This window comes from Eumetopias jubatus, unplaced genomic scaffold, assembly GCF_037043125.1.
Source record: "Eumetopias jubatus isolate StellerSeaLion01/CBP00866 unplaced genomic scaffold, mEumJub1_p1.0 scaffold_10, whole genome shotgun sequence".
Lineage (NCBI taxonomy): Eukaryota > Metazoa > Chordata > Mammalia > Carnivora > Otariidae > Eumetopias > Eumetopias jubatus.
Window position 1 is genome coordinate 54609270 of NW_028274816.1, and position 59745 is coordinate 54669014.

Here is a 59745-nt window from a genome sequence, read left to right on the forward strand (position 1 = left end):
CAGACCTAATCCATAGCAACACCCAACCCATAACCATCCCCAAACCCATTCCCAAGCCCTACTGCAGCCCATCCGAAGCCCCGGTCTCCTCCATGACCCCAACCTCATCCCCATCCCCAACCCCAGACCCGGTTTATAGCCAGCCTCAAATCTGTCCTCTGCCCCTCCGACGCTAACCGTGTCTCCATCCTCAATGCCAATCCCCAACCCACCTCTAACCTCACCCTGAACCCCGGTGTCTCCCTCAACTGCATCCCCAGCCCCAGGGCCCCTCCCTCCCCATCTCGCTCCCGTTCCTTACTCCAGTTCCCTCTCCATCTATCCTCTCCGGGCCCCATCACGTGGCCACCCGCCACTCCAATCCGCAGCCATCCCCAAACCCATCCCTGGAGCTGACCGCCAACTAAGTCACCGCCTCCAACTCCGACAGCAGCCTACCCACCCATCCCTAGTCCCGATGCCATTACCACTCCCACCCCATCCCCATCCCAGTCCCCTTCCCCAGGCATGAGCCCCTCCAACATGCTGCCTCCCCCCTCCCAGGCCACCTGGGGAGCCCCAGCTGAGCCACTCAGGGTCAGAGCGGCCTGAGCAGACGGGCCTTCTCATGGGAGGTGCCTCTGGAGGAGCCAGGCATGGCAGCGGGGGCTTCGGAGATGAGGTGGGTGAGGGCCCTGGCACCCTGAGGGTGGGGGGGAGCCGCGGGGGGGTGGTGGGACAGCCCCTGTGGGGCCCGGGCCCGGGCTGACCTCTCCATCTCCTCCCAGTGCTGAGCCCGAGGACCTCCAAGAGACTCTACTGGACCTGACATCAGAGAATCAGCCTCAGATAACCAGCCCTGCGCACGCCTCCGCCTGCCCCCACCTTCCCTCTTCCCCCTCCGCCCCCCCCTTCCCTTCCTTCCTCTGCAGGCTGGGCAGGGACCTACAGCAGCTACTGCTTGAAAGGGAGGGAGGGAGGGTGGGTAGGAGGGGACCTTCCTCCAGGGAATGTGACTCTCCCAGGCCCCAGAATAGCTCCTGGACCCAAGCCCAGGCCCTGGCCCGGGACAGGACAAGGCTCCAAGGCTCTGAGGGTCGGTTGGCCAGGGCGATTTTTACCTCCTGCCTGCATCGCTGGTCCCCCGCCCCACCTGACATCCTACTGCATAGTCTGACACTGGATCCCCACCCCTGCCCCCCCACCCTCACCCTGTCATCTGTGGACACTGGAGTCTGGAATAAATGCTGTCTGTCACATCACACCATGCTGTGGCCAGAGCTTCCTCTGGGGGACGGGAGGAGAAGCGGGCGCAGGTGATGCTCCCCTCCCCCGCCCTTGCAAGACCTGGGAGAAGTCTGATGTCATGGAGAAAGAAATGAGAGCAGAGAGAAACTCTGCTTGCTGGCCAAGGGTGGAAAAGAGAGGTGCCCAGGGCCCAGAGGGTGTTAAGTGCCTGCTTTGGAGGGTAGGGTGCTGTTCCCTTAAGTAAAATCCTCAGTCTTTCTTGCAGAGCCCAAATGGGAATTGAAGCTGCAGAACGGAGCAAAAGCTTTCTCTGAGCTGCGGAGTGGATGGAATTAGGGATGGAGCCGCCCCCTCTGAGAAAGGCAGGGTGCCTGCCTCTGAGGATTCCCTAGGGGAGGAGGGGTGACTTGGAAGAACCCACAAAAGGGTTTCCGGGGCAGAAAAGAGTGAGGCCAGTTCGAGAGACTTACTGAGGAGGTCGAGGAAGAGAGCGATTTGAGAGAGAGATGGAAAGACGGGGAGATGGGGGGTTGGACTGCAGAAGCCCAGCGATGAGACCCCGAGGGTCAGATGGACAGAGATTTGGGGAGAGAGAGGCAGAGACAGGCAAATAAGGACAAAGAGAGAAACAGAACTGGGACTCAAAGATCACTACAGTCAGCAATTTGAAGAAAAAAGGTTAGAAGGAGCAGCTGAGAAGGAGGGGGGAGGGTGTTGGGGGGGGCTGTGGGACCTGGGCTCTCACACTTGGGCAGTGGAGGGGCTGCTGTAAGGCATGTGTGCGCCAGGAGCTCTCTGCACTCAGACCTTAGGTCTCCGGCAAGTGACTCGGCTTCTTTGTCCTCAGCCTGCTCATCCACAAAATGGACAAAGTGGGATCTGTCACCCTGGGAAGGTGGCGAGCTGCTATGGGAGCCTCCTGGTTAGGGGACTGAGCCCATGCCCAGGGTCCCCAGAGCAGAAGAGCTCACAGCCTGATTGAAGATGCTCAAATCCCACTGTTTGTTGAATTAGTTTAAAACAAATGAGAGAAACTGGAGAAAAAGAGGGAGCGGGTTAGCACACTTAGATCAATCAGGGCAAAAGTGATCAAGGTCCCCACTGCCTGAGTTTTGGGGTACACACGGCTCCAGAGCCCTGTCTCATCGTGGTGTGGTTCTGATGCCCACAGTGGAGGGTGAACCAGGGGGTTCCGCACCCCAAAGGTGCCAGGGCCACGGCAGGGGGGGGCGGGGGGGTGCAAATGCTCTTGGCCATGACGGTAGCTGGCTGAAAACATGCTTGGCAGCCATGGCTTTTTACTGCATGGCTTGGGCACAGGACTCAGGGAACAGATCTGGAGTCACCAGCAGGAAGAACGTCATCGACACGTGGACCTTGGGGCTTACTCGATCCTTCCATCCTTCCCATCTATGTTCAGATCATTCTTAACATGTCTACCAGGCCCCGTTAGTTGCTTCTGAAAAAACCGTTCTTTATTTCATCTCTCTGCCTCCTTATTCATGTGGCTTTCTTGTTTTCTATATGGCAGAAATGACTATCCTTTTTTTAAAAAAATACAGCAGACACAAGAGAGTTGTTGAGAGAATTTGATAAGATAACTGTGGAAAGTGTTTATACAAAGCCTGGCACAGAGTATGTTTTCAGAACATGTTTATTATTAGTAGTATCATCATCCAAGGAAAATGGAGGGTCAGAGAGAAAAGCAAAATAGGGTCCCTTGGTCCAGGGAAGGGACCAGGTGGAGAGAGAGACCCCTGTAAGAACAGACATTGGTGAGGGAGGACCTGGGGAGCTAGAGGGGGGTGAACAGATGGCTGGGAGGGGAGAGAGGGACCCCAGGAACGAAGGGGTTCTCTATGCTCAGCACCTGGTCCCTGAGTTAACGAGGGGAGGGTCCTGGCCTGCCTCCCAGGAGGGCATACATTTGCTTAAGGTCCCTCATCTGCATGGCATCCCAGGCAATTTGCATACAGATGGCAGTCTGTGCCCTTGGTCCAGGTCCAACCCCTCCCACCGTGGCCAAGGGTCTGGGGGAAAGGGAAAGGGGGAACCCACAGGATCTGGGGCTCCCAAGAAGTAAAAGCAAGTTTGGAGTAAACTACCATTGTTTATCCATCTTCTACGGCTCCCTGTTGCTCTCAAGAGCATGAGACGCCCTTCGCTTGGCATTTAGGACCCAAAATGTTGCCCCTCACTCATAACCCACGTCTCCCTCTCTCACACATGTCCCCGCCTTGTGCCTTCATGACTTTACTCTTCCTGGAATGCCCTCCCCTATTTCCCCCCTTGTCACAGAGCTAGCCTGTCCTTCAAAGCCTGGACATCTTGAAGGATTCTAGGAAGCTTTCACTCCCCTTTCCCTGTCCTGGGAATTTTATAGGAATCTGTGCCTCTTCTGGACTCCTATAGATTCCATCAGTAAGGATATGTTTGGTTGCAAATGACCAGAAAAGGGAAAAAAAAAAAAAAGGGAGTCAAGAATGTGTGTAAGTGAAAAGGAAAATTATTCACTCATATAACCAGGATGATCAAAGACTGGCTACCTTCAGGCATAGCTGGATCCAGGGGCTCAAACAGTCTCACCAGAAAGCTGTCCTCTTCCATTTCACAGCTGCTGTCCTCCAAGCACAGGCGGGGGCTTTTTCTCTCAACTGTCCCCCTAGCGCCAGATTTCTACCCTACCAGTTTAGCAACCCCCAACAAAAGAGTGTGTCCCGGGGCACCTGGCCGGCTCAGTTGGTACAGCATGCGCCTCTTGATCTCAAGGTTATAGGTTTGAGCCCCACGCTGGGTGTAGAGTTTACTTAAAAAATAAAATCTTAAAAAAAAAAAAAAAGTGTGTCCCTTTCCTATTCATTCAAGAGGAAGTCTGAAGTCTCAGGTCTAATGCCCATTGGACAGGAATGGGTCCCACCCCCATCCCTGAACCAATCCCTGTGGCCAGGGGATTGATCGAATGCTCTGATTGGCCAGGACCGGGTCAGGCTCACTCTGAAGCATAAGGACTGAGTGTAGGGGATTCCTTGTAGGAAAACTTGGTGGGGAGGGCGGGGTGGGGGGGCTACTGGAAGAAGAAAAAGAGGTCACAGGTTGCCAGGCAGGTAATTACTTGGCACCAACTCCAAAGCTTCATCAGGAAGACTTTGGCCTTGTGCCTGTACCTCCGGGTGGTTATGGCTCTTCAGTGAAGTGCCATGGGATTGCTCGACACTGAAGGCTGACTCCTCAGGCATGAGACCCACCCAGGCATTTGTCAACAAACACAGCAGTGCTCAGCCTAATGCATGTTCCCTCCCTCATGTGAAGGGCGTGTTAAACTCCCGCTTACCCTCCTAGGGCTTGCCTCCTGGGCTCCACAAAGAACAGCCAGGAAGGCTGAACTCACTCACTGACAGGCCCAGAAAAGAGCAGGTGCTACGGGGCCTTCCTAAAAGAAATCTCCCTGAGGACTGGGCACCTTGTTCAAGAGAGAAAGGGGTGTTGGGGGGAAGAGGGGAGGCAAGGATTTTGCAAAGCAAATTAGCAGCAGAGCAAAACCCAGAGATCCTCCACCATCTAGTCTGGCCCCAGACTGGGGAGAGAAGGACAAAGAGATCACATCTATTATGCACCTATTTGTCCAGCTGCGCTAATACCAGGCTGGTGCCAAGCCCGAGATACACATTATCTGGAGGATGCGTAGGGTAGAAAGGCTAAGAGTGCAGACTGCCTGGGTTCAAATCCCTGCTTGCTACTTTCTTGCTGGGTGGCCTGGGGCAAATGACCCTCAGTGTACTATTCAGTGAAATGGGGATCATGATAACGTCTCCTCCAGTGGATTCTTGTGAGGAATTAACTAAGATCCGTCAGTCCCGGATTTGCCATTTTGTAACTCTGTTGGGCCAAGTCATTTCATCTCTCTGTGCCCCAGTCCCCTTATCACATAGGGTCCTGTGTGGGTTATTTGAGATAATACAGTGCACCTAAATGTGTACCCAGCACACAGTAAGTACATTTATGAAGAGTAACATTACCAAGACTTGAAGGCAGGCTAGGAAGAACCCCTACCACTTGAGATCTTGCCCGTCGGGGAGGAAAGCTCAGGTGCGCGGTGAGTGGGAGGGGAGGGCAAGTCTGGGGGGAGGTGGTCCTCTCGCTAGGGCAAGAAGCTCTACAAGCATTTGCCCCCAGTTGGTCGGCACCCTCGCCCTAGAGGAACTGGAACGGAGGGATTTCAGGCGCTCAGTGGCATCCCCCCCCTCCCCAGCCTCCTGCTTCCCGCCCTCACCCCAACACACTGGGCGGCCCCTCCAGCTCCCCGGGTCAGCCCTAGGAATGTGAAGAGGTAGGTGGGGGTGGGGAGGAGCGGGCGCCGCCGGGGAGAGACAAAGGGGCCGAGTCAGAACTAGAGACACAAAGACGCGAGGCGACCGGGAAGATAGAAGTGGGACAAGGACAAGGGGCGGGACCGGCGGAGCCTGGAGGCCCGACCCTGGCCCAGCCCCGCAGGGCCGGCGGAGCGCGGGGGCCGGTCTGTGCCGCCCCCTGGCGGGAGGCCGCGGTAACGAGGAGGTGCGGACCAGATGCGGGAGAGGACAGGGGGATGCACGCGGCGAGGGACACAGAGAACCGAGGCAGGAACAGAGACACCGAGAGCGACACAGAGAGAGAAACGACAGACACCGAGGGACACACTTAGAGACAGAGTCAAAGGGATGGAAAGAGACACGGGGACCAAGTGACACAGGAACGGTAAGAGAAAGACAAAGAGAGCAGAAACACAAAGGGACACCGAGACGTGAGGACTGAAAGACCCCGGGTTAGAGACATAAAGGGACGAAGGAGAGAGAGACACAAAGCCAGAGACACTGAGAGACGCAGAGAAATCTGGGCAGGAATGGTGCAGCGACGCCCAGAGTCCGAGGCAGAGATTAGCCGAGACGCACCCAGACCGAGACAGATACTGGGCGGGGGGCAAGAACTGGGAAAAATCTGGTGGCTGGGAAGGGGGTGGTGGTCTCAGCCTGGGGGCGGGACTCCAGGAGGGGCGGGCCTATGAGAACCCACGTGCCTCACGCAGGTGTGACGACGAAGCCTCCGCTAATTCCGAAGAGGGCGGGGCTAGAACTTCGCGCGGGGCCGAGACCGGGCGGGACTGAGTTCCTGGGAAGAGACTGGATCCACTGCCTGGAGAGCGGGTGGGCGGGGCTGTACCGGGGGCGTGGCTTCAGGGGGCGGAGACCGCCATGAGCCCCGGAGCGGGGCGTGACAGAACCTTAAAGGAGCCACCCGGAGATCGGAGGAGGCGGGGCGCAGGAGGCCTCTTAGCGGGCGAAGGGGGCGGGGTTTGAACGCCAGGAGAGGCGGAGATACAATTCTAGGGGAGGGGCGAGATCGAATCCCCGGGAGCGGCAGGTGCAGAATCCTGGGAGGGGGCGGGTGCAGAGTGCTGGGCGGGGCGGGAGTAGAATCCTGGGGAGGACCAGCGAGGAATCTCAGAGAGGGCGGGACAGCTTGAGCCAGTGGGGCCGGAGCCCAAGGTCGGCCCCGCGGGGGGGCGCGGGGGGGGGGGAGGAGGGAAGGGGGTGGGTCCTGTGACGTCAGCGAGTCCGAGCTGCCCAAGAGAAGCCTGGGGCCGGGGGCACCGAGCGGGGAGAGCCCGGCCCCGAGAGCAGAGCCGCGAGAGTAGAGCGGGCGGGAACCGGCCGGGAGCCGGAGCCCCTCAGGCACCTGCTCGACCGCCCAGCGGATCGGCGCTCACGGAGTGGCCCGCAGGCCCCCGCCCGGGCCCAGTCCCTCCCGGGGCCCCCCCATGGCCCGGGCCGCAGCCCTCCCGCCGTCGAGATCGTCGCCGACGCTGCCGCTCCTGTCGCTGCTGCTGCTGCTGCTGCTCCGGGAAACCGGTGAGAAACCGCAGACGCCCACCCCCCGCGCGGACCCAACCCCTTACCCACCTTCCGAGTCGGAGCACCTTCCCTGCTCCGCCCCCGGTTCACCGAGCCTCCTCTCTCGAGCCCTTTTCCTGGCTGGCCCTCACCGACTCCGACCCTTTCCTCTCTTGCAGCCCTCTCCCCCCATCACCCTTCCTTATCCCAACTCCCCAGCCTACACCGGACTTCTCGGTCTCCCCCTCCCCCTTCCTCAGATTCTAACACCAAAAGGGTTAAATCCGAGTCTTCGCGACCCCCTCCCCACCTCGCACCGAGCTGTCAACCGGATCTGGGGTTCCGTCTCCGCTTACCCCCTCAGGCATGTGGGGAATTTACCCCCCCCTTCCCCAGCGGGAGGGTCGCGACGAAGAGACAAGACCATCCCCATTTTCCTTCTCCCAGGGCTGGGCGTCTGAGGCCTTGGGAGAATTGAGGGCGGGGAGCCAAATGTCCAAGTCCCCCAGAGGGGCCGGGAGCACGGACTTTGGGTCCCTCGGAGGGCCAACGATGAGTTCCGGCGACCTGGGTAAGGGCCTAACGACTCCAACCCTGGGCCTCAGGGAGATGAAGGCTCTGATTCTTGGGACCCAGAAAACAAGGGGCTGGGGCCTGGCTCCTGGGCTCCAGAAAAAATTAGGGGCTGGGGGCTCCGTCTCCTGAGTCCCAGGCCGAATGAAGGCTAGGGGCTATGTGTACTGGGTCCTGGTCAAATTGGGAGCAGACAGGGCTCAAACTTGGTTCCAGATTGTGAGCAGGGGGCTCTGTCTCCTGGGTCCCAGGTAAAATGGGGGGGAGGGAGCGGTGGAAGAGGCTCTATCCCGTGGGCCTCAGATTTAATTGTGAACATTGGAATGTCTTCTGAAATCCAGATATAAAATGTGGGCGGAGGACCCCGTTCTTGGCTTCTAGATGTAATCAAGGACTAGAGGCTCCGTCGGGAAGCTGGAGCTCCGTCGGGGGTGTCCCAGGCCGAAAGAGAGGCTGAGTCCCAAGGCCTGGGACCCTTCCTTTGCCTTGTGAGCCGTCGGCCGGGACGTCCCTGGGGAAGTTTTACCGGTTTCACTTTAGCTGAACCCGGGCGGGAGGGGCGGGCGCTCTCCCGGCTCCCGGTTCCGGACTCCCAGGTTTCGGGACCTTATCTTTCCCCTGGTCGCGCCCTTGTCCTCGGAGCCGCCGCGAGGGGGGGCCGGGAGGGGGACGCGCGGAGCCGCCGCCCTAATCCCCCGCCCCTCCCTCCGTTCTGCCCACCAGCCCCCTCCTATTCCCCCCAACCCCCTTGAGGGAGGGCGCAGCTCTCAGAGGAGGGAGGGGTTGGGAGGAAACAGGTGAAGGAGGTTCTGGCCCCGCCCCTTGCAGGTGACCGGGCTGTTTATTCTCAGCTAGAAACTCTGGATATTGGAGTTTACCAAGGGTTTGCCCAGAAAGTGTAGGCGGGGGCTGGGGAGGGTGGGGGGGGTGTCTTGGGGGAGCCCTGCTTACCCCCCTGACCTTATTTTTCCCAGCATGTCTCTGAGTTGTATCCCAGCCTTTACTCAGAGCTGGGTACTGCCTCCCTTGGTGTCAGAGATAGGGAGATGAGATCAGAACCTGCCGCTCCAGGGAAATGCTCAAAACCCACCTGACCTTGAGCCAGGCTTTGACGTGATGCACGATCTCGTGGAGGATTCTAGAGCTCCTTGGGAGACACATCCTATTCCTGTTCCCATTTTGCAGATGGGGACACAGAGGTTTCAAAAGGGCAAGCTTCTTTCCCAGGGTCCACAGCCAGTCCCCAGGAAAGCCGGACTGCAGACTTCAGAGCCTTTCTTGGCTGTGCTCCACTGGGTGCCTCTGAGCCTCCATTTCCTCCTTTGTAAAACTGAGAGAATAACCCTTTTGCTGCAGGGCCGTTGGGAGGAGTCAGAGCTCCCGCTGATCCCATGTGAAAGCTCTTAGCACCTGGGGAGGGGGCCTTCCCCTTTCCTGACCCCTCATCCTTGTGCCTACGCTCCTTGCTTTTCTCTCTGCCTCCCTCCCTCCCTCCCTCCCTGCCCACCCCCCATCACTCCCCTCTTCATTTCTCACCTGTCTCTGCCCCTCTGGCTCTCTCATCTCTCACAGAGCTCTTTCTCCCTTTCCTTTCCATCCATCTCTCTTTACCTGCCTCTAGCTCCTCAGCCTTCCCCCTCCTGGGCCTCCGCGGACTGAGGGTGCGCCACCTGGGCCTCCAGCTGGGTCCTCCCCAGCTTTCACTGCTTATCCTTGTCAGCCAGGCAGCCCCACAGTAGTGGAGGGGGATGGGAGGGATGGCGGGCCTGCTGTCTCTTCGCGTTAGGGAAGGGGGACTGGGCAGCGAAGTGGGGGTGGGTCTGCTCACAGGCGGGAGCAGGGAGGGGGAGGGGAAGGGAGGGAGGGATACACAGAGAGGACAGAGATACAGGGATGGGGACAGAAGCCCATGGAGAGTGCATCTGAAAGAAATTTAGGGATGGGGTCAGAGACAAACACTAGAATGGAACCGAGAGATGGGGAGAATGAATTACAGCCCACAGGGGTGGACAGAAAGCTACTGAGAAGGGACAGAGAAAGGCGGGGGAGGGAGCTGGACAGAGACAGCAGGATAAAGGCAAGAATTGCCTAAGGAGAGAGACTTAGAGGTTTGGTGATGGGCTGGGAGCCCAAAAGCCCCCAGCCATCAGTGATGGAGATGTCATGACCCAGGGAGGTCAGGGCACAGGCGAGCCTCAAGGCCAGCAGTGTGTGGGGGCTACCGGGAGTGGCGCACATAGGAGGGACAGGGAGTTAGGCACGCTGGCCAGCTCCTCTGCCCCGCCAGGGACACTGTTACATTTTTAATGTCCCAGCGATGCTGAGAAATGGTGGGGGGGTGGGGGGGGAGACCCAACGAGATGGCCCAGGCATAGGAACAGTATGTCAGAGATGTGGAGAGATGGGCAGAGATGGGGAGACCTAGGAGGCAGGGAGGTCCCAGGGCCAGAGACCCTGAGAGATGTACCCCAGAAACCCCGAAAGATTAGAGACCCCAGGAGTCAATGCACGGCGCTGGATTCCAGAGATGAGACCCAGACCCAGGGAGACTGGGCTCTCAGATGTCAGACAGAGAGGAAAGAGAATATGAGAACAGCTAAGGATGTGGGCGATCTGGGGATAGTGGAAATGTTCCGAGATGGGCTGCGGTGTGCTGAAGGCCCGAATCTGTGAATATACTGCCACCGAGTATGTAGTATATGAATATACTGACGCCACTGAACTGTGAGCTTCCAAGGGGTGGATTGGATGGTACGGGAATTATGTCTCAATAAAGCTGTTAGAGAGAACGTGAGAGACACAGAAAGCAGAGACCGAAAGGGATGGAGACAGAGACCAGAGACCCTAGGAGTTGGAGGCACAGAGGGACCGACTCAGGGCTCAGGAACCAGATGCAGAGAGAAACACAGGAGATCAAAGTGACAGGACCTGCAAGAGGGAGGCCAGAGAGTCTCGTGGCCGGAAACATCTTTGGGGCACGGGTAAACTGGGTGTGGGAGCGCTTCTTTCTGTCCCAGGGACTCAGCCGGGAAGAGCAGTCCCAGAGACTCACCCCCAGAAATACCAAACCCCACAGGCGAGGCCTTCAGGGTGGTCAAGCCCCCTCAGAAAGGCAGGGAAATCTCAGCCCGGGGAAGGGAGGGATAACCGCCATCTGAGAGATGATTGGGGGAGACAGGGAGGCAGGTGCAGAAATCCTGGGCACGGCCAGAGCGCCCCATATCCTAGCTGCTGCTGCTCACCATCCCCCCCAAACCGGCTCCCGGATGTCTGCTCTGGGGGTGGGCATTGTGATTAATGAAATTAATTAATTGGCAAGGTGGCTGAGGCAGCAGCTGGGGCCGGTGCTCAAAGCACGTTGGCCTTCCAGGGCCTGCTCAAGTCCCGCCACGCCCGACAGGGCAGGTCACAGTGTTTATGGGTCAGGAGGGGGTGAGCCAAGCCCTGAGGAGCCAGCCAGGCAGGAGCCCAGGAGTCCGAGCCCCCAGCCCCCTACTTCTCTGGGGTGCACACGCCTCTCTACTCTGCCACCAGAAAGCCCACAGGCCCGGGCCTGTAGGGAGAGGAAGTGCATCCGGGGACCTGGCTGACTCCTCGTTGAAGCTGTCACTAGTCTGGCTTGCTGATGAGGGAAGCTGAGTGAGTTCCCTGTTCCCAGGGCCATACTCTCCCCCATTGTGGTGCCAACCACGCCCCAGCCAAGGTCAGGGCACAGGCACGGCACCCGCCCAGCAGCACGCTGGACACTAGGATTCTAATTCCAGGCCAGCCATCCCCCTGGTTTCGATTCCCGTGCCTCCATCTGACCCACAGAACATCTGGGCATCGGCCCACCCCTGTGCCCCTAACTCCTGCAGCCTGTCGGCCTCATGTCCCGGCCAATCCACCTTTGAATTTGCCTCCGATCTGGCTCATCCTTCTTCCTCATAGCCCCCACCCCCCATGTCCCTGCCCCATCCCATTCTGAGGGCTGTTTCAGAAGCACACACCTAACCCTGCCCACCCCCCTCAGGTGTAACTCTCCGTGGTGCCCAAGCCCGTAACTTAGCCTCAGCCTGTGTGATCTGGTGCACTGCTGTTCCTCACCTTCATCTCATTCATTCATTCAACATATTAATGGAGCTCCTACAGTGTGCCAGGTACCATTCTAGGCTCCGGCGCCACATTAGTGAACAGACAAAGATCCCTGCCCCTGGGCCCTGATGTTCTCATGGGGAAGACACATCAGGTGCCTTGAGGAAAATGAAGCAGGGTCTGGGGTGGGGGTGGGGTGTTGTTATTATTAGGGTGGTCAGGGGGTGCCTAGCCGAGCAAGGACCTGAAGGAAGTGAGGGAGAGAGCCGTGGGGACATGTGGGGTAAAAGCATTTCAGCATGAGAGAACAAGTGCAAAGGCCCTGAGGTGGGGCTTGCCTGGCATGTCTGAGGAACAGTGTGGGGGCCGGTGTGGCCGGAGCAGGGAGAGCACAGGGGAGAGGGTGGGAGACTGGGTGAGAAAGGACGAGCGGGGATGATCGGGGGAGAGCATGCAGGGCGTTGTGGGTTGCTATAAAGGGCTTGCTATAAAGGCTTGAGTTTCTTTCCTGAGTGAGGAGAGCCACTGGATGCGACGGATCTTCAAGCCAGAGGATTTTAGAACCTCATTGATTCAGCGAATGTGGAACATCCACTGGGAGTCAGTCCCTGTTGTGAATACCGAGGGCGTAGCTTGTGAGCCTAACAGGGCAAAGAATCCCTGCCCTGGTGAATCTCCAGGGAGTCATGAAAGTCCAGGGTGGAAAATGGGGAGGAGGGCTCTGCAGAGGAAATGGGGTGCAGGGGGAGGGGCGCGGGGCTCTCTGGGGCCGAATATTGGGGGATGAAAGACCTGTCTTAGGAGCCTGCCCCACAAGAAGCAAGAGGGTTGTCTTGTTCTGTTTTTTTTCTTTAAGATTTATTTGAGAGAGAGAGAGTGCACAAGCAGGGGGAGCGGCAGGCAGAGGGAGAAGCCGACTCCCTTCTGAGCCGGGAGCCCAATGCAGAACTCAGTCCCAGGACCCTGAGATCATGACCTGAGCCAAAGGCAGACACAACCAACTGAGCCACCCAGACCCCCTAAGCATGGGCTTTTTTAATCCTCTGAAGCAGGCAGTGCTGAGACATGACCCTAGATCTGGGAGAGCTGCCTCCCTCAGAAGATAACAGGCATCCTGCAATCACAAGGGCTTCCTCAGAATGGTAAATCTGAGTCCCCGAAGGGACCCAGGGACCCAGAGTTGGGGGTGTGGCTCCGTGGGCCTGAGCTCAGGTTCCCTGGAAAAGGAATTAAGTCTCCTTCAGGAAGCCCTCCCAGCCTGCCTCGGATGGGTCAGGCCTTGGCTCTGGGTTCTTACCCGCACCCACCCTCCGCCCCCTTCGGTTTTCCTGGCATCCTTGATGATGCCTATTGGTGTGACATTTGTCTCCCCACCACATTGTCAGCTCTTGGAGAACAAGCCTCTGACTTGTCCTGTCGCTTCTGCAGCACCCGCACCCGGCACAGGGCCAGATACTAATTTGGTGGTGTATATTTCTTAAAGATTTATTTATTTGAGAGACAGCGCGCGCGTGCAGGGGCAGAGGGAAAGAATCTCAAGCAGACTCCTTGCTGAGCGCTGAGCCTAACACGGGGCTCAATCTCACAACCCTAAGATCATGACCTGAGCCCAAATCAAGAGTCAGATGCTTAACCGACTGAGCCACCCAGGCGCCCCCGTTCGGTGGTGTTTATTGAGCACTTACTACAGGCGAGACCCTGCTGTAGGCTCTGGGGGTACAGCAGGGAACAAGACAGGCATCCTGTCCTCGGGCCGACCCTCTAGCACCCAGGACCTCTGCTGAGTCACTGTTTCTTGCATGGACCCGTGTGGGATGGGAGCAGATTCCACTTCCTCCCTGCCCCCCACCACTAAATCCCTTTCAGTTCTAAGCCCCCCTCAAGAAGTCAACCTCCTGGGGGCGCCTGGGTGGCTCAGTCGTTAAGTGTCTGCCTTCGGCTCAGGTCATGATCCCAGGGTCCTGGGATCGAGCCCCATGTCGGGCTCCCTGCTCCACGGGGAGCCTGCTTCTCCCTCTCCCACTCCCCCTGCTTGTGTTCCCTCTCTCGCTGTGTCTCTCTGTCAAATAAATAAACAAAATCTTTAAAAAAAAAAAAAAAAAAAAGAAGAAGAAGAAGAAGAAGCAGTCAATCTCCTGCCCTCTAACCAGTCTCCATCTTAACCTCTAGGTTCTTCTCTTGAGCCCTTGTCAGGACTTTTTGCTGGCTGGCCAGGTTTCCGTCCAGCTCCACCTGCCCTTCAGGTTCCCTTGCTTTAAGCCTAGTCATTCTTCAGCTGAGGAACCCTCAGTGGCTCCCACTTGCCTCAAAGGGGAGAACCTAACTCCTTGGCCCCACCCTACTTGGCTCTCTCCAGAGCTCACGAGGCCGGATGGTTTCTCCTGACAGAGCGCCCGTCCCTCCTCACCCAGCTAGAAAGGGGCAGAGTCTTTGGGGACCCTTGTCCCACACTCAGTGCCTTTGGAGGCCAGGTGGGGCAAGGGTGCTGGCCCCTGAAGGAAGAAGCAGCCTTTCCTTCACTCCACCCAACTGGGGACCCCCAGGAGCCCCACATCCTGATTTTTGTCTGACCTTTAATCGCCAGACCCCACGGTGGGTTAGTAGATTGTTGAGTGCTAGTTCATGTTTGAAACAATGCTCTGTGGGCCAAAAGTAAATACAAGCAAAGCTGGATTTGGGCTGCGGCGGGCGGCTACCGGCCTATTTGACTCACCGGTGCCAGGCCCTGCCAAGCACTGATGGGAGCAAATCATTCCATGGAACTCTCACAGGGGGCCCTGGAGGGTACCTTGAACATCCCCATTTTACAGATGGAGGAAGTTAGGCTCAGAAATATGATCACCCACCTGGGGAGGGACTGAGCCAGCAGGAAGCCCGTGACAACCCACTCTGCAGCATGGCCGGTTCAAAGGGAAGATGGCCCCTTTCCCAAAATGTTAACTCTTGGGCTGTCTGGGGACATGTGTGGCGATACCATGAGGTGGTATATCTATTACGCAGTGGTCTTGACCAATGGCTTCTTTCCAAAAGTTTCTGGGACTGGCCCCTCTGGTGGGACAGCCTTCTGCCGGGGACCCTCTCATTAGGGTCTCTTGTTAATGCATCCTGGGTTTCCTGTATGGGGCCTGGTGGCCGCACCCGCTCCCCTCCCCCCACCTTGGCCAAAGACAGCTGGGCAGCCGTTGGCACCCCTTGCGACAGGGCATGTGCCCTTGACCCACCTCGAGGCTGAATGTCAAGAGCCACTTGTAATTATACTTACCTGGCCGGCCTTTATTTAACAAACCCTGATCTCCTATTTCCTGGGGCCCCTGTGCTAAGTGCTCCACAAATAGTCTTTCATCTTTATAACAACCCCTCGGAAGTGGGCCCTATGATTATCCTCATTTTATAGCTGAGGAAACCACAGTACAGAGAGGTTAAGTGACTTGCCCCAAGTCACATAGGCAGTGCATGGCGGAGCCAGGATTCGAACCCAGGCAGTCTGCCCTCAGTCCCCACGCTGTCCTGCCTTGCGCAACAGAGCAACATTCCTCTTCATCCTGGTTTCTGTTAAAAGTGAGAAAACAAGGGGCGCCTGGGTGGCTCAGTCGGTGAAGTGTCCAACTCCTGGTTTCAGCTCAGGTCGTGATCCCAGGGTCATGGGATCTCTGCGCTCAGCCGGGAGTCTGCTTGAGATTCTCCGCCTCTCTCTCTCCCTCTGCCCTTCCCCCTGCTCGTGCATGCTCTCTCTTTCTCTCCTAAACAAATAAAATGTTTTTTAAAAAAAAGTGAGAAAAAAATATACATTCACACAAAAATATGTCCGCACACGTTCATAGCAGCTTTATTCATAATCAACAAAAAGTGGGAAGAACCCCAGTGTCTGTCCACTGATGAGTGGATAAAGGGAACATGGTGCATCCAGACAATGGGATATTATTCAGCTGTAAAAAGAGAACAAAGCACCGGTGTCAGTACTGATAATGGGTACAGGGTTTCTTTGGGGAAGTATAAACGTGCTCTAAAATTAATTACAGGGACGGACACTATATGCAGCAACTCACGTGAATATACAAAAAGTCATTGAATTGGACACTTAGGACATCTCAATAAAGCTGTCAAAAAAAAAAAAAGGTGGGGGCGCCTGGGTGGCTCAGCTGGTTAAGCGTCTGCCTTTAGCACAAGTCATGATCTCAGGGTCCTGGGATCGAGCCCCGCGTCGGGCTCCCTGCTCAGTAGGGAGTCTGCTTCTCCCTCTCCCTCTGCTCTACCCCCCCCCCCTTGTGCTCGCTCTCTCCCAAGTAAATAAAATCTTAAAAAAGAAAAAAAAAAGATGGTTTAAGAGGGCTGTAGGTTTTCTAGAAAAGTGAGAGAAAGTACAATTCTGTGCAGAAAAAAGTGAAGGCTGCCCTCACACTGTAAATATTTAAAATTTTATTTTGTGATAGGCTTATTTATTTTTCTATTGATTTGTTTTTGAGGGGGATTCTTTTTTTTTTTTCTCTCCAAACATTTTATAACGGAAATTTTCAAACATACAGGTCGTATACGTTGGAAGAACAGCTCAGGAGCCTGCCTCCCCCTCTCCCGCCAGACTCCACATAGGATTACATTTTGCCACATTGTCTTCATGGCTTTCTCTGTAGCTTGTTTTGGTTTTGCTGACCCATGTGAGAGTATGTTGCAGACATGATGGTGCAGCCCTGTATCTTCTGAGACACAGGAATGCTGCATGCCTACAATTGAATCACCATGCTTAAGAATGTTAGTGAAAAATTCTAAGATGCCTGGGTGGCTCAGTCGCTTAAGTGGCTGCCTTCGGCTCAGGTCATGATCCCAGGGTCTTGGGATCGAGCCCCATGTTGGGCTCCCTGCTCAGCGAGGAGCCTGCTTCTCCCTCTGCCTGCCGTTCCCCCTGCTTGTGCTTGCTCTCTGGCTCACTCCGTGTCAAATAAATAAGTACAGTCTTTTTTTTTATTTAAGATTTTATTTATTTATTTGACAGAGGGAGACACAGCAAGAGAGGGAACACAAGCAGGGGGAGTGGGAGAGGGAGAAGCAGGCTTCCTGCCGAGCAGGGAGCCCGACGCGGGGCTTGATCCCAGGACCCCGACGTGGGGCTCGATCCCAGGACCCCGGGATTGTGACCCGAGCCAAAGGCAGACGCTTAACCGACCGAGCCACCCAGGCGCCCCTAAATAAATACAATCTTAAAAAAAAAAAATGAAAAGAATATTAGCGAAAATTCCACAGCAGCCCATAATCTAGTCCAGACTCCTATGTCCCTAGTTTTCCTCAAAATCTGTTTTCTGGAGGGCCCTTCTGGAATGGCGACCCCACGAAGCCTCCTGCGGGGCATTTGGGACCCGCGTTTCCCAGTGGGGCCCTTCAGTGATGGCCCCGCCTGGCCTGGAGGCGTCTGGATCCTCCCCCGACCCACCGCTCTCTCTCCCCTTTCTCTCCAGGGGCCCAGGATGTGCAAGTCCGAGTGCCACCCGAGGTGCGGGGCCACCTGGGGGCCACCGTGCAGCTGCCGTGCCATCTGCTGTCTCCAGGACCTGAAGTCCGAGTCTCGCAGGTGACGTGGCTGCACGTGGACGCAGCCGGGGTCAGCAAGAGCGTGGCCGCCTTCCACCCTTCCTACGGTCCCAGCTTCCGCGGCCCAAAGCCTGGCGAAGAGCGACTGTCCTTTGTCACTGCCGGGCAGAGCCCCGGGACCAGGCAGGGCACGGAAATGGAGCTGCGGGATGCCACGCTGGCCCTCCGGGGACTGACAGTGGAGGATGAGGGCAACTATACCTGCGAGTTTGCCACCTTCCCCAGTGGCACCAGTCGGGGGGTGACCTGGCTCAGAGCCATAGGTGAGCAGTGGCAGGGGTGGGGGGAGGGTAGTGGGAGAGGCGTCATGGGGCTGAGCCCCCTTGTGGATCCGTTTCTCTCTCTGCTTCAGCTGTAATATTGACTTTCCCTGTGGTCTTGAGTCAACTAGCAAATATCCGTTAAGCGCCTACTGCGTGTCGGACTCTGTCCTGCAAGTTGAGGACACAGCAGGCCACGAGGCATACAGAAATATATTATATTGAGCACCTTCTATGTGCCAGGCACTACTCTAGCCTCTAGGAGTAAAGCAGTGAGTGAGAGAGAGCTCCCTGCCCTACTGGGGCGTATACCTCAATAAGGGGGTACCAGAGAGTAAATAACATCAGTAAGAAAAATAGGAGGGAGTCAGGTGGTTATAGGTGCTATGGAAGCTGGGAGGGGGGCAGGTTACAATTTTGGCTAGGGAGGCCTGGTGAAATCTGAACAAAGACTAGAAGGAGATGAGGGAGCCCTGTAGGGCTATCTAAGGGAACAGGATTCCGGGTAGAGGGAATGGCAAGTGCTAAGGCCCTGAGGCAGGGCGCATTTGAGGAAGAGCAAGGAAGTCAGTGTGGCCAGAGACTTGGGAATAAAGGGAAGGTAGGAGGGGGCAAGGTCAAGAAGATGTTGGGGGCCACGGATCACAGGCAGCCTCATGGACCACGTGAGAACTTTGGCTTTCGCCCTGAGAGAACAGGAACTATGGGAAGTTCTGAGCAGGGGACAAGTGTGATCTGGCTTTGGTTTCCACAGGCTCCTTCTGGCTGCACCTTGGGGGCAAGGGTGGAAGCTCGGGGACCACAGGGCAGGAGGTAATGGCAACGAGACCAAGGTGGAGGCAGTTGGGGTAGCAAGAAGAGGTCGAACTTTGGAAATGTGTTAGAGGTAATGCCAGGGAATAATCAAATTAGCAAACAAAGGGAACACCAGGATGTTGTGATCCTCCCTCGGAGGAAGCGACCCGGTGGTCCCTTCTAGACAGAACGGACAGCGAGAGCCTCTTAGTCAAGTCCTGAAGTGTAAGGAGTCACCCGTGGACGCGTGTCCTCAAGCAGAGGAATGGATGCACACAGGGAGGGAACAGCATATGGAACAGCCAGGACGTGGGAGTGAGTTCGGCGTGTTCCAGGAATGGAAAGGAGGCTGGTGGCCAGGGCTTGAGTGACCCCTCAACGGGGCAGGAAAACCAACAGGGACAGATTGCGAGGGCCTCCTAGGCAGAGAGGCAAGGCAGCTGGACTTCACGGAGGGCAGACGCAGTGGGGGTGGGGAGGAGTGGGTGGGAAAAAGCCTCCTGGTGTTTTGTTTTGTTTTGTTTTTAAGAAAGATCCTATGTCTTTCTAAATCTTGGGCATTTGCCTGGGATCCCACCTTCCCCCGGCAACGTCCCAGAAGCCACATCATGCTGGACACAATCTTCCCTCTTTCAGCCCCAGAGGGCTTGAGTAGCCTACCCTGTACTGTCCCTGGGAAAAGCCTTCCCTTTTTAACGGAGCCTGAAACCCCAGTTGTTTCCCATAATTCAAAGCACAGATCTCCGCCACACCACCCCTTGCAAAGGTCACTCCCTGTGCCATCATGCATTCTGTTCAAGAGATACGTATGGGGCACCTGCCTCCCACCAGCTACCTCCTGGGGCAGGAGCACAGGACAGAACGGCCAAAGCTCTGCTTTCACGGAGGAGCAGGTGACGTGACTGCCCCTAAAAGGGAGAGTCAGATGTCAGGGAAGTTCCCTTGAGGAAGTGAAGCCTGGATCTGGAGGAGGAGAAAGCGCAAGCCAAGGAGAAGGGAGGCCAGAGCCCTCCAGGCACATGGTCGCCAAGACCCTGCGGTGGGTGGGAGCAGGGACTGAGAGGGGCGTGCATGTGCCCAGAGCGGTCAGAGGACAGATGGGTGGGCGACTAGGGAGGATGTGGGGAGGCCCAAGAGAGGCTCTGGCAGTCAGGGCAGAAGGGGGGGGGAGGGAGGGAAGGAGGGGCGGGCTGTACCACATCGATGAGCTCAGGAGAAACCCAGAGAGGTCCACAAGGTAGCCAGAGCCGTGAGGCAGAAACTCGGGACTGTCTGGTTAAAATTGCAGGTTAGTTGTTAGGGACGTTGTATTGTTTCCCTCCCAATATCTTTCCATGGTTTCCAGGAAGATGGGTGAAAAGGGCAAAAAATTTCCAGCTTTAGGAATCTCCGCAACCTTTATCCCACTTCTGGCACCACCATCTACTGGTGATTACGGGAAAGAAGTGGAAGGCCTTTTGAGCTGGACCTTTGAACTACATTATTCTGCTTTGGCTTTTTTGGGAAAAAAAAAATTTCAGCCTCTTCCAGGCTTTTGGACACTGTCTCTGCTTTTCTGGCAGAGGAGAACAGACAGAATAATATCACGGGGCACACTTAGCATAGGGAGCGCCAGGCACTGTCCAGAGGGCTCTTTATATCAATTTAATCTGCCCAACAGCTCTACGAGGTGGGCATTTTAATTCTCCCCACTTTACAAAAGAGGAAACTGAGGTACAGAGCTGGGAAATGGCTTGCCCAAAGCCAGGCACCTGCTAAGCAGCAGAGGTGGGATTTGAGCCCCGGTGGTCGGGACCTCCCTGCTCAGCCCCATTGCCGAGGTGTCCGTGGAAGGACCTCAGGTGAGGAGTGACGTACCCCCTCCATTGCTCTCCCCAGCACAGCCCCAGAACCACGCCGAAACGCAGGAAGTCACGCTCGGCCTGGAACCTGTGCCCGTGGCCCGCTGTGTCTCCGAGGGGGGCCGTCCCCCCGCCCGAATCACCTGGTTCTCGCACCTGGACGGGGAGGCCAAAGAGAGCCAGATGTCAGGGCCTGTGCCCGGCACAGTCACTGTCACCAGCCGATTCACCTTGGTGCCCTTGAGCGGAGCAGATGGTGTCAAGGTCACCTGCAAGGTGGAGCACGAGAGCTTTGAGGAGCCCATCCTGCTGCCTGTCACCCTCTCTGTACGCTGTGAGTGTGTCGGGATGTGAGCGCATCCCCAGTATTGTCTACACTGGCTTTTCTAGGGCACTGTCTACCCTCTACCTGAGCGTTGTCTGCATCAGCCCTCTGGGCCAAATTTGGCACTGCCTTCCTGCCTATTGTCTTTACTGGCTCCCCTGGGCGACGTCTACACCCTGGACCCCCTCCTTGCTCCCCTGGGCGACATCTATGCCCTGTACCCCCTCCTTGCTCCCCTGGGCGATGTCTATGCCCTGTATCCTCTCCTTGCTCCCCTGGGCGATGTCTATGCCCTGTACCCCCTCCTTGCCTACACCAGCTTCGCTAGGCTCTCTCCTTCCTGCCACCATCAGTGGTAACCTGGAATGGGTTCACAAGGGCCAATTTTATGCATTTTGTCCCAATGCCACGTCCAGTGAAGTCATATCGACAGCTTGAAATCAACCACTGGGGAGTATTTGTGCCAAGGAAATTAGCAAACTACACAAACTGTCTCCATCGACACCCCCAATATTACCCCATGGACCTGGCCAGAGCGTAACTTAACCAGCTCTTCTTCGCCCCGTCCAAACACACCCGAGCCCCCAACTCAGCATTCTCCATGCCAGCTCCCCAGGCAGCGCCTGCGGTTCAACCAATTCCTTTATCTGCTCCGGGCGTGGCAGAAATAACAGGCATTATCTTTGTGGCCCCCTCAGACCCTCCCCGCACTGAACAATAACTCCCTCGACACGACCCAGGTGGCATCCCTGGACGGTGTCTGTCTCACCTCTGCAGGCATAGCCCAAATTGATTTGTCCCAGTTTCCATGGGTCCGCCACCTGCCGACCCACCTCATTTCTTTAGGACTCCCGTCTCTCTGCTGACCTATCCCCTGTTCTGGGACTCTCCCTGTCTCTGAGCGAGTCTCCCCATTTCCTCCAGATCCCCCTGAGGTCTCCATCTCCGGCTACGATGACAACTGGTACCTCGGCCGCAGCGAGGCCACCCTGAGCTGTGACGTCCGCAGCAAACCGGAGCCCACAGGCTATGACTGGAGCACGTGAGTCCGGGGTGGTCCTGGACTCCCGAGTCTGAGAGAGGAGGGGGCTGGGGGCCTGGACCCCTGGGTCTGAGGGAGGAGGGGGCTGGGGGCCTGGACTCCTGGGTCTGAGGGCGGAGGCTCCGGGGGCAGGACCCCTGGGTCTGAGGGAGGAGGGGGTTGGGGGCCTGGACTCCTGGGTCTGAGGGAGGAGGGGCTGAGGGCAGGATTGCCGGGTCTGAGGGAGGCAGGGGCTGGGGGCCTGGACCCCTGGATCTGAGGGAAGAGGCGCCAGAGGCAGGACCCCTAGGTCTGAGGGAGGTGCACCAGGGACCTGAACCCAAGAGTCTCCAGAAGGAGAGAGCTAGCAGTGTCGGGTCCTGAGCATTAAGTTTTTTGTCCCTGGAGCTTGGATTTTGAAGGCTGTGTCATCGGGGATCAGGCTTGTGCTCCCCTGATGTTCCCCCTCCGGTGACCCCCACACCTTCCAGGACGGCAGGCATCTTCCCAGCTTCCGCAGTAGCCCAGGGCCCCCAGCTGATCATCCACTCAGTGGACAAACTGGTCAACACCACGTTCATCTGCACGGTCACCAACGCCGTGGGCACGGGTCGCGCTGAGCAGGTGGTCCTCGTGCGAGGTGAGCGGGTCTTGGAGGTGGTCAGCTCCCCAAGTGTTCCTCCCTTTGGGGGCTCGGGGGGGGGCACATTGGGGAGGCTGTGCCGCCGGCCTGGGGAGGGATTCAGACCCGCCTCGCCGATGAGAAAGGAGGTCAGTGTGGCTCTTCTCTCTCGCCCCCAGGTGGGATCCGGATTGGGATGACAGGGTAGGACCGGTGGAAGAGTCAGGAGGGTGAGGCCTCTGCTGGGGGCTTTCTAGAAACTAGAGGCGTGGAAAGGGTCTCCAGGAGGAGACCCAGGGACATTGCCCCGGGCTCCAGTTGGAGAGACACATCAGACAGCTAGACAGACACAAACAAACGCATTTGAATACTGATTTCCTATAGTGAGTGCCGGTCAAGTCACATCAGGAAATCAGTTTTTGCATGAGTTGGGACATTTGTGTTTCTCGAAGGGGTGTTTTGGAAATGGCGGCTGATGTGTTTATGGGTGGAAGGTTCTCTGAGTCTCCCTGATAGGAACTCAAACTCACATGGGCCCCAAGACAGGAGCGGAAAAGAACAAAGCCAAACTAGGCCTGTGGCACTGGCTGATAAATGGGGTCGAAATCACAACTGTAGACCCACACACCTGGAGGGAGGCTGTGTGCCCCGAGACACAGACACGGGGATCCCAGGGCTGGGAACAGAGTCCCTTTCATGTCTTAGTGGGCAGATGTGCATGCCACATCTCCAGAAACATACTCTGTGCTTTGAGATCATGTCGGAATCAAAACAGAAACTCACCCAAAACAACCCGCACACTCAGACCCACTGTCACCAAAACACGCACCCCCAAGAGAGCAGGGGCACATGCACTGAACAAAGCCAGGTGACACCCGGCCAGAGTCCCCCAAGATGTCACGTGTAGCTGAAAAAAAAAAAAGTTCTTGGAAACACCTGCCCAGAGCCACCATCCTTGCAGAACACCTGTGCAAATGCAAACACACACCACCGGGAATAGTGGCCTTGGTGGGTAGGAGGGGGGCCCCCCTCAGAAATGTGACCCAAGACAAACGCACATAGTGTGAGGACAGACACACCCATACACACCTGGAGACGGGCGCCATGGCCAGAGACAGACAGAAACAGATCCCCTTCCTGAGACATAATCTTGTACTGCACTCGTGTACACCCACACGCACACAGCCCTGGGGGGAGACACTATCACGCAGATGTGCCAACACGGGGGAGAACCTGCACAGCAACAGTTCCACACACAGAAACCGTCACTCACACGCAGATCCTGACAAAGAACCGCAAAGACGTCCTCAGAGGTGCACACCCGCAGAAACTCTCCAGAAACCCCGCTGCTTTCAACGGATCGTCATCTGACAAATATTTGTTGAGGGCTCCTCTTTGCTGAGCATTCTCCTTGATGTTGGGGATGCCATGGTGAATAAGACTCCGTCCCCGCCCTTGAAGACACACCCAGAGAGGAGGGATGCCCGACTGGAAATCCATCTGTCCCAGATACACACCTGAGAAACTGGTCTCCCCATGCAGAGTCAGGAGGCATCTGTAAAGAGGCAGAGCCTCTAAGATACAGATGCAGCCACACCTAAGGGTCATCACAGGGATACACAACCACAAACACATGGATACCTCCCTAAAACCCTTTAAAACACACACAAATCCCAGAGATGTCCCCCGCTGGAAACCACCCCCTCCAAGAACAGACCAGCTTCAAAGTTAAGCCCTTCATCAGTATTCACCCTGTAGAACACATATTTAGCCCTGTCAGGAACTGGTGTGTGTGGGGGGTGGGGGGCAGCAGGGAGTGGAGCACACAGAATCCCCCCCCCAAGAGAGGCTCAGCCCTGTGGAAAGACACCCCTCCTCCGCAGGGAGCCCGATGCGGGGCTCGATCCCAGGACCCTGGGATCATGACCTTAGCAGAAGGCAGACGCCTGACTGACTGAGCCACCCAGGCGCTCCTCACTCCCACCTCTTGAGTCACATCCGGAGGGTCTCAGGGACTCATCGCATTCCCACACACGCCCAGACCCAGACGTGTGGTCGCAGACACGTGGTTTGGGGTTCACATTAGCGAAGCCATAGGTACACAGGTCATGCCACAGGCTAGACATCGCCTCAGGGAGACTCGGAGAACTTTTGACCCACAGACTGGCGAACACACCCACCAGTTCCAAAATACCACCTCCAGAAATGCAGATAAACATTCCAGCATGCGCCAAAACAGGTTCCCAGACGTCACTGATGGGCATTCCCACCAAGAAAACTGTCATGCCTCTAACCAGTGTACCGGTGTAGACGTATATTACAGAAAAAAACGTTTCACAAAATAGTACTTACCCTTTCTACTTCGGAGACACTTTTTCTATTCTACCTTTTTTTTTTTTTTTTTTAACTGCTCCTTGTGAATCACTAAATGGATTTGACAGCCCAGGGGGTCATGGCTGTATTTGAAAACCACTCTTAAAAGAAACAGGTGCCCTCAGGAGCTTGGGTCCCAGCCCCTCTGCAGGGTGTGGGGAGGAGGGGTTTAGGTGTAAGTGGACTCCTCCCCCCTCCCACCCCACCCCACCCCCGTTTCTCCCCATCAGGGTCCGCATGCAGGGGGTGCGGGGGGTGGGGGAAGGGGCGTGTATAAAATGCTTCTAGGTTCAAACTGCTTCAATGTCTGTTGGGTGTGGGGCCCAGACCCCCCTCCCTCTTCTCTCCTGCCCCGCCCCCTGGACCCCAAGCACTCCCTGGCTTCCTTCTCCACCTTCCCCAGACCCCTCCCCTCCCAGCTGCTGGCCCACTGCCAGGAGCACTGGCCTAAAGGGCAGGACAGTGGGCCTCATGAGCCCCCGTTTTCCACAACTGGGGACATGGCCCAGACAGGAGGGAGGCCACATTGCCTGGACCAGGTGCCCCCAGCCCCTTCCAAGGGGGTAGGAGGATTATCAGGAGGACCGCCCCCCTTCTTTCCTCCCTCTCTCAAGTCCAAAGGGCTTTGGAATCTGACAGTCTTGAGCCCAAATCCAGCTCTGCCTCTTCCTGGCTGGATCCACCCAAGATTCCATGACTCTAACCTCAGAGCTTTTGTGACAAACCACCCCAGCCCGTCCCGAGCAGGTCGCAAACTCAGATGCCTACGGGGTCCTGGCCAGGGCCCAGGTGGCCAAGGGCGGAACCCCTGTTCCGACCCAAGCAGCCAGTCTTCACTCAGCTACTGCCCATCGCCAAGTGGAGATGAGAGATCGGTGTGGCCCGATCTGAGTTCCTTTTTCCCTGAAAGGAATCTTGGATTTTTTTTTTTTTTTTTATGAAATCGCCTGGTTTTTGCAATGTTTGCAAGTTTAATTTTTGAAAAGCCCCATGCAGGTGTAAGGAAACACATCTGGGGGCCATCGGTCGGCAAACTGTCCCCGCCCCCCGCCGCTGCAGTCCCCCCTCCCCCAGAACAAAGTGCCCAGTGTGCGTAGCACAGAACAGACGGCTTCTCCCCCACCCTCCACCTTCTCCATCTTCTGCCCAGAGTCGCCCCCCCAGTCTTGCCGTCACTGTCCCTGTGGTGCCCTGTGCCCCCCCCAACCACAGATTTGCCTCTTGAACTCCTGTTTCCCCTTCTCTCTCTCATCCCCTCCTTCTCTCTCCTCAGACACACCCCGGGCCTCGCCCCGAGACGTGGGGCCGGTGGTGTGGGGGGCCGTGGGGGGGACACTGCTGGTGCTGCTGCTTCTGGCTGGGGGGTCGTTGGCCTTCATCTTGCTGAGGGTGAGGAGGAGGAGGAAGAGCCCTGGAGGAGGAGGCGGAGGAGGAGGAGACAGCCTTGGAGGATCCTACGATCCAAAAACTCAGGTGTTTGGGAATGGGGGCCCCGTCTTCTGGACACCAAGCGCCCCTGGTCCCCTGAAGCCAGATGGCAAGGATGAGGAGGAAGAGGAGGAAGAGGAGGAGAAAGCGGAGGAAGGTCTCATGTTGCCTCCACCCAAGGCTCTCGAGGACGACATGGAGTCCCAGCTGGACGGCTCCCTCATTTCACGGCGGGCAATTTACGTGTGACCCCGAGACAGACAGACAGACACAGAAACAGAGCCAGCCATGCCAGCCAAAGGGTTCCAGACTGGTTGGACTCGTTTTTCTGGACGACACTGGAGCTCAAATGCTCCCTCCCACTTCCCCGGGATTGGGAGGGGGCTGGAATCACACACTGGACTTGTGTCTCCAGGGCTGCATGGGGACCCAGAGAGGACCCCCCCCCCATCCCAGAGAACTTGTTTTTGGCTCCGGCCTGCCCCGGCCCGTGACACTCAGGAGTTAATAAACGCCTTGGAGGAAAACATCGGGGGTGTCTTGTAATACATCAGACCCCCTCACTGGAGGGTGGGACAGGGACTGCTAGGTCCCAGGGGGTGGGAGCCTGTTGGGGGCTAGACGTGGGAGGCCAGGGGAGGGGAGGGAGGGCTCTGACTACTTGGATCATTCGAAGACATACTGGATGCCTGAGACCCCCAGGGCCAGTGCGACCCAGGAAGTGGGTCGCTGGCTTCTGGGCTTAGAGGCTGGGAAGGTTGGACTTGGGGTGTGTGTGTGTGGGGGGGTGTCCCAGGACTGAGGCTGCCTTTCTGGGGGAGGGGATAGCCAAACTGTTGAGAGCCCAGAGCTCCCCAGAACGGGATAGGGAACCTGGACTCCTGGGCCCTTGTGGGGAGGGGGCGAAGCTCAAACTTGACCTTCTGCCGTTGCTGAGGATCTCGGGAGGGAGGGAGGCCCCCTTTGTTCTCTGGGCCCTGAGGATACAGGGCAGGTGGAGGTGTTAAGGAACCAGAAGAGTCCCATCTTGATGACACAGAACAGTGGCGTTTCTCAGCCTTCTTCCTCTTGCCCAGATCCCAAGGGGTTTTTCAGTGATTCAGAGGGGGAAGGGCTGCAGCTCTGTGTCTCTTCCCCCTGCTGCCCACTAGAAAATCTCCCAAACCCAGGCCTGGGAATGAGGGACGGGAGTGGGAGGGGGCCGGGGTTCGTCCCAGTCACCTCTGCTGTCCTGAGCCCTCCACGGCCCCCTCTCTTAAGACACAGGTGGAGCTGCCTCTGGTCCAGCAGCGGTCGTGGGGGGCACCATGGGGTGGCACCCGGGATGCCTGCACTGAGCCACCAGGTGGGGCTTGGGGCATTCATTTCCCACCAGAATTGACTTCCACTTATTATGCCAGGGACACAGAGGTGACTCAGGCAGACAGAGCCCTCTCCTCCCCCCCCCCACCTCCCCTGTCAGGGCATGTCGTCAGGATGGCTATGTGTGGACTGAGTGAGCGGCAATTACCGTTGTCCCCCCAACTCTGAAGCCCTCCCAAGGCCACCAGGCTGTGGAGCAGGAAGTTGTGGAACCCAGACATTCTTCCTCTGGGCAACTGTATCTCCTCCTCTGAGCAATAGGGCTGACAGAGAGCGGAGCCTGTGGGTGAGGCTTTTGCACAAGTGCAGTTTCCTCATCACCCCCCTCGGGTCCCCCATGCTTCCTCCCCAAAATGGGAGGGAAGCGCCAACAGGCAGGGGCGGGGATTTGGACAGTCTGGCGCGGGGTAGGTCCTTGAGCACTGGCGCTGGGCCCCTCCTTGCACATCTGGCCATCACCAACCGTGTGCCAGGCCGTGCGCCTCGGAGCTCCCAGTGTATTGTGGAAATTGGCAAGTAAACGGGTGACATCAGGGAGCGAGGAGGGCTCCAACCGAAAGGCCCAGGGGGCCACAGCTTCTCTCAATTCCTTTTCCTGTTGGGTTGAAGGAGCCACACCCTCTGTCCAGGATGACTCCATTCCCTGTGAGGAATGAAGGGTTCTGATCCCGATTCCAGAACACCCACCTTTCTGTGCCTCTTAGCTCCGCCCTGTCCCCTCCCTTCCCTCCTCTCCCTCCTCTCCCCCACTTCTCTGGCCCCACGGTCTCCTTGCTGGTCCTTCAAAGTATCAGGAGGCTTCCTCCTCAGGGCTTTTGCACTGGCTGTTTCCTCTGCCTGGAATGTTCTCATTTCCTCGTGGCTCACCCCCTCCCGCTCCTTCAGCTCTTTGCTCAGATGTCACCCCATAGTAAGTCTCTCTCTGACAACCCCTGGGGTCCCCCGCTCTGTCACTTCCTTACCACCGTCCCCACTCTATGTTTTTACCCTCGATCGCTCACTGCCACCTGGCATGTCAGCTGTTGTGTTCATCTCTGTGCTCCAGGTCTCTCTGCCCAGCTGGAACAGATGTTCCATGGGAGCGGGGGCCTCTATATGTTTTGTTCGCCACTGGCACCCGACAAAGCCTCAGTAAGGACTAGGGAGAGGAGGTAGGCAGGTGGGTGATGACTTAGGGAATAAGGAGCTGTGGCTTCCTCCCGGAGACCCCCCTTACGCTGTCCCTCTTCTTGCAGAGACCCCCAACACAGCAGGCGCGGGGGCCACGGGTGGCATCATTGGGGGCATCATTGCTGCCATCATTGCTACCGCTGTGGTCGCCACAGGCATCCTCATCTGCCGGCAGCAGCGGAAAGAGCAGAGGCTGCAGGGGGCAGAGGAGGAGGACGAGTGAGTGATGGGCCCCGAGAAGTGGGTGGAGGGGTCCCGGAATCGGGGAGCCCAAGGGGCGGGTGTAGGGGGAGCGACCCCAAATAACTGACTTAAGTGGGGTGTAGAGGAGAGTTTATTTCTGTCTCCCGTAACGCGTGGGTATGATAGCTATGCTCTGTGAAGCCATCAGAGCCCAGGCTCCTGCTATCTTGTTGCTCAACTTTCCTTTCACTCAAATTCCAAGATGGCTCCCCATACTTCTAGCACTGTCTGCATACTTGACAACCAGATACAGCTGTCCTGGCCTCAGAGCCCCCATTCCTGCGGGGGCAGGGGGAGACAAATAGAGGGCAGTGAGCTGTCCTATAAGGGAACCCGTCACTTCGCCTCACTTCCCATTGGCCAGAACCTGGTCACATGGTGTACCAGCTTCAGGGGAAGCTGGGAAATGTAGTCCTTACTCTAGGTGGCCGTGTGCCCCGCTAAAATCTCTTATAGGAGCCTAGATATGGGGGGGGAGGGGGAACTAGCCACACTTCTCTGTGTGGGGCACTTGTTACGTGCCAGGCTTGGCGAAATGCATTTTACATGGGTGACCTTGATGAAGTTTCACATCCGTTCATTGATACAAGTATTCAGAAAGTACCTGCTCAGAGCCAAGCCCTAGAGGTTAGGAATGCAATGATGAGACAAACATTTTTAAAGTGTTCACACACATAAGTGCAGCATGGAGACAGAAATTCTCACAGGGAACTAATGATACCCATCTTATCAAAGAGGAAACAGGTCCAGAGAGCTGAAATCACTTGCTGAAATTCATCCATCAAGTGAGCATTTGGGGGGCAAAATGATTCTGAAGTAACACTACCCAGTGTGTGTGTGTGTGTGTGTGTGTGTGTGTGTGTGTGTGTGTGTGTGTGGCAGGGGTAGGGACACTTGTTAAAAATGCAGATTCCTGGGGTGCCTGGGTGGCTCAGTCGTTAAGCGTCTGCCTTCGGCTCAGGTCATGATCCCAGCGTCCTGGGATCGAGCCCCGCATCGGGCTCCCTGCTCAGTGGGGAGCTTGTGCTTCTGCTTCTCCCTCTCCCACTCCCCCTGCTTGTGTTCCCCCTCTCGCTGTCTCTCTCTCTCTGTCAAATAAATAAATAAAATCTTTAAAAAAAATTAAAAAAATAAAAATAAAAATGCAGATTCCTGAGCTTACAGCAAACGTACTGAATCAGAACTTTTACAAGAAGGGCTTGGAAATTGTACTTATAACAAGCTCCCTGAGTTATTCTGATGCACAAGGAAGTTTCTGACCCACTCTCTTTAACATCTGGTCAATTTACTTATTTTTTTAACGATTTTATTTATTTATTTGAGAGAGTGAATGAGAGAGAGAGAGCACATGAGAGGGGGGAGGGTCAGAGGGAGACGCAGACTCCCTGCTGAGCAGGGAGCCCGATGTGGGACTCGATCCTGGGACTCCAGGATCATGACCTGAGCCGAAGGCAGTCGCTTAACCAACTGAGCCACCCAGGCACCCAACATCTAGTCAATTTAAACCAACAACTTGCTCTCAGCCTCCTATGCCCAGCCCAGTGCTGAGAGCTAGTGGTGCCTGAGATGGCCCTGGCCCTGCCCTCCTGGGAGACAGACCCATCCCTAGAGAGTGGCAGAGATGGGCTAGAAAAACTGAGGGAGCTGTGAGAGGCCAGAGGGGGCACTTGATGTAGCCTGGAGGGTCAGGGAGGGCTTCCTGGGGGAGGCGACATCTGAGCTGGGGATTGGAGACATAGTAGACACTCATCATGATGTATACAGGATGCTCTGGTCTGTGGGTATGTATAACAAGGGAATTTTAACATAGTTTGAAGGCCAGGAAAGCCTTTCATTTATTCATTCTTTTTTTTTTTTTTTACAAAGATTTATTTACTTATTTGAGAGAGAGAGAGAGCATAAGCAGGAGGGGCAGAGGGAGAGGGAGAATCCCAAGCAGACTCCACACTAAGCACAGACCCCCACACAGGGCTTGATCCCATGACCCCGAGATCACGACTCGAGCCGAAACCAAGAGTCGGATGCTTAACCAACTGCACCACCCAAGCGCCCCTTGTTCATTTTTTAAACAAATACTTGCTGACTTCCTCGTAGCGAGTTCTGAGAACACTGCTGAGGACACAGATCTCATTTTTTCCCTCACATTGCTCACAGTGGGATAGTTATTGAATGATATCAGAAATAATGTTTCAAATACAAACTCAGTAAGTGCCCCAAAAAGGAAGAACAGCTAGATATAACCATATATCAGGAGTCCCTAATCCTCCTGGAGAATCAGGGAGGCTTCCTGGAAGAAGAGAAATTCATGGGATGAATAGGAGTTAGCTGGGCAAGGGGGCCTGGGGGGGGGGGGCACGACACAGCAGAAAGGGAGATCGGGTAGAGGGAAGAGCATCTGGATAGGAGGGCTTCTCGGGTCTGAGACTCCACTTGACCTACCTCCTACCCAACAGTCTGGAGGGGCCTCCCTCATACAAGCCACCAACCCCCAAGGCGAAGCTGAAGGAGCCTGAGATGGTAAGCACTTACCCCGGAGCCCAGACGCCCCCACCTCCACACCTACCTTTCCCCACTGAGGCCGGGGCTAAGAGGGGGGACTCGTGGGGAGAGGCCAGCTGTGAGAGGGTCCTGACCTGCCCCTCTTCCTTCCCTTCAGCCCTCCCAGCTCTTCACTCTTGGAGCCTCAGAGCACAGCCCACTCAAGACCCCCTACTTTGATGCTGGCGTCTCATGTGCTGAGCAGGTGAGAACTCGGGGGAGGGCAGGGGTGGGTTTAGGGTTTGGGTTTAAGGGCCAAGGATCCTCTCCTGACATAAAAGGTCAAACACTAAAGGTCACAACTCAAGGCCAGCGCTGTATCTCTAGTCCGAGCTCAGAGCACCGGGATGTGTTTAGGATTCAGTGGGGGAGATCATGGTTGAAAAAGTCCAAAAGGACATGAGGTTAAAGCCACTTAGTGAAGATTGGTTGAACATCTACATTTGCCAGATACCGTGCCCAGAGATGAGACAAAACTGAATGTTATTCCCCTCCGTGATCTACTGAATGTCAGGGGTCAGATATTAAAGTTGAGACAAATCAAGGTTCAAGGAGCTCTTTAGGGCTTAGGGCTTAAGGTTAAGTAGTTGAGGTCAAGATTGAAGTCAAAGGTTCATGGAGAAAGGCTTGTGGTCAGGGATCAAAAGACAAAGAGAGGCCCAGGACTGACAGGCTCTGGGCTTTGAGCTGGAGACAAGCCATATCATTGCTCTAGTGCAGTTTCCACCCAGGCCAACAAGGGATGAGGTCGGGTCTGGTTTGGCATAAGGAGATGGTCAGGATTTGGGGCTGAAGGGGCAGATCGGGATCCTGTGTAATGCACAGGAGATGACCTTGGGCTCTTTTTCCCTCCCTGCCCCCAGGATATGCCTCGATATCATGAGCTGCCCACCTTGGAAGAGCGCTCGGGGCCCCTGCTCCTGGGGGCCACGGGTCCGGGGTCCCCCATCCTGGTGCCTCCAGGGCCACCTGTTGTGGAGGGCGTTTCCCTGGACTTAGAGGACGAGGAAGAGGAGGAGGAAGACTATCTAGATAAGATCAACCCCATCTATGATGCCCTGTCCTACTCCAGCCCCTCTGATTCCTACCAGAGCAAAGGCTTTGTCATGTCCCGAGCCATGTATGTGTGAGCTGCCATGGCCCTGGCCTCTCACCTCTCACTTTCTGATCCCTCCACTTTCTGCCCGGGATCTAGTGCCCCCTGACCTCTGGCCAGGCCACGGTCAGTTAACACACAAAAATGCATCTCATCTGTGACTTCTGCCTTGATGGCTCCACTATGATCTCTAATCCATGATCTCTGACCCAGAGAAACTGGCCATGACAACAGAAACCTGGTAACCTTATCTCACATGGGGGTGGGGGAGTATGTTCCTGCACAACCTCTGACCCAAGGACTCCTCTAAGACTGTGACCTTAGATCATACCTCTCATGTCCCATCATCTCCGGACTCCCCCCAAATCCCAGAGAAGATCCCAGACCTCCGAGTTGTCCTCGGGCAGTAAAATCCCAATAGTTCTGCTGGGGTAGGTGTCGGGGGTACCCTGCTGCTCAGACCTGAGCCCTCCAGGCAGCAGAGCCCCACTCACCCCTCCCCACCCTGTCTGTTCCCCAAAGACAAGAGGAAAGGGATTCCCCAGCCCAAGGCTTCCCCATCTCCTCCCTCCTGCAGGCAGGAGTCTCAGGGTCCAGACCCTTCCCTGAGCCCCCACTACCCCAGTTCCTGTCTACAGGGAATTAAGCCCCAGCCCAGGACTAGATGGGGTAAGCCTCATGCGGTGTGCCTTTCCGGCCCCAGCCTTGGAAGAAGAATTTGCTGTTACTTTGAAGCTACTGAGTCCTTTTACTCCTGCCCAGTGGGATGGGACCCAGACATCTCCCAGCAGGGGGTGGGGGGAGGTTGGAGGCTGGGGATATAACACTGTTTTTGTAATACAGCATTTCCTACAAAATCTGAGTTTATACTTTGACCGGATGTCAACTTGTGTTTTCTGTGGGATGCGAAGGGGATGGGGGTGGGACATGATGGGAAACAAATAGGGCGCGGATTGCTGAAGGAAATCAGTAGGCTAGAAGTCAAGATGGGTTACAGGCAAAAAAAAGGGGGGGGCGGGCAAAGATGTAAAAAAATTAAGTGAGGGGATAATAAGCAAAAATGCGTAAACAAAAAACATAATGATGGATAATGGAAGGAGAGGGGGAGGAGCCCAGCGCATGGTGGTTAATGACAAGGAACGGCAGTCTAATGGGTGACGGACGGAAATAAACGGAACAAAGATAGAAATGGCAGTAATCCAGTTTGAGGGACTCGGGTTTAAAGGATAAATGGCAAGAATAGGCCAAAGGCAAAATTAGGAATAATGTAATAACTCAGGGCATTATGGGTAATAGAACCGAATGAAGGAGCCAAAGGCAGAGGGATAATAGAGAAACAGGGCCGGCAGGCATGATGGGTAATGGACCCAAAACATGATGGTTAATTAAAGAAGCGTTAGAAGGATGATGGAAGTGAACAGGCAGAAATGGGCTAAGGGTAGTTCAGGAAATGAAGATGAAATGAATGGGGCAGAGGCATGCTGGGTAATGGGAGCGGAATGAATGGGCCAAAGATAGAAGCCGCAGTGACGCAAGTCGGGGCGGGGAACAGAAGGCATGATGGGTAACAAAAGGGGTGGGTCTACGGCAACTGTCGCGTTAGAATAGCTAAGGGGCATTGTGGGTAAGAAGAAGCCTGAGAGGGTTCGCATAACCGGTTAGAATTCTCCCGAGGTACTGTGGGAAGGGCCAGCACTTCCGGTTTTCAGTCGCCGGCTCTGGACTAGGGGGCTGCCCCTCTGCCGCGGTGCCTGGTGGGACGAGAGGCCTGACCTTGCTGCCTAGCAGCCTCTGCCGCGCAACCCACCTTCACCCGTGTCCCTCGACCCTGGCACATTGGCCAATGAATGTACCAGCCAGATTACGTCACCAGGATCGGCCTCCTGTACCCGCCAGAGCCAATCAGAATGCTTCAAGGGCCAAGGCTGACCAATTACAGTGGCCATTTCGCTGCGGGGCGGAGTCGAAAGTGGGGGCGCCCTCTGGAGAGGGGCGGAGGCGACGAGTCAGTGGGCGTTTCAAAATGCGCAGCGCAGACCAATGGCGGGCGAACAACGGAACCCGCGGCGTTGAGAGCCAATAGATGCGGTCTCCGCGGGCCAATGGGAAGGGCGGGGAGGTGTGTCTCGACCTGCCTGTGAGTGGGAACCAATAGAAAAGGACGTCCCAAAGAGGTGGGTGGGACTCCCAGCCATGACTCCAATTGCAAGGCCAGGCCTTGAAGCTAGTGGGCGGATCCCAGGGCACGCCGAACCAATGGGCTAGGCGGGGCGAGGCGACGGTGGTGGCAGCGGCGGCAGCGGGTTCGGTTGCGCGTGGCGCACGGGGTGGGAGCGGAGCCCAGGCCGGGTGCGGGCGCTGCCGCCAGTGAGAACCGGGGCCCGGAGCAGAGCGGGGCTTGGCTGGGACTGGACCCGGAGCGCGCGGGCCCTGACCTTCGCCCTCTGACCTTTCCCCTTGCAGGCGACCATGGGGAACGTCTTGGCCGCTAGCTCGCCGCCTGCCGGGCCGCCGCCGCCTCCCGCGCCCGCCCTCGTGGGACTGCCGCCGCCTCCGCCCTCGCCTCCCGGCTTCACGCTGCCGCCGCTCGGGGGCGGTCTGGGCGCTGGGGCTGGCGCGGGTCGAGGTTCGGAACGGACCCCCGGTGCTGCGGGCGGCAGCGCCGCAGGGACCGCGGATGATGGGGCCTGCGGCTGCCTGCCCAACCCCGGCACGTTCGAGGAGTGTCACCGGAAGTGCAAGGGTGAGAGGCGACGGACCCGGCGGGCGTGTGAGGGCCCGGATCTCGGGGGGAGGGGGAGCACTCGGAGGACCTTGGGAATTGGCACGGACCACTGGGAACATTTAATAGAGCGTTAGGAGTTGACGTTAGGATCGAAGGGTGGAACGTTGGACTTGGGGCATAGAACGATGGGATCAAATGGTGGAACCTCAGGATGGAATGCCAGAGCCGTAGAGGAAAGGCTTAGGGACCTCAAGGAGCCCCGGGGATCAGCCAAGCCAGCCTTCTTATGTGATCGGGAAGGAAACTGAGGCCCAAGGTCACAGTGTCAGCAAGGGTCCAGTGGGGGTGGAACCCAAGGCTTCTGGATCTTGGCTTGGAACAGTTATGATAGCAAGAGTGGTGGTGACTTATTGAGCGCTGTTCTGGCATTCACTGTATGTTAATTCACTAAATCCTTGCAATGTCTCCACGTGGTGAGCTTACAGTTGACATCTTACAGGTGACAAGTTTGACATAGTTAAAGTGACTTGCTTTGGGTCACATGGGTAGTAAGCGGTGGCACTGGGATTTGGATGCAGGCAAAGAAAGGCCCTGGTCCTGGCCCTGTGTATTGGGTTAGACTGTCTCTTTATTGGTTGGGGTGCTTTGTGTGATGTTGTGCTTGTGGGTCCCTGGAAGAGGGAGAGCTGGGATGGTAGGGAAGGAAGGGATGAGAGCGTTTGCGTAGGGGTGTGTGTATGTGTGTGGAGAGTGACAGCATTTCTTTTCTTCAGAGCTATTTCCCATTCAGATGGAAGGTGTCAAGCTCACAGTCAACAAAGGGTTGAGTAACCATTTCCAGGTGAGCCTTCCTGGTGCCCTTACTCTCCAGAGGTCATCCCAACCATCTCCCTGCACCTACGCATACAACCCCTCACTCCCCCTAAAGGGCTAGGCTCCTGGGCACCTGAAAGGACTCAGAGACACAATGCCAGTCTGACTGCTCATTGGGTCCAGTGGAAGTGTTTAGGGACCCAGAACCTGGGGATGCCCCTCCACCCTTCACATCCAGGCAGGACTGAAGCACTGGGTATGTAGCCTCGTCTCCAGCTTATCTTTTCTCTGAATGTCTAATCTAGTCAGGCTCAACCTCCCAGTCTTCATCCCCTGCCCTACCCAGAGCTGCCTGTCTTTTTCTCCACGATGGGGAAGCCAGGTTGGCGAGTACCTGCGTCCCAGGCTTGTAGGGAGCTTTGCTGGGGGCAGGTTCAGCTGGGTTTATTGGGGGGTGGCCCACAGACTCATCCCCACAGCCTTCCCTCCTCTCCCAGGTAAACCACACAGTAGCCCTCAGCACAATTGGGGAATCCAACTACCACTTCGGGGTCACTTACGTGGGAACAAAGCAGCTGAGTCCCACAGAGGTGAGGTTCCTTTTGTCTTTTGTTCATTGTATCTCTCTTCTAACCAATATGTAGCCAAGCACCAGGCGGAGAAGGCTCTTAATACTAGGAGAGCTGAGCTGCTGAGGGTGGTGGGAGGTGGGGACTGTCTCTCCAGGGTGCTTTGGAACATGGTCACTCCTTCATCCTGAAGCCCTGCTCCCTGCCCAGCCCTGTGCTGGGTCAGGGCCCGGGTCACCCAGAGAAAGCAGGGCTTTTGAATGCCAAACAGGGCATTTGGACTTTCCCTAGGGGGCAGTGAAGAGCCACAGAAAGATTTGGACGGGGAAAGACATGGTCAGATTGACACTCGAGGACCCTACCTTGGGCTGCCATGCAGAGGCTGCGTTAAGGGAATGGGACTGAAACTGGAGGCCTGGAAGGAGGCTGGGCAGAACACAGGTGGAGCTGAGGGGTTGAATTAGGTCTCTGCTTATACTAGCTATTGCCATTCAGGACGTTCATTTATTCCACAAACCTTCATTGTAGTCCATTCTGTGCCCAGCCCTGTGCTGGGCAGTGCTGGGGACAGAGCAGTGACTGAAACGGCCTTGGGGCTCATAGTCTAGTAGAGAAAGGGAACGGACCTGTCCCCAGAGAGTGACTGTCCAGGGTAGGCAGGAGTGAAATGGGGGGGGGGGGCAGGGGGAGGAGGCGCCCAGAGGGGCACCTGACTCAGTCTAGGTGGCCAGGGAGGGCTTCCTGGAGGAGGGAACCTCAGTCCGAGGTTTTCTGATGCTAGGCCTCTCACCTAGGCTCACCACACTTGTATTTCTATAATGCTAGACCTCTGACCTCTGACCTTGCTCTCTGCGCCACAGGCATTCCCCGTGCTGGTGGGTGACATGGACAACAGTGGCAGCCTCAATGCTCAGGTCATTCACCAGCTGGGCCCTGGCCTCCGGTCCAAGATGGCCATCCAGGTGAGTGGGAGCCACGTCAGCTGCTCCCGAGCCACCCTGAGCACCCGGCTGCCCTCTACACTGTCCCTCCCCCCTACAGACCCAGCAGTCCAAGTTCGTGAACTGGCAGGTGGACGGGGAGTACCGGGGTTCTGACTTCACAGCAGCCGTCACCCTGGGGAACCCAGACGTCCTGGTGGGTTCAGGTAAGAGCCGCGGGCCTGGAGGGCAGTCCAGTCTCAGTTGCAGCTTTCCCCGCAATCCATTCCCTTCTCCGGACCTCCTTTTCCACCGTCTAGAAATGGTCAGGGGCAGGAGTGACTTTGGAAACACCCACAACATAGCATGGGGTGTAGGCAAGTAGGTTCCAACCCCCGGCTCTGTCCCTGGCTTCACTGCAGCTGTAGGCGAGGTCCCTCACCCCCGTGGGCCTCAGTTTCCTCGTCTGTAACATTGGGCTCCCTCACGGGGCTGTTGAAGAGGGCATTTACGTTCTTTTGTGCGAGAAACTTCAAGAGGTGTGGGGCCTCTAACAGGTCCCAGGGGAATGTGGGCTGCTTCTGTTACTTACGGGGCTCTGGAGTGGTTTCGGCGCAGAGATCCCGGGGTGGGTGGGTCCACGTGCAGTTCGGGCAGGTAGTCTGAGTCTGAGACAGAAGCTGACAAGGAAAGTTCCTGTTTGGGTTGGTGTAGACAGGGACTGCCTGACTTGTGCCTATACGTCTAGTCTCTTCTTGGTTCCCCCCCCCTTTTTTTTTGGTTTGTCTCTGGGTGTTTCTTTGATTTCTTTACATTCAGCGTGAGTGTTGCTTGGGCATGTACCGTGTACATTCCAGGCACCAAGGATAAGGTGTGGCAAACAAAGAGAATTCAGTTTGTCCTCTGGGAGCTTCCATTCCAGAGGACCGGGACATAAGCACTTAAAAAAAAATGTCAGGTGACGGGGGCTGGGAAAGATTGGGTCATTGGGAGGGGTGTGGGGTGCGGTCCTCAGAGAAAGCCTCTTTAGATAGGTAATATTTGATTAAAGATTAAGGATTTGAGGGAAGGTGCCAAGCAGATTTGTGGGGAAAGAGCTCTTCGGCTGAGGCAACAGCAAGCGCAAAGGCCCTGAGGCAGGACACTTTACTGGAACGCCAGGAGGGGAGTGGCTGTAATGGGTAGGGAAAGAGGGAGAGGGGCATCTGGGTGGCTCAGTCGTTAAGTGTCTGCCTTCAGCTCAGGTCATGATCTCAGGGTCCTGGGATCGAGCCCCGCATCGGGCTCCCTGCTCAGCGGGAAGCCTGCTTCTCCCTCTCGCACTCCCCCTGCTTGTGTTCCCTCTCTCGCTGTGTCTCTCTCTGTCAAATAAATGAATAAAATTAAAAAAAAAAAAAAAAAAAAGAGGGAGAGTTGGAAGTCACAGGGGTAAAGGGCCCAAATCAGCTGAGGCTTTGTAGGACTTCGGCCTTCACTCTGAATGAGTCAGGGGCCTTACCGAGGGTTTCGAGCCTGAGAGGGACAGGAGCTGATTTAGCTTCTAACGGGACCCGCTGTGCTGCCCACCAGAGAGTGAGGAGTGGTCAGGCCCGATGTACTTTGAAAGTGGAGCCCACGGGGTTGGCCAGTGGATTGGGTGTGGGAGGCGAGCGGGAGGAGCAAGATGACTCTGTAGGTTTGGGCTTGAATGACCGGAAGGATGGGAGTGTGGGTTCCTGCTGCCATTTGCTCAGTCTTGGAGAGCAGGCTCTTGGGCATTGAGTGGCTCTGTGAAGGCAGGAAGCCCGAATCCCGGGGAGAGCTCTCAGTTCTGCCTGCTGGAGGCTAGGGAGCCTCCTCCTCAGAGGTATGGCCTCTGAGCTCCCCAAGGAAGAAAAGGGGCTCCCCGGGCAGGGAGAAGGGGGGCAGCTGGAACGGGTGAGGAGAGAGGGAGGGGCCTCCTAGGCGAGGCTGCACCCACGGGTCCCGTGGAGGCATGAGGAACCTCAGGAAGAAACATGTCATGTTCCCTGCAGACCCGACGTCATTGCCCTCCTCTGCTCACGTGCTTCCTGCAGTTGGGCCACATGAGCTTTTCTGAGACTTTCTGGAACTGCTGCATTCTTTCTACCCCACAACCTTTTCACGTGCTGTCCCTACTGCTTGGAGCTCTTCTCCTTGGTCTTGATGTGGCTGAACGAGTAGTTTCAGGGCACAGCTTGCCCTCACAGAAAGACCTTCCATGAGGAAAGCCGTGCGCGGTTAGCGCCACATCGTGCCCGGGGCTTTGCAGTGCTTCCCCCGGAGATCTCCTGCCTCCCACGCTAGGGTGGCAGCCCTTCCGGGGCAGGAACTTGCTTGTCTCACTTGCCACTGTGTGCCGAGCTCCTGGAACCATGCCGGGAACAGAGTAGGCGCTGAGAAAACCCCGGACAAGGGAGCGAGTGGTGGTAGTGGCATGTCCCGTGTGGTGCTTCTTGCCCTTGGTCAGGCCCTAGGCGTGTGATGCGTATCCTTTCCTTCAGCCATTCTAGGCACTGGGAATAGAGCAGTGAGGAGAATGGCTTGTTGGATTCTCTCAACAGCCCCGTGAGGTAGGTGCTACCATTATCCTCCTCTTGCCAAGACCCAGAGAGGGGAAGCGCCTCCCAAGGACGCACAGCGGGTCAGACTCCAGAATCCACGCTCTTCTCTATGGCCCCCAGGCACGGCCTCCCGCACGCACTCTCTGGCTTCTTCTGTGCTTCCCGTGTTTCCTGGCACTGGCCTCCGGGTCCCTCTTCCCCGGTGCCCGAGGCCGCCGGGGGCACTCTTTGTCTCGTAGTTCTTTCCATTCCTTCTAATGACACTGGTAACGGCATCTGTCGCGAGGGCACAAAAACGGCATCCCCCTCTGGGTGAAGGATCCGGAGCGGGAGTCCACCTTCGGCTCCCAGTGTGGGACCAGGCACGCGGTTGGGGGTCTCTCTGTGTTGGAGCACCATGTCCTGCAGCGGGCAGGGGGTGTCCCTGGCTTTCTGGCCCGCATTTCACAGGTGAGGAAAAGGAGGCCCAGGGGTGGAATTGGGTGCCCGGGCTCACACGGCCGGGAAACCGAGAAGCTGGAATGTGAATCAGGGTCCAACTCGAGGGCCTGTATTCCTTCTGGGTTCCCTCCCCGGGGCCTCGGCCTCATCTCAGGAGCCTCCTGAGAACCTAGCATGTGCCCAGCCCTTGGCAGGGCAGTGCCAGGATACAGCAGTGACTGAGACAGCTCCTTCCTCCCCTCACGGGGCTCCCAGCCCAATTGGGGCCGGGGGCATATGATTTTATTTTATTTTTTTCTTAAATTTTATTTATTTTTTGAGAGAGAGAGAATTAAGGGGAGGAGCAGAGGAAGAGGGAGAAGCAGACTCCCCACTGAACGGGGAGCCTGACACGGGGCTCAGTCCCAGGACCCTGAGATCATGACCAGATTCAAAATCAGGAGTTGGACACTTAACTGATTGAGCTAACCGGGTGCCACATAAGTCACGTTTCTTTTCTTTTATTTTTTTAAGACTTATTTACTTGAGAAACAGCATGCGCGGGGGGGAGGGGCAGAGGGAGAAGCCGACTCCCCGCTGAGCAGGGAGCCCAACGTGGGGCTCAATCCCAAGACCCTGGGATCGTGATCTGAGCCAAAGGCAGATGTGTAACTGACTGAGCCACCCAGGCGCCCCGGGACATTTGCTTTTAAACAAACAATCACACAGTGACTTCAGTACTATTGTGAAAAAAATCCAACTCGGGAAAAGTTCAGGTTGCTTAGTGAGAGCTTGTAACTACTGCCCCCCTCCCCCCCACACACACACCCCTCTCACCTAAAGGCGGGGAACAGCGTCTCTAAGACGGTGGTGTTCAGTCGAAGGCGGGTAGGAGGGCAGTGCTCCTAAGGCCCATGGAGCGCAGGGCGTGGAGAGCAGAAAGACGTCCTGTCTGGCTGGGTCCCAGAACTACACCCCGCTTTGGGTGCTGCCCTTACCTGAGCATCCGCCCTGGGGTGTCTGCCGTTCCTGCCCCAGCTGACTTCCCCAAGGACTCCTGGTGTGGGTCCTAGGCGAGCAGGGGAAAGGCCAGGGGGAGGCGCCCCCAACCTCCCTGCTGCCCCGTCTCCGTCTCCCGCTCCCTGCCCGGCAGGTTTGGGAAGTGGCTCTGGAGGTGCGACTTTGCCGGGTTGCCTGGCTCTGCCGGTTGCCCGAGGCCGCCTCCCTGCTCACAGACCTCACTTGCTTTCTTTCCTTCTCGCGTGGTGTCCGGAGCACGAGGTTCTTCCCGGCCACCCCGCATGGTGCAGAATGGCCCCCGCTTGAGAACCCACAGGGGAGCCCACGGGCCTTGGGGGGCGAGGGGGCCCGGCTGTGGACCCAGCGGCAGGGATTGCCTGGGTTCAGGAGTTAGAGGGGTGAGGACTGTGAGGAGCTGCGGGCAGGGTAGCCCCCCGGGGAAGAGGCCCAGGGAGCGGGCTTGGGGAGCGGGGAGAGCGGGCCGAGCTGTGGAAACGAGGGACAGGCAGTGGAGAGCACGTTGTGACCCCAGTTCTCAGACTTCCAGTGGCCTCTCTCTGCAGACTGCAGGGCAGGGGGAAGGTGAAAGCAGAGCGGGGTGACTGCCCTGGTCCCATGGTGACCATGGCTGCAATCGGGGCGTCGCCAAATCCAGGAAACAGGTGCGAATATGTAGTTGGCCAGGCTCAGCAGGGGAGAGGGCACCCCGGGCAGGAGAGACAGTGCATGCACGGGGAAGAGAGAGCTGCTCGAGTTTATCCTGCCTAGAGGGACACGGCTGTGTCCTGGAAAGAGGAAGGGGCTCGATTTTGAAGCTGGGGCCCAGCCATGTAGGACCCTGCAGCTGGGTCTCCTGGGCACTGGGGAGCCATGGCAAGTTCTGAGCAGGAGAACGGGGTTAGGTGTGTGCATGAACAGGATCCCTCTGTGCTGCAGGTGAAATTGGAGAGGGCGAGGCAGGCCAGGAGGTGGGAGGGATGTTCGGGGGGTCTCCAACCCCGAGTCCCGGTGGGTGACAAAGCTGAGAGGCCAGAGACTCTGAGTTGAAGACGCAGTCTCTCTGTGAGCACGGACAGTTAACTCTTCCCTCAGGGGCCACGTTTCCCCCCCACACACACCGCATCGAGGGAGGGGGACAAGCCTGGCCCGGGGTGTGCGACTGCTGGCTGCAGGGGCCGACCCAAGTCTCCTGCTCTAGTGGTGAAGGAGTGCACAGCGAGGCTCACAGAAGCCCAGAGGGGTTAGGTCAGCCGGCCCCTGACCACGACACAGCACCGGAGCCGGGACCCTGGACCCTCGGCGTCCCCGGCCCCACTGGCAGCCCCCATCTGGATCGGGAGAGGCCTCTGACCCTGCACGCTCATTCCTGCTCCGGCCTGGCTCTCCCCCTGCCCCTCACACGTCTGCTCTCTGCTCTCCCCAAGTCCCCCTGCATCCCTGCCCTGCCTTCCCCTTCCCTCCATCCTCCCCTCCCTCGCTGGCTCCTGACCTCAGCCGTGTCCTCTTAGTCTCTCCTGGGAGTCCTTGGCCCTCTCTCCCTCCCTCTCTGATTCTGTTTCCACTTCTGCACGTAAGTGTCTTGTTTTCTCCTTCACCGGCACTCCCTCTGCGGCTCCCCGGTTCTCCGGGAGATCACGTTCGTGGCGTCTACTCTCGGCTCCAAAGACAGGCATGAATGCGACAGTCCCTGGGCTCCAGGAATCCAGCCCGGCAAGCAGACAGTCGCTTGTTAGCCACGCCCAGGGGCCTCGGGGCCAACCCCGCTGCCAAGGGGCAGGGAGAGCAAGCTGTGGGCCTCGGCGTGGCTGGTCCTAGCGATCACTGAGGCCTGGCCACTGCACCGCACCTCATTCGCCCCTTGAGACTTCAGGGCCGCCTCCAGAGGTAGTCCTGCTCCCAAGAGAAGTGACCCCAGTGGCCCGCTGTTACTCCACCGACGAGTGGTGGGGCTGGGATTTGAACCCAGGCTGTCTGGCCCCCGGAGGCGTGCTCATCAACAAGCCTCCCAGCGGCGGAAGGGTTCAGAACCCAGGCCAGAGAGGTGGAGAAGCCCAGATTCTGCCCCTGACATAATCTTGTGACTGCGGGTCAGTGAATCACTCCCTTAGCCTCTGTGGACTCCCAAGTGGTGGCGAAGGAATGGCCGCCTCATGGGGCCTGGGAGGCCTGAGGGGTGGGCCCTGAGCCTCCAGCAGGGGCGCGCCTGGAAGGCCGCCTGGAGCAGGAGGTGGGCCCAGCAGAAACTGACCGCACCAAGCCAAGGTGACCCCCCCCCCAATCTGGCCCACAGGAATCCTGGTGGCCCACTACCTCCAGAGCATCACGCCGTGTCTGGCCCTGGGTGGGGAGCTTGTCTACCACCGGCGGCCTGGGGAGGAAGGCACTGTCATGTCTCTAGCTGGGAAGTACACATGTGAGCCCGGGGCCTGGGGGGTAGGGTAGGGGGCGGGGTCCAGGGTCCCGGCCCCCTTGGTAATCTGCGCCCCACCCCCACCGCGCTCTCTTACAGTGAACAACTGGTTGGCGACAGTAACGTTGGGCCAGGCAGGCATGCATGCCACCTACTATCACAAAGCCAGCGACCAGGTGAGCTGGGCCGGGGACCCACGGCGAGGGCAGGCTTTGCGGGCCTGAGGGCCCAGGGTCCGGTGTGCCCGGGAGCCCAGCCTGGGAAGCTGACCGTTGCGTGTCACCCCGGTCCCTCCAGCTGCAGGTGGGCGTGGAGTTCGAGGCCAGCACGAGGATGCAGGACACCAGCGTCTCCTTCGGGTACCAGCTGGACCTGCCCAAGGCCAACCTCCTCTTCAAAGGTACAGGCCTCAGTTTCCCTGCTTGGAAACAAGTAGGCATCAGGTGACTCGGCCCTGAGTGGGTGTGTATAGGCCAAAGCAGACGGTGGAGGTTGGGGGTGTGACAGACCCATCCCTAGAGAGTGAAGACCTGGAGTGGTCGGGATTGGCGGGGGGGGGGGGGGGGGCCCGGAATTGGTGTGGCCAAGGGCTTCCAGAGGGGAGGGGTCATCAAGCGGGGGTGGGGGTGGGGAAGGGAGAGGACAACTAAGCCAGTTGCTCCGAGGACTGGAGAACTTGGGGTTCGGGAAGAGGTTTCCAGGTGTGGTCAGAGGTCTAGAAGCTGGCAGTCTGGTTGGTGGCTATCTGAGGTGGCCTGGAAGTGTGACTCCACGGGGACAGGGCTGGAAGTTGGCTCACGACTCAGCTGTTTCCCTGCAGGCTCCGTGGACAGCAACTGGATCGTGGGCGCCACACTGGAGAAGAAGCTCCCGCCTCTGCCCCTGACGTTGGCCCTTGGGGCCTTCCTGAATCACCGAAAGAACAAGTTCCAGTGCGGCTTTGGCCTCACCATCGGCTGAGCCCCTCCTGGCCCCCGCCTTCCACCCTTCCTCCTACAGATCCCCCCTCCCCCTCCCCCTGCCACGGAGGGGAGACCTGAGCCCTCCTCCCCCTCCCTTCCCTCCCTCCTCGGGGGTCAGGGGGGCAGTGGAAAGGAGGGGACCCATCACCCTAGCAGCTGAGGGGGGGATTCTGGAACTCGCGCGCTTCAGGATTCGGAGCACTAGGGACAGGGTGCCTACTGGGCCTGGAGTCACAGGAGGGATTCCGGAATCAAGGGGCACGCCAGGTTCTGAGCACCAGGGGCAGAGGCGGCCAGACAACCTCAGGGAGGTGTTGGGGTATCCGAGTCCCCCCAAAGGGCCCTGGGCCCAGCCCTGAGGGGCAGGAAGAAGAGGAGCTTCCCCATCCCCGGTCAGTCTGCCCCCGCCCACTTTCCCACCCATCCCTCAGTATAAATCATGTTTATAAGTTATGGAAGAACCGGGACATTTTACAGAAAAAAAAAAAAAAAAAAACAAAAAATATACGTGAACAAAAGTGAACCGGGCGGTGTCTCTTGGTCCCTGTGTCTGTCGCCCCTTTTGCCCAGTGCATCCAGACGGACCTCCCGGGGGCCAGCAGGGGGCGCTGCGGGGCGGAGCCGGGAAGGCTGACCTACCGCCCGGGGAGTCTGGCCTGGCCTGAGATCACACATCCTCCCTGTGACTTGTGTGACTTCTGCTGGGACATCACAGGCCCTCCCGCACCAGCAGGGCTGGGTCTTGCGATCACACCCCAGCTTGGCTTGGCCTGGTCTGGCCCGGCCGGAGAGGCTACCAGAAGATTCCCCCTGCTGACTGCAGCAGCAGGGGTGATGTGTCTGTGCTGTGCAAGGATTGCGGCACAAGTTGGGACTTCAGGTTCCGAAAGGGGCAGGGGACGACGTCTTAGGACTTCGTGACAGGAAGGCCAGAGCCTGCAGAAGGCTCGCAGGGATTACAGCACCTGGAAAGACTTCAGAGTCAACTCTGCCTGAGGGGGCAAAGGGCTTCTGGACTTCTGGGCCTAAGGGGCGGGGCTGGAGTCCGACTCTGGTCTGGCTACAGACGGCTCCTTGGCTCACATGGGGGGGAGGAGGTCAGGGTGTGGGTTTTGCCCACCTACGGTTCCAGTAAGCTCCCAACACCCCTGACCTCTCCAGACGGGAACTGAAACCTTGTCTGGCGGGAACACACCCACCACACACACACAGTTTGGGGAGGGAGGCCATTGAGCAGAGAGGACCCCTCATTACCTGGGGAAGCCACCCCGCTCCTTCCTTACCGGCGCCTTCTGACGCCAAAGCCAACAGGCCTGGGCCTGGCTAGCCCTGGGGTTGCCTTCCTGGGAGGAGGCCCAGCCCTCCTTTCCCGTGTGGCCTTCCCCACCTCAGCTGAACCTGGGCTTCTCCGTGGGACAGCTGGGACTCGCCAGCCAGCTGCTGGGAGGGGGACGGTGCTCGCTGGGGCCAATCAGAGCAGGTCGTGCCAGGAACAGCTCTTGGGACTTCGGACATGACAGCAGAGCTTGCATCAACGAGCGGTGGTGTAAGCGTGACCATTTTCCTGGTCTTGTGGACCAAGAAGTAAAGGTGTTCAGATAGGCTAGATCATTTGCCCAAGGTCATGGAGCTGGCAGAGCCCCGATTTAGACGCAGACCCTTTCGTTCCCGAGTCCGCATTCCTAACCGGGCCCGGGACTGCTTTAAGCCCTGTGAAGGCTGGGACCTACAATGTCCCTGTTAGGGAGAAGGGCCGGATCTTCATCTGCAAACGGGGAGGGGGGCTCAGAGAGCTGCCTGCCCGTGCCCAAGGTCACAGCCAAAGAGGGAGCGAGGGCTAAAACCCAGGTTTACACAGTCCGCACCCCTCCCATCCCGTCTCTGTTTTGGCCTCCCGTGCCCTTCTCCCTAAGTCTCAGGAGTCTGCGCCCCCGGCCACCTCCCCTCAGAACCCAGGAATCCAAGCCCCCAGCCTTCTCTTTTCCTCTGACCCAGGATTCCGGCCCCCAGTCCCCTCCCCAAACTTTATTTATTCATCCACAGGAAAAGAGAAAGGCGGGGAATGGGTGCTGGGGAGCAGCAGCAGCTCCTTGCCCTGGCGTGCCTAGCCCCCCAGAACGGAGGAAGGGGCCTGAGTTACTGGGTGAAAATGTCACCTCCCTTTGTGGGGGCAGGAGGGGCATCACAGGGCCTCCAACCCCCACCTCCTTCCCCCTGCCTGCTGTGTGAAGGGGAAGGGGACAGCCCACCTCGTGACTGGGGCTGGCCCAGCTCGCCGCGGCCCGGGAGGAGTGGGCGGGGCAGGGCAACATTATAATTGGACGAGTCTGGGATCCCTGAGTCCTACTCAGCCCAAGCGGAGACCGAGGAGGAGGTTCCCCAGGAGCCGGTGAGAAACAGAGTTGAGGGCACAGAAGACCCGCTCGGGGCTTCTGTGAGGGAAGGGCTGGAGCAAGGTGACTGTCATACGCCAGGGTCAGGACAGAAGCAGGAGCTGGGGATGAGGACGGAAGCCGGGGTCGGACCTAGGGGAGGAGTGGGCCGCAGGGGCATCCCGTCTTGGCTGGAAGGAAGGTGGGATGGGGGAAGCAGCTGGACCTGTCGGAGGAACCAGATGAGCCCCTGTCAAGAGCCCACGAATGGTCACTGTTACTTATTGAACACCTCCTGGGTGCCCCCTCAGATCTCCATTAGTTTGGAGGCGCAGGGGTGGCGGCCAGGTCGCTAGAGCGCTCCTCTTTCGGGGAGGGCTTTTTAAATGAGAATTAAGTTAGCTAATAGGTGGAAGATGACGTTTAAATGTGAAGCTGCGGCTTAGAATGTGAAGGGAGAACAAGGAATGTGAAGTTGGAATTTATAAGCCGCAGTCGGGGCTCGCATGGAACTCGGGGCAGGGGAAGTGGAATTTGAACCCTCGAAGAGGGGGATGGAATTTGGGCGGCGGAGGCCGACCCGGTGATGGGGAGAGAGGAGGAGACAATGAAGGAGTTAGATAAACAATGGAGGGACCGCTTGGTGAAATGTTTGTGATTGGATTCGGCCGATGCAGATAATGGGGCGCGGGCAAGACTTGGAAGGCCCGGAACGGGTGGGGCGGGGCTCTGGGTGGGAGGGGTCTCCACTGGGGGCTGATTGACATTTCTCACTCAACCTGACCGATCGCAGGCTGCAAGATGAAGGTTCTGTGGGCTGCGCTGGTGGTCGCGCTCCTGGCAGGTATGTGGACGGGGCTTGCTCAGGTTCCCTGTCCCTTCCCTTCCCGTCCTCACCTGGACCCCCGTGCCCCCCTTTCATCCCTGGGTCCCTCCTTCTGCTGGTCTGTCTCCCCCTTGGGGGGGGGCCCAGGTGTGAGGCCTCACATCCACTGGCTTTGAGCGGCTGTTTTTAGTCTCTCTGGGCCTCAGTTTCCCCACCCTTAAAACGAGAGTTAGAACAGTTCCGAATGCATAGTTGTCAGGCAGGCGGACAGCACTAGATTAGTGTCCTATTCATCACCTATTCATCACCACAGCATGGCCCTGCATGGAGCAGACACAGACACTCAGTACGTGCCCGCCAGTGCTCTAAAGAAGCGCAGGAGCATTTACGGAGCACCTGCTGCGTACCAGGTACTGTGTGCCTGGTGGGGGTGACTGCCGTGAACTTGCTCTGTGCAGGATGCTGGGCCGATGTGGAGCCGGAGTCGCCGCTGGAGGAGAACCTGGAGCCCGAGCTGGAGCCCAAGCGGGAGCTGGAGCAGGAGGTGGAGCCCGAGGCCGGGTGGCAGGCTGGCCAGCCCTGGGAGCTGGCGCTGGCCCGCTTCTGGGATTACCTGCGCTGGGTGCAGACGCTGTCTGACCAGGTGCAGGAGGAGGTGCTCAGCAACCAGGTCACCCAGGAACTGACGTGAGTGCCCCTGCCACTCCCCGGCGGGCAGTGCCTTCTGGACCCCCGGACCTCTGCCGGTGTCCCTGTCACCAACTCTTCGGCATCTCTGGTCATGCCTTGCTTCCTCTTGCCTATGGCGAGCTCCTGGCTTGATGGACCGCTCTCCCTTTCTCCGCTCTTCCTGCCTCTGGCCGCCGCCCCTCCAGCAGGCTAGCTCAGTCCCTCGCACCCTTCCCTTTCACCTCTGCTTCTGCCCGTCCCCGTCCCCACCCTGCCCCCCACCCCCACCCCCAGGGTTTTTCGCCCCGCTTCGGCGCACACACACGCTCCCGCCCTCTCTCGGCCCCCAGGACGCTGATGGAGGAGACCATGAAGGAGATCAAGGCCTACAGGGCGGAGCTGGAGGAGCAGCTGGGCCCCATGGCCTCGGAGACGCAGGCCCGCGTGGCCAAGGAGCTGCAGGCGGCGCAGGCCCGGCTGCGCTCGGACATGGAGGACGTGCGCACCCGCCTGTCGCAGTACCGCGGCGAGGTGCAGGCCATGCTGGGCCAGAGCACCGAGGAGCTGAGGGCGCGCTTCGCCTCGCACATGCGCAAGCTGCGCAAGCGGGTGCTGCGGGACGCCGAGGACCTGCAGAAGCGCCTGGCCGTGTACCGGGCCGGGGTGCGCGAGGGCGCCGAGCGCAGCGTGAGCACCATCCGCGAGCGCCTCTGGCCGCTGCTGGAGCAGGCCCGCACGCGCCACGCCAAGGTGGACGCCCTGGCCACCCAGCCGCTGCGCGAGCGCGTCAACGCCCTGGGCCAGCAGCTGCGCGGGCGGCTGGAGGAGGTGGGCAGCCGCGCCCGCAGCCACCTGGACGAGGTGCGCGAGCAGATGGAGGAGGTGCAGGCCAAGATGGAGGAGCAGGCCAACCAGATGCGCCAGCAGGCCGAGGCCTTCCAGGCCCGCCTCAAGGGCTGGTTCGAGCCCCTGGTGGAAGACATGCAGCGCCAGTGGGCCGTGCTGGTGGAGAAGGTGCAGGCGGCCGTGGGCACCAGCCCCACCACCCCACCGGTGGAGACCAAATGAGTACCCCGCGCGCGCCGCCTGGTGGGCCCCGCCCCTGCCCGTGCCCCCTGCCTCCCCACCCCCCCCCCAGCCTCCAGGAGGCGCTGTCCGGGCCCCAACCGGCCTCCTGGAGGGCCCTAGCTTAATAAAGATTCACCAAGCTCCACAGCAGCTGCTGGGCCTCCGTGTGTGATTTCTCCCGGCTCGTGCCTCGGTTTCTCTCTCCCTCCCCACACTGGCCACACAGCTCTGTCCTGTCCCCTCTGCTTGTGCGTCTCTTTGTCTTTTCTGATCTCAGTGTTCGCTTCCTTCCGTCCCTTTCAGAGTCTCCCTTTTTGCTCTGTCTCCGCTCAGCAGTGCTCACTCTCTCTTCTCTACCCTCGCTGTCCCTTCTGGTTCTGGACCAGATCCGCCCCTGGGGTAAATCCTGTGGTCACCCCTGACTACCGGGGTCGGGGGTTCGGGGGCGAGGGTGGGAAGCAGCCTCTCGGAGCCTGGGCTTGCTCGAGGGCGGGATACCTGCTCCGTGGAGTCTGGACTCCAAAGTCGCGACACCCCTGCCGTTGGGATGAAGCGCTTACTGTCGCTCTCCTGCCTTATCTGATTCTGCCGCCTGCTCTTGGCTGAGAGGCTTCAGTTTCTAGCTTCCTGTTTTCCCCCACCTCTTTTATCTCTTTCTCCTCCAGTTTCTTCCCCCACCTCCCTCCCCGGCTCCGCGGGTTTCTTGTTTCCCTTCTTGCCCCAGCTCGGTTTGTCCTCTCCAACCTGTTCGGTCCTCACTTGGGCCCTCTCTGCCTTTGGCGTTCCCTCTGGGTTAACAGGTGTCTTCATGGGAGCCGTGCTCCCCGGCCCCCCGCCCTCATCCTCCTTCCCTCTGTCCTCCAGCTGGGCTGCTGACCTCTTGTCTAGCCCAACAAGCCTGCTGGGTGCTGGATTCTGGCTGGAGAGAAGGCAGCCGCCCTCCCCGCTCCAAGCCCTGGGGTCCACGGCTGGGAGCCAGTTGGTTGACACTCAGGAGCGGTGAGGACTGGAGCCTGGAGCTGCCCCCTGGCATTCTCTCCCACCCCCTCAGTTCTCAGAGGAGGGGAGCAGGGTTCCCAGCCCAGAGGACAGGCCAGGGCTTGAACCTGTAACTCCCAGGCCCAGCCTGCGCTCTCCCATGTGATTCCTATGGGGCCGGCTGCCCTGAGTGCCATTGTGGAGGCAGGCGCCCCTCCCCACCCCCAGATGACTCACCACAGTCTGGGTGAGGAGGAGAAGGGCCAGTGGGCTCAGAGGCAGGGGGCTTAGTCCCAGCCAAGCATGCTACTGATTCACGGTGTGCCCCGGAGCTGGGGCCAAGCCCTCTGAGCCACAGATGTCAATGGCCGGGGCTGGCCTCAGCCACATCTCCCCCTTGAAGAGCTGAATCTACAATTCTCCTGGATGAAGACCGCAGTCGGGTCTAGAGGTGGCACAAGGGCTGCAGAAGGAGTTTGGGGGAACAGAGTGGGTGCTGTGGGGCGGAGGCTGACAAGCCCGCAGAGATTCAGAGAGACAGCCTGGAGTCCAGAAAGTGGAGGGACAAAGAACTGACACCACCGCGCCCCCCCCTCCCCGGCGCCTTAGCCCCTGGCTGAGCCATTGAATGCGCTTGGCTGTGCCTCAGTTTCCCCATCTCTAAATGGAAACCCCTGTAGCTGGAATGAGGAGGAGACTGGACAAGCAAAGTTGTTATTCTGTTCCGGTGGGGTGGGGAAGGAAGGAGAGCAGAACTTTGGGTGGATGGCTGGGGAATGCTAGGCTCGCAGGGGAAGCAGATGTCTGGGAAGGCAGCTGGGGGGCTGACAGGGACTAGATGCACTGAGCTGGCCAAGGGGTTGTCGCAATCCTGCCAGGGTCATGTCTGTGTGTCCCTTTCACAACCGTCCCCCCCACCACCCCCAGGCTGACACGTGGTTGTGGGGGCACAAGGCCAGCCAACCTCAAGTCTGAGGCCAGGGCCGCCCTTCCCTACAGCTGCCAGGGATCACTGGCGGTCAAAGGCAGCCAGAAGAAGGGGGGAAGCACTGGACTCGAGCCCTGAGGGACGGATGTGGTGGGAGGAGAGACGGGGGGCGGGGGTGCCTAGTGCCAGGAAGGGCCCGAAGGGGTAAGGGCAGATGGAGTGTTTACCAGGGGACCTGGAAGCTTCCAGAGTGGGAGAGCAGAGGGCAAAGAGGGGCCTGGTGGAATGGATGGAGGCACACACACTGGGATCTTTGCAGCTGAGCTTTTGCAGTTCAGACAGGCTGAAAGGACCCCTTCCCCAAAGAGAGATTGGGGGGCTGTGGAATAAAAACCCCAGAGCACAACCACGGAGGTCTGGGATGCTCCCAGATGCAGGGAGGTGGGGGTGGGGCTTGAGGGCTGGTCTGAAAGTGAGACTGGAGGTGGCAAGGGACTAGGAATGAGGGGGCAGATGGGGTGACCCTAGAGTCTTGGAGGAAGAGTTGCTTGCTTGTGCTGAAGAGGCTTGCTAAGAAGGGAGGGGGGCGGAAGAGGAGGCCTGAGGAGTCGCCGTGAATTGAGTTACAGAGTGACTAAGTGACTGAGAGACCCCCCCCCCCCAGGCCTGGAGAAGGGTGTTCAGCAGGAGAGACCCCCTAGAGAAGTTGGCCACTGGAGAGAGACTAAAGGCAATGCCCCATGTGGGGAAGGGACTATGGCACGCTGAGATCCACCAAGTCAGGGAGATTTGGAGGTGCAGGTGCTGAACAGGCAAGACGCTTTTTTTTTTTTTTTAAGATTTTCATTTATTTATTTGAGAAAGAGAATGAGATAGAGAGAGAGCATGAGAGGGGAGAGGGTCAGAGGGAAAAGCAGACTCCCTGTTGAGCAGGGAGCCCTAAGCGGGACTCGATCCCGGGACTCCAGGATCATGACCTGAGCCGAAGGCAATCGCTTACCCAACTGAGCCACCCAGGCACCCTGAACAACAAGACGCTTTAGGCCTAAAGGATGTGCCTAGGCACACCTGACCCACGCACCAGCCAGGCGGGGAAGAGAAAAAGGTGGGTGGGCACAGGGCGGAGGCCATCTGCCGGAGGCTTAAGGGGAGGGATTAATTTGCTCCGCCCCCTCCCCAGCCCAATAAAGGCCTGGGCCGGGCCAGGACCTCCCACCGTGCTGTCCCGCGACTGATCCAGGTTGGTGCTCGATGCGCGCGAGGGCTACCCCTCCAAGAGCACTAGAAAGGAGGTTTGGAAGGAACTCCGGGTAGGGAGGAGGGGTGTCACTGCTCACTCCCACCCCTGCTTCTGCTTCCAGAGTGCCCCTCCGGCCCCCAGCCATGAGGCTCTTCCTGTCGCTCCCAGTTTTGGTGGTGGTTCTGGCGATGGTTTTGGAAGGTAAAAGTGGGATAGGAGAATCTGGGAGTTTGAGATTTGGAAGCTTGAAGCTGGCTACGGGTCTGGGGTCCGAGCTTGGAGGACCCCTGAGAGCTCTGCGGCCCCTTCGGTGCCCTGGTTTTCCTCTCTCTCACCGATCACCCCACCCCCAACGCCGCAAGGTGGGTGAGGGCTCTCTAAGGGGCGGTCCTCCGGGTGGCTAATCTGCCATGGGAAGCTCCAGCAACCGATGATATTATTGACTCGCCCCTCCAGGATTGGCTGTCCAGCTTTTACAGCTTGGAAAGGGGAGGGGTGAAGCAGTGCTGAGAGTAAGCTAATTCCCAGCGGCTTGAGCTCCATCTGGTCGCTTTAGTACCCTCTCCCCGCACCCCGCCTCCGAGTCTAACACCGTGACCTCCAAGAATCACTGTCAAGGATCTCCTTTCCCACCCCTGGAATTTCATCCTAAGGGCTCCCGATACTGAAATTTTTGTACTGCTGCCTATCTTCTGGGCAGGCCCAGCCCCCGCCCAGGCGGCCCCAGAAATCTCCAGCACTTTGGAGCGCATCCCAGATAAACTGAAGGAGTTTGGTAACACCCTGGAGAACAAGGCCCGGGCAGCCATTGAGAGCATCAAGCAGAGTGACCTTCCTGCGAAGACCCGGTTAGAAACCTTCCCAGGGCCTGGGAGGGCTGGGGTACGTCACTACCAGATTGGGGAAACTGAGGCCTGGAGAGGCGGACAGCTTCCCTGTGGTCACAGCTGGATCGCAGGGTGCTTAGATGTGGGGGACAGGTTCCTGACTTCCATCTAGGCCACGCTGTAGAAATGGTCCTGCATGGTGGTGAAAGACCAAGCTTGGGAGTCAGTCAGACCTGGGTCCACAGGCCAGCGAAGACTCACTACTCTTTGTGTGATCTCGGGTGTAGGTCTGGACCAGCCTTTTTCCTTGCCTGTAAAACGGATAGTTCTGAGAAGCAAACTAGGGGATTTGCATAGTGCCTGGCACATTGTAAATGCTCGATATGCTGTTTAACCAACATCAACTCCATTTGGCCACTTAGAAAATCATTCATTCATGAACAAATATTTATTGGGCATCGGCTCCGTGTCCGGGCTGTTCCAATGTGGGGAATAATAGTGATGAACAAGATAAAGTCCCAGCCCACAGGGAGCAGATTGTAAACCAGTGAATGTCCGGGAGGTTAGCCCAAACAGGGCTAAGCACTAAGAAGACAACAAACAGGGTGGGTGTAAACAACCAGCGTGGGGCTTGAACTCACGACCCCAAGATTAAGAGTCGTGTACTCTTGCGACTGAGCTAGCCAGGCACCCCTTTTCATATCTCCATTTAAAGTGTTACTGCTTCGGGGCGCCTGGGTGGCTCAGTAAGTTAAGCTTCAGACTCTTGATCTCAGCTCAGGTCTTGATCTGGGGGGTTGTGAGTTCGAGGCCCCATGAGGCCTGGTTGTCTTGCTTAAAAAAAAAAAAAAAAAAAAAAAGTTGAGATCTGAGTGATTAGGAAAATCCAGCCGGGCCTTAGAAACATGGGAAGAATGTTCCCTGTGGAGGGTGAGTGAGAAAGCCCTGAGCCAGGAAGATATGTACATAATCCAGGCCAGAGGGACAGCCTAGGCAAAGACAAAGAGGCTGGAGAGTGCCCTTGAATAAGCAGGAGACAGCTAGGCCAGAGCAGGCTTACTAGCTAGAGATAGCAAGCCTTCTGGGGCATTCTGACTTCAAAGGGCTCTGGTCCCTCTGGGAAACCCAGCCCAGGGCTCCTCCCAATCCCACAGATACCAGAGCCATGCCTTTTCCTGGGGGGAAGGGAAAGGGGAAGATGGGGGAGGCAGGTAGGGGGCAGGATCTGGGCCCCTGAGGGGAGACAAACACAGTGACTCCTTCCCAATCGCTCCCTGCAGGAACTGGTTTTCTGAGACTTTCAACAAAGTGAAGGAGCAGCTAAAAACTACCTTCTCCTGAACACCAGGAGAGCCGCCCCACTCCTCTGGGCCGTGCGCCACGGAAGGAGCTCTGAAATTTCCCATGCCCTGGCTCCTGTACCGAGGACTTCATGATGCCCATATCCACCCCCACCCTCCAATAAAAATCCTGTAGAGAATTCTGAGTGCTTCTTCGCTGTGAGGTAGGGGCTCAGGGTGGGGCAGGGTGGGTTGGGGAGAGAGGCAAGGAGTCAAATGTATTGAGCATTGTCTACTTGACCTGTGCGGAGGGCTTTAAACTTCATGGTCTCAAAAAAATCCTCACAAGAACCTTGCGAGCGGGGCCCTGTTAATTCTTTGAGGGCATTGAGGCCCAGAGAGGTGAAGTCACTCGTCAGGAAGGGGAGAGCTGGATTGGACCCCCAGCCTGAGGCTACTGTTCGCTATATTCTTCCCTGGGCCTGGCTGCCCAAGATGAGGGACCTGGTTGGTTCACCACCATGTACACAGCAGGTGTTTATTATACTTAAAATGGATAATAAAGAGGGATGTGGAAGGGAGCAAGGGTAGGACCTGGGCTAGAGCCCTCAATGAGATCTATCTACACAATCCTCCACCCTCCAAGGAAGCTTTGATGTCCCCTCCTCCAGGAAGCCCTCCTTCGCCCCCAGGCTGGGTCATCACTGCCTAGTGATGGGTCTGTCTTTCCTACTGGACTGTGAGCCCCAGGAGGACAGGGCCGGGGCTGTCATCCCCAGTGTCCCGAGGCACGGTCCGGCGCAGGACTGGGCGCAGTGTGGGAGCTCAGTACTACTTGGTGGAATGATTATTCTCAATCGGAAAAAACACCTAAACATTACACTTTTTTTTGTTTTTTAAAGATTTTATTTATTTGACAGAGAGAGACACAGCGAGAGAGGGAACACAAGCAGGGGGAAGTGGGAGAGGGAGAAGCAGGCTTCCCGCGGAGCAGGGAGCCCGATGCGGGGCTCGATCCCAGGACCCTGGGATCATGACCTGAGCCGAAGGCAGACGCTTAACGACTGAGCCACCCAGGCGCCCCTAAACATTACACTTTTTTAAACAAAGATTTTATTTATTTGAGAGAGAGAGAGAGAGGGAGCACAGAGGGAGAGTGAGAGGAAGAAACAGACTCCCCGCTGAACAGAGAGCCCGATGCGGGGCTCGATCCCAGGACCCAGAGATCCTGACCCGAGCCGAAGACAGACGGTCAACCGACTGAGCCACCCAGATGCCCCTAAACATTACATTTTCACAAAACTCCTCTGAGGTAGGTGCTGTCACTGCCTCTATTTGGCAGAGGAAGAAACTGAGGCACAGAAGTCTCAAGTCACTTATGTGATGTCACACAGCCCAAAATGGGTAGAGCTGGGATTTGAATGTAGGCTGGGGGGTAGGGGGGTTTGTTCCAGGGGCCACATCCTTACTCCACTTTCCTTGTTCCTGAGTCACCGGCCGTACACATTGGCTGCAGCTACACACACACACCCCTACCTGGCCCTCGGGCTCACCTGCATCATCCCCAGTATATTAAAATGCCCCCACATCCCTCATCAGAGAAAATTCATACAAGCAGTCACACTGCAGTTGGCTAGTTGGCAAAAGGATATATTCTGTGCCGATTTAATCAGTTACTCATCTTCACTTGGCCATATTTCCAGCATTTTGGAGCCAGTTTTCAAGCATTTTCCTGACCCCCCTGGACAGCTCTCAGGTTGGAGAGGGCAGGGACAGAGAAGATGGATGGCAAGCAGTTCATGGGGTGTGCTCTCCACCTTTGAAGAGAGGCTTAAGGGGCGCCTGGGCGGCTCAGTTGGTTAAGCGTCTGCCTTCGGCTCAGGTCATGATCCCAGGGTCCTGGGATTGAGCCCTGCATCAGGCTCCCTGCTCGGGGGAGAGTCTGCTTCTCCCTCTCCCTGCCGCTTCCCCTGCTTGTGCTCTCTCTCTCTCTGACAAATAGATAAATAAAATCTTTTAAAAAGAAAGAAAAAGAAACAGGAGAAGACACCCAGGGTGGTGCCACAGATGTAAACTTAGAACACATGCATGGGGAAGAACCTTGTGGGTTTGAGCTCTTTCTTTCTGAGGACTACTCCAAGCTCGTCTGAGGGATGCTCAAGGAAATGAGGGTGGAGAACAATGGTGGGAAATAAATAAATATAAGTCTCTGTACTCAGTGCCCCGTCCCCCGCAAATCAGCCCTCCAAGCTCCTTCTGCTCCCTTCCCACTCGGCAGCCAGAGGGATCCTGTTAGAACACAAGTCACATCACACACACCCTTCCTCTGCTCAGAACTCTCCCTCCAGGGGGCGCCTGGGATGGAGCCCCGCATCGGGCTCTCTGCTCGGCGGAGAGCCTGCTTCTCCCTTCTCCCTCTCCCACTCCCCCTGCCTGTGTTCCCTCTCTCGCTGTGTCTCTCTGTCAAGTAAATAAAAAAAATATCTTAAAAAAAAAAACAAAAAACAAAGAACTCTCCCTCCAGCCTCAGAGGAAAACCCGAAGATGGTATCAGAGTCCACCAGCTCCGCACTACCTGGCCCAGTCACCCCTGTGGCCTCTCCCCCTCCCTCACGTGCAACTCCTCAGGCTCCTCCAACACACTGGGCAGGCTCCTACCCCAGGGCCTTTGCATTTGCTATCCCCCTGCCTGGAATGCTCTTCCACCAGATGTCCAGATATCCACCTGGCTCTCTTGTCACCTCCTTGGGGTCTCTGTTGTGCTCCCCCCACATGGCTCCCCCATCACTCTCCCAACTTCATATCTGCCTTTTTTCCCAGTAGGTGCTACCCTCTAATATATCGTATGTCTATTTGCTTACTTGTTTACTGTCTGTGTCTCCCGCTGCTGAGATGTCAAGTTCGTGGAGGCTGTCTTGTCTCCTGCAGGGCCGCCGAGTGCCCAGAACAGTGCCTGGCACACAGTGAGGGCTCAGGCGATACTTCTGGAATGTGAGTGAACATTTCCATGGGCCAGCTTACATGCAGACCCATGATTCCCATTCATTACCCACTCGTGAACTCATTCATTCTCATTTTAAGATTTTCTTTTTATACTTTATATTTAGAGCCAATGCATTTGTTCTCCTCAGGTTTACAACATACCTTCAGGACCTCAGAGAGCAAATAGCCCGGATCACACCAAGAACAAAAACACGCAGAGAGCCCCAGACGTGCATGTAGAAACAGTCCCACTCAGGGAGCAAAGGTGGCACATTTGGACAGCCCCACCCATGGCACACGCTCCACACAGCGGGCAGGGCAGGGATGGGGGCTCCCCGTGGGCACCTGACTCAGCATAGCTGGTCAGGGAGGGCTCTCTGGAGGAGGGGACATGGCACCCGAAACCCAAAAGACGATTCAGAAGTCGTCAAAAAGAACTGGAGAAGAGCGTGACAAGCAACACAATTTTTGTGCCCATGAATGTTCATTCACAAACTTGATGTGAATGAAAAACTGGATATAACAACAAATGAATGGAACCCCTTTGGAAAAAAAACAGTTTAGCACTTCCTCCAAGAGTTCAACAGAGTGACCATGTGACACAGCAACTCCATTACTAGGGTGTCTACCCAAAAGAGCTGCTCACAGGTTCACATAAAAATGTGTACGCAGGGGCACCCGGGTGGCTCAGTCAGTTGGGCATCTGCTTGGGCTCAGGTCATGATCTCAGGGTCCTGGGATCGAGTCCCGTAACGGGCTCCCTGCTCAGCAGGAAGCCTGCTTCTCCCTCTCCCTCTGCTGCTCCCCCTGCTTGTGTTTGCTCGCTCCCTCTTTGAAATAAATAAGTCTTTTTTAAATTTTTTTAAAGATTTTATTTATTTATTTAACAGAGAGAGACACGGTGAGAGAGGAAACACGAGCAAGGAAAGTGAGAGAGGGAGAAGCAGGCTTTCTGCAGAGCAGGGAGACCGATGCGGGGCTCAATCCCAGGACCCCGGGATCATGACCTGAGCCGAAGGCAGACGCTTAACGACTGAGCCACCCAGGCGCCCCTAAAATCTTTAAAAAAAAATGTGTACACACATGTTTGTGGCAGTATTGTTCATGACAGCCAAAAAGTGGAAAGAACCCAGGGCGCCTGGGTGGCTCAGTCGTTAAGCGTCTGCCTTCGGCTCAGGTCATGATCCCGGGGTCCTGGGATCGAGCCCCGTATCGGGCTCCCCGCTCAGCGGGAAGCCTGCTTCTCCCTCTCCCACTCCCCCTGCTTGGGTTCCCTCTCTCACTGTGTCTCTCTCTGTCAAATAAATAAAATTTAAAAAAAAAAAAAGTGGAAAGAACCCAAAAGCCCAACAACTGATGAACATCACACAGTGTATGTATATGTGAATATTATTCTGCCGTAAAAACAAGGAAACACTGACACACGCCACAGCATGAACGTACCACCGAAAACACGATACTCAGCGAAGAAGCCAACCGCAAGAGGTCATGCAGGGTACGATTCCAGTTACATGACATCCAGAAAAGGGAATTCCATAGAAACAGAAAGGCGATCAGTGGTGGCCCTGCTGGGCTGGGGGGAGAAGGCAAAGAGAGTGATCCTGGTGGGCTAACGGGTATGGGGATTTCTTTTCAGGGTGATGGAAATGTTCTGGAATTAGACGGTGGTGATGGTTGCACAACTTTGCAACTATGTTATAAAAAAAAACACCGAAACATTGGATTGTACACTAAAAGGGTGATTTTTACGGCATGTGATTATCTCTGTTTTTTTTTT

The 59745-nt window shown here is 57.2% G+C and overlaps 4 protein-coding genes across 5 annotated transcripts; all 4 read left to right on the forward strand.

Annotated features, from left to right (window-relative positions):
- Positions 1-6809: 6809 nt before the first annotated feature.
- NECTIN2 (nectin cell adhesion molecule 2) lies at positions 6810-33270 on the forward strand. Of its 2 annotated transcripts, XM_028088129.1 has the most exons (9): positions 6810-7112; positions 17189-17584; positions 20255-20551; positions 21467-21584; positions 22055-22203; positions 28584-28737; positions 31215-31278; positions 31418-31504; positions 32163-33270. In XM_028088129.1, the coding sequence occupies exons 1-9, from the start codon at positions 7022-7024 to the stop codon at positions 32427-32429; spliced, it is 1623 nt and encodes a 540-aa protein (XP_027943930.1). In that variant the 5' UTR covers positions 6810-7021; the 3' UTR covers positions 32430-33270. The 2 variants fall into 2 exon arrangements, with proteins under 2 accessions (XP_027943930.1, XP_027943931.1); XM_028088130.1 differs by lacking the exons at positions 28584-28737; positions 31215-31278; positions 31418-31504; positions 32163-33270 and adding an exon at positions 25832-26515.
- Positions 33271-34685: 1415 nt separating this feature from the next.
- TOMM40 (translocase of outer mitochondrial membrane 40) lies at positions 34686-45311 on the forward strand. Its single transcript, XM_028088125.2, has 10 exons — positions 34686-34762; positions 34859-35138; positions 35894-35961; positions 36431-36523; positions 37363-37464; positions 37544-37649; positions 43717-43839; positions 43936-44012; positions 44134-44236; positions 44657-45311. The coding sequence occupies exons 2-10, from the start codon at positions 34865-34867 to the stop codon at positions 44794-44796; spliced, it is 1086 nt and encodes a 361-aa protein (XP_027943926.1). The 5' UTR covers positions 34686-34762; positions 34859-34864; the 3' UTR covers positions 44797-45311.
- Positions 45312-47123: 1812 nt separating this feature from the next.
- On the forward strand, positions 47124-49772 carry APOE (apolipoprotein E). The gene is made up of 4 exons (XM_028087936.2): positions 47124-47187; positions 47964-48014; positions 48455-48683; positions 49016-49772. The coding sequence occupies exons 2-4, from the start codon at positions 47972-47974 to the stop codon at positions 49731-49733; spliced, it is 990 nt and encodes a 329-aa protein (XP_027943737.1). The 5' UTR covers positions 47124-47187; positions 47964-47971; the 3' UTR covers positions 49734-49772.
- Positions 49773-53022: 3250 nt separating this feature from the next.
- Positions 53023-55047, forward strand: APOC1 (apolipoprotein C1). Its single transcript, XM_028087989.2, has 3 exons — positions 53023-53080; positions 53580-53727; positions 54987-55047. The coding sequence occupies exons 1-3, from the start codon at positions 53023-53025 to the stop codon at positions 55045-55047; spliced, it is 267 nt and encodes an 88-aa protein (XP_027943790.2).
- The last annotated feature ends 4698 nt before the right edge of the window (positions 55048-59745 follow it).

Excerpts from the sequence above, each read along its gene's own strand:
- NECTIN2 (XM_028088129.1), top strand. The coding sequence starts at position 7,022 with ATGGCCCGGGCCGCAGCCCTCCCGCCGTCGAGATCGTCGCCGACGCTG. Across the intron at positions 20,552-21,466 it reads TGTCACCCTCTCTGTACGCT|ATCCCCCTGAGGTCTCCATC; the intron begins GTGAGTGTGTCG and ends CATTTCCTCCAG. Across the intron at positions 22,204-28,583 it reads GCAGGTGGTCCTCGTGCGAG|AGACCCCCAACACAGCAGGC; the intron begins GTGAGCGGGTCT and ends CTCTTCTTGCAG.
- TOMM40 (XM_028088125.2), top strand. The coding sequence starts at position 34,865 with ATGGGGAACGTCTTGGCCGCTAGCTCGCCGCCTGCCGGGCCGCCGCCG. Across the intron at positions 35,139-35,893 it reads GTGTCACCGGAAGTGCAAGG|AGCTATTTCCCATTCAGATG; the intron begins GTGAGAGGCGAC and ends TCTTTTCTTCAG. Across the intron at positions 43,840-43,935 it reads TCTAGCTGGGAAGTACACAT|TGAACAACTGGTTGGCGACA; the intron begins GTGAGCCCGGGG and ends GCTCTCTTACAG.
- APOE (XM_028087936.2), top strand. The coding sequence starts at position 47,972 with ATGAAGGTTCTGTGGGCTGCGCTGGTGGTCGCGCTCCTGGCAG. Across the intron at positions 48,015-48,454 it reads GGTGGTCGCGCTCCTGGCAG|GATGCTGGGCCGATGTGGAG; the intron begins GTATGTGGACGG and ends TGCTCTGTGCAG. Across the intron at positions 48,684-49,015 it reads CAGGTCACCCAGGAACTGAC|GACGCTGATGGAGGAGACCA; the intron begins GTGAGTGCCCCT and ends CTCGGCCCCCAG.
- APOC1 (XM_028087989.2), top strand. The coding sequence starts at position 53,023 with ATGAGGCTCTTCCTGTCGCTCCCAGTTTTGGTGGTGGTTCTGGCGATG. Across the intron at positions 53,081-53,579 it reads TCTGGCGATGGTTTTGGAAG|GCCCAGCCCCCGCCCAGGCG; the intron begins GTAAAAGTGGGA and ends TCTTCTGGGCAG. Across the intron at positions 53,728-54,986 it reads GACCTTCCTGCGAAGACCCG|GAACTGGTTTTCTGAGACTT; the intron begins GTTAGAAACCTT and ends CGCTCCCTGCAG.